The sequence below is a fragment of the Sycon ciliatum genome, chromosome 1 (assembly GCF_964019385.1).
Source record: "Sycon ciliatum chromosome 1, ocSycCili1.1, whole genome shotgun sequence".
Taxonomy (NCBI): Eukaryota; Metazoa; Porifera; class Calcarea; order Leucosolenida; family Sycettidae; genus Sycon; species Sycon ciliatum.
In genome coordinates this window covers 20,544,969-20,617,057 of record NC_088643.1, presented here as the reverse complement: position 1 = coordinate 20,617,057, position 72,089 = coordinate 20,544,969, and the positions used below count along the sequence as shown (strand labels likewise).

The 72,089-nt window shown below is 45.2% G+C and overlaps 2 protein-coding genes across 3 annotated transcripts in view; one reads left to right on the top strand and one right to left on the bottom strand.

Annotated features, from left to right (window-relative positions):
* LOC135821322 (protein kinase C-binding protein NELL2a-like) overlaps nt 1-22,736 on the top strand; it is a 24,919-nt gene extending 2,183 nt beyond the window's left edge. The window contains exons 3-5 of the mRNA XM_065334413.1: nt 7,913-8,035; nt 14,865-15,137; nt 22,578-22,736. Of these exons, the coding sequence (XP_065190485.1) occupies nt 7,913-8,035; nt 14,865-15,137; nt 22,578-22,693 (512 nt within the window). The 3' untranslated portion in view covers nt 22,694-22,736. The remainder of the gene's footprint in view (nt 1-7,912; nt 8,036-14,864; nt 15,138-22,577) is intronic.
* A 15,789-nt stretch (nt 22,737-38,525) lies between these two features.
* On the bottom strand, nt 38,526-62,098 carry LOC135817371 (uncharacterized). 2 transcript variants are annotated; one of them, XM_065330555.1, is made up of 10 exons: nt 61,758-62,098; nt 53,064-53,282; nt 52,469-52,609; nt 51,987-52,118; nt 51,272-51,400; nt 49,909-50,099; nt 45,255-45,341; nt 44,741-44,827; nt 40,851-40,937; nt 38,526-39,349 (listed from the first exon to the last, which is right to left on the bottom strand). In XM_065330555.1, exons 1-10 carry the CDS (start codon nt 61,924-61,926, stop codon nt 38,918-38,920), a joined length of 1,674 nt encoding a protein of 557 aa, XP_065186627.1. In that variant the 5' UTR covers nt 61,927-62,098; the 3' UTR covers nt 38,526-38,917. The 2 variants fall into 2 exon arrangements, with proteins under 2 accessions (XP_065186627.1, XP_065186620.1); XM_065330548.1 differs by lacking the exon at nt 61,758-62,098 and adding an exon at nt 59,315-59,593.
* Between the last annotated feature and the right edge of the window lie 9,991 nt (nt 62,099-72,089).

Here is a 72,089-nt window from a genome sequence, read left to right as displayed (position 1 = left end):
TGTGGTTGTTGCCGACTCCTCCCAACCCCAGCCCACCAACGGCACTGGTGGTGGCTCCGGTGGCGGCAAGGGCAAAGGTGGAGAAGGCACATTCGGTTGGCTTAGTGATCCACCACTCTTCCTCTGCACCGTGTGTTCGACTTGCTTGTGTTGGTGGTAGACACACACAAACCAAACCTTGAACAAATTGTCATGTTGCGTGGTGATGTCTGCGGTATTCATACTTTTCATAGCTATTATTAAACTTTTATCTCCACGTAGATTATTTGTATTATCGCCTTCTTAGTATTTGACCTCACTAATTTCCCTGATACATAAGCGGTCAAATACATCGCGTATTTCACTGCTTAGTCAAATACGCAATAATTATATTAATTTTGACTACTTATGTTTGACTTGTTCATGATTTCGCAGTTTTTTGGAGCGTGCTAGGGGATTTCCCTTTGCCATGACGCATGCGTGATGGAAATCAAATGAAGCGCTTGGATCTCAGCTTTGCAGCGCAGTTCGAATCGTGAAAATCAGTTGAATTATTATTTGGGCAAGATGCCGAACAAGAACGTGATATTGAGTTGTTGTGCCGTTCCGAGGCACGGTGGAGTGGGAGGAAGAGGAGATGGAAGTGGCCCTGGTGTGTCTATGTTGCTGAGATCTACCATGATGGATTCGCTTGGTCCTGATCTTTCCAACGAGCCCAGGATGATGAAAATCCATCATTGTGGAGTGAAATAAGAATAAATTCCATTCAGAGCTGTGCGCACAAACTATACCAAGAGAGTCAGTGCACTGGACAGCCGGCCGATTGGAGAAAAGGGGCCCCGGCATAGAAAGGGTTAAAACTGCAGGGGTAGCATATGTGTACATGAACTTAGACATCTGCTGTGTACGTGATGTGATAAGGCGCGCATGCGCGCCTGGGCTCGTGGCTGGTTTTGCATGCTTGCAGTGCTGGACTAGGTCCGAGAATGCGAGCTCTTTTTTCCTTGTCTTTCTGTTCCTTGATTATTACAATAACTGTACGAACCTGAGTAATGCTGTGTGTGGGCCCTTAGGGCCAGACATAACAATTGGCGACGAAGATGGCAGGACGCAACTCCAGATTAGAAATTTTCGAAACTGGGGATTTTGACGAGTATGCAGAGAGACTCAATTTTCATTTTCTGGCTAATGACATTGGCCAAGTTGCAGACGATGCAACCGAGACAGTACAGGCAGCGGCAGACAAGAAAAAGTGCGCCGTGCTGATTAGTCAACTATCCGGTCAGGTTTATTCCACATTGAAGAATTTGTGCCTCCCAGATAAACCAGGGCAGAAGAAGTTCGAAGAGTTGCTGAAGCTCCTCTGTGATTATTTCAAGCCCAAGATCAGTATAGTTGCTGCCACCTATCAATTTCAGAAAACCCTGCAGAAGGAGGGCGAGTCTGCGATCATGTTCGCGGCTCGATTGAAACGGGCAGCCATGGACTGCAAGTTTGTCTCGACAGGGCCTTGCGTGACCAGTTCATCACTGCGATCGGTTCTACCGGCACGACGAAGGAAATCCTGGCGAAGGCTGAGGAGACGACAACATTTCAGCAGGTTGTCGACATGGCCACGGCTCATGAGACAGCTTTCCGCGAGTCTGAGAAGTTTTCAACGCAGGTTCATGCAGTACGCGGAGAGCCGGGGCTCGCCGACAACGCCACGTTCAAATCTGACAAGCCCTGTTTCCGCTGTGACAAGCTGGGACATCGACCGGATGAGTGCCACTTCAAATCTGCGAAGTGTCGTGCTTGCGGCAAACTGGGACACATCGAACGAGCCTGCCTAAAGAAGAAAGCGGCCAGGTCCGTCAAGCATGTCGGGACAACATCAAACCCCGGTGAGCTTGTTCCTTGTAATGATTCTGTACCGATGTTGAATGTGAATGCCACCATGAGTGACAGAGCTGTAGCACCGTACACTACGCCTGTCGAGCTAAATGGGGTCCAGGTGCACTTGGAAATTGATACGGGTAGCACCGTCACACTGCTAGGAAAAAATGATTTTCTGAAATGCAATGGCTCCGTGTCTGAGCTGGTACCATCCAGCATCACCCTATCTACATACACAGGAAATCCAATCAAATGTCTGGGTGAAATCGAAATGAAAATGGCTTTGGGTGGTGTAGAGGAGAATGTTCTGGTCAGAGTTACTGAATGTGATGGTCCTTCTCTCTTAGGCCGGGATGTCTTGTCCAGATTTACTTTGCCATGGAAATCTATATTCAAAGTGGGCACTGGCGGGCAATCCACTACCGATTTCGTTAAGAAATACCCGAATCTGTTTGACAACTCCACTGTGGGTACGGTGCAAGGGGTGCAAGTAAAGCTGCACGTGTCAGATGAACAACCGGTCTACAAACGAGCAAGACCAGTACCTCTAGCAATTCGACAGCGGTACATCGACGCGTTGAACAAACTCGAGGCTGATGGGGTGATTGAGAAAGTGACGCATTCCGAATGGGCCTCACCAACGGTACAAGTAGAGAAACCAGGAGGAGGATTACGGATTTGCGCAGATTACAGTGGGACTATTAACAAGCATTCAGAATGTGAACAGTACCCACTCCCCACCCTCGAGGAATTGTTGCACAAGTTGGGCCCGGGAGGGAAGTTTACCAAACTCGACTTGTCCCAAGCATACCACCAGCTAGAGGTAGCACCGGAAAGCAGGAAATACACCACCATCAACACAATTCAGGGCCTGTACCAGTACAAACGCTTACCGTTTGGTTTCCACAGTGCCGTATCCATTTTCCAAAGGGTAATGGAAGAAACCTTGGTTGCGCTACCAGGCAGCGGCGGGTACATTGATGATGTGCTGTGTACCGGGGAAAATGATGAAATCCATGAGGAAAACGTGGACCGGGTACTCCATCGACTGGATGAGAAAGGTTTCAAATTGAATCCGGAGAAATTCTGTTACATGGCTGAGGCACTCTCTTACTTAGGTCACACGATCAGTGGGCAGGGCGTCTCCCCTTCAACAGCCAGGATACAGGCACTGAAAATGGCCAAACCACCACAGAATGTTGCCGAATTGCAATCTTTCATCGGTTCTGCAAATTTCGTGCGGAAGTTTGTGCCTCATTTCGCAGAAATTGCAGCTCCTTTGTACGACCTCTTGAAAAAGGGTGGGAAATGGCACTGGGAGACCACTCACGAGCAAGCTTTTGGCAAATTGAAAGATGCTATGTGTTCAGAAGCCCTACTGGCACACTATGATTTACAAAGGCCAACAGTGTTGCAAGTGGATGCTTCGGGAGTGGGCCTTGGCGCAGTCCTACTGCAGAAGCAGGAGAATGGTGAATTACGACCGATCGCATTCATGTCGCGTAAGCTGACCCCAGCAGAGTCACGCTATGCTCAAATTGAAAGAGAAGCATTGGCTGTGGTGTTCGGAGTGACCAAATTTCGCCAGTACCTACTCGGTAGAGAGTTCATAGTGGTCACTGATCATCGGCCACTCTTGAAGTTACTGGGAAATCACGAGGATGTCCCCACTCTCGCCTCTAATCGAATCAAGAAATGGGCATTGCAACTGGCGGCATATGATTACGAAATGCAGTATCTCGCGGGGAAAGAAAACGTCCATGCGGATTTTCTCTCGCGACAACCAATGCAATCTGTGTCACCGAGCGAGGAGGAGACCGTCACGGTACAGGTCTTGCTTATCGAGAACGACTCAATAATCAAAGCAGCTGTGGTGAGAGCAGAATCGGCAAAGGATTCTGTATTGGCTAAAGTAATTCGCTATACGGTTAATGGGTGGCCTGCTGAAATTGAGGAAGACCTCAAGGCATATGCTAGCAAGAGAATGGAATTGTCTGTGGAGAATGATATCTTGTTATGGGACAACCGGGTGGTGATTCCTAACTCACTTCGAATGCTCTTGCTACGAGATCTGCATGCAGAGCATTTTGGCATGGTGAAAATGAAGCAAGTGGCCCGGCGCTACTTGTGGTGGCCCAATATTGACCAGGATATAGAATCTAAAGTCAATGCGTGTTTGCAATGCCAAGAGAATGCCAAATGCCCACCGGCAAAACCCGGTGTTTGGTCATGGCCGACGGGTCCATGGAAACGGATACACATTGATTTTGCCGGGCCATTTCTGGGAAAAATGTTCTTGGTGGTGGTAGATGCTTACTCTAAGTACTTGGATGTAATACCCATGGCTCATGCAACCAGTGCGACCACGATTTCTGCTTTACGCCATCTGTTTTCTGTGTTTGGTTTGCCTGAGCACTTGGTTACAGATAACGGCAGTCAGTTCACGAGTGCGGAATTCCAGGCGTTCCTGGATGGCAATGGCATTCTACACACAACAACGGCGCCAGGTCATCCAGCAACTAATGGCCTCGCCGAACGCTACGTTGGCGTCTTCAAGCAGAAGATGAAAGAAATGTCGAATACTGGTGAACCACTCAACGTCAGGCTCGACCGGTTTCTCTTAGCGCATCGAACAACGCCGACCACCAGTGGGAAGACGCCGGCGGAGCTGTTAATGGGCCGGCAACCGAGAATCCGGCTCAGTGCATTGCGGCAGTCTGAGAGTCATCGGCAGGTCAAGGTGTACCAGGAGAGCTTGACTACGCCAAAGTTTAACACCGGTGACGCTGTGTTCGCCCTGAACTTTGGTCGTGGAGCAACTTGGGTACCAGCTACTGTAGTGCATATCCACAGCCCTCACAGTTTCGGAGTACAGGTGGATGATGTCGTCTGGAAGCGCCATAGGGACCAACTACGACTGCGGGCGGTGCAGTTTGGCCAAGTACCCGTTTCGTCTTCTGCGGACCAGGCGGTCGCACAGCTGCCTACACCGACCAGTGACCCGCCGACAGTGCTAGATTCTCCTCTACCACTTCCGGACGCTAGTAGCAACAGTAGCGCTGTCAGGCCGGATGATACGCTAGCCCCAGCAGCAGACGCCGTTGGAGTCGAGACGGCTCCCAGTGTTGTTGCACCGGCACCCTTGCGTCGCTCCGACCGACATGTCTCCGCGCCCAAGCGCTTGATTGAGAACTGCTAAGTATCCGTACTATTGCCTTTGAGTATGTATTGCTTGTCCTGTTACTTTGATCTGATGCGGCCTGAGTGTAGGAAGTGGACATTTCTGGGCCAGATGAATATTCTACATGTAGGTCATGACGAACAGTCTTCACATAAGATTGTTTTCGTTTAATTCATTGAAACATTTGCATGGTTCCTTTTCCGATCTGATCTAATTCCCCAACGCTATGCAATATTGGCTGACTTTATCTGTCATTCCTACCTCGATCTATAGCTCAGCTCTCATGGACTATTCTGGAAGCTGCAGTAACTGTTATAAGTATAATTATTATGTGTGCAATGTTTTTGAACTTTTTTGCTTTTGTATTATCTGGCCGTTGTAGTGTCAACAGCTATATCTGTCGGCGCCAAATTTGAGTGCCTCTTTGCTTATGTTATAATTTTACCCCGGGAAAAATTCTTGGGGGGCGATTGCTGTGTACGTGATGTGATAAGGCGCGCATGCGCGCCTGGGCTCGTGGCTGGTTTTGCATGCTTGCTGTGCTGGACTAGGTCCGAGAATGTGAGCTCTCTTTTCCTTGTCTTTCTGTTCCTTGATTATTACAATAACTGTACGAACCTGAGTAATGCTGTGTGTGGGCCCTTAGGGCCAGACATAACAACATCGCAGCCATTTTTGATGCATCACGCACGCAGCACGTGCGTGTCAGGGACGTGCAGCCAATCAGAATTACAGAAAATTCGAAATATTGCAATATTTGGGCGATTTTTAAAGGGTTCCTTGGCAGCAGCCGTTTTATCTACGGCGTTGAAAATTGCAGGGCTGCTTTGACGGCCAAGTATGCGGACATCTATGGAAAGAAATTTTGAAATCGGTCAAGTACTGTAAAAGCCATATTTATAACGAAGTGCTAACTCCCACGAGTTAACGAGGAGAAATCTGTCGTTAAAATAGAAATCGTTATACAAAAATCGATACATATACTGTCCTATTGAGCGTTGAGAATAAGTGCGAATCGTTATCTTTGGTACACGTAAACCAGTCGATTTTGGGAAATCGTTATATATGCACCTCGTTAGAATAATGGCTTGTACAGTAGAGGGAAATCCGTGTGTAGGTTTTTTCTGAGCGTTGTCGCTCTGATTTCCAGTATTCTTACAGTAAATCTATGTCGTTGAGGAGAAGAATGATTTGGTGAATCTACGGAGAACATTTTAATAAAGAAAGAAACTGAATGCAATCCATCCTGCACTAAGATTTACGTGTGAACATGAAGAGTCGAATAAGCTATCTTTTCTGGATGTGTTAGTCGAAAAGACCCAGACTGGTGTATTAACTACGGTATACCCTAAACCCGTTTCACCGCGCAATACATGATGTTTGACTCGTTTTGCACTTCCCAGTACAAGTCTAACTTAGTTCGTAACCTTGTTAAACGGCAGGAACTTAATTTTCTATGCTCGTATTTGTGAAGAACGGATACAAGTACCCGCAGAAGCTCCTCAGCAGACTTTTAACACAAACACCTGTTGGAACGAGCTATCGGGCCGTTGCCTTGCCGCGTATTTCTTTACTTTGTTGTGAAATGATGTGTTGTTTTCCTGTGTGATGGCATTACCCAAATTGTATCGTCTAGTCGCGTGCATGTGTGATATGAGCATGCGCGATTTTGTAGTCGAGAGTCCTTTTGTCAGTCTTCTTGTTCGTCTCTGTCAGAGCAGTATGCTTTTCCGTAATGTCAAAATATATAATGTTACAAACAAGTCTTGTCCCTTGTGTCCTGCGTCCCGGGGAACGGAATGGCTGAGATTCCGTAACAACATGGTGCCGAAACCCGGGACGCAGAGGATGAGTTAGTTTGTCATGAGTCTGTTCGTCGTCGTCACATCTTCGCTTCCATATTCCTCCTGCTGTCGTCGCATTCTCTTTCTGAACGGTCTTCCTTTGTCATTGCCAAGCACCTGACAGACGTCAACTATTCTGCTGGCATCATCCAGATCCGGAGAGTTTCATGCATCTTCGCCGTCATCTCTTGCAAACCGAGCTGCTGCCAGCCGTTTGCTCCTTCTCAGCTTTGGCGTGTTGACTTTGTCTGCGTGCGGAGTACCGGTAATTGCTGATAATAAAGATGTAACACAGTGTTTATAGTAAAAAATTAAAAAAGGGCCAAGAAACTAGAAGATAAATTTATCCTTGGCTCTCTATCCTAGTCCATTCTGACACGGTGTTCGTCTTCATTTACATTAAGGTTTGTTCTGCGTGCTGGGTTGTTTTTTTTACTTTGGCAATTAAATTGCATTTGTTGTCTAACCCAGTGTGTCGTGAGAAACATGATGATTCTTGGTTCAGTGTTATTCATTCTGCAAGTAGTTTCAAGCAGTTGAAAGTTCTAGAAACTGTCTACATTCACATTCTTGATACCAATATAGTAGTAGCGGTAGTATTGACATATCCGCGGCAAGTCGCTTATGTACAACGGCATGGGAGAGGATAACAAAAATAGAAATATATTTTTGGGAAATCCACGCTATTATCGAATATTCAACAATGACTGGTGTGGGGTTATACCAAATACCCGTAATGTGAAAGTATATTATTTTATTGTTGCAATATTTCTAAAATATAATGTCACTGCACTCACACCCACACCTTTTTTCTTCTTTTTTTGAAACCAGCCTCTTGTACGGGCAGAAGTAACAAAATGCTCGCACCCACACTCACACTCAAACAAGGTGTGAATAATGGTGGGACTATGACAAAAAGATATGAGATTCCGCCGCCAGACTGCACTTACGCTACCACATTATGCTGAGCTGTGTAACAATGGCGTATAACCACACGGTATTGTTGTTACAATTTCTCTCTTTTGATTTTCAGATATAGATGAATGCGCTATATCAAATGGTAGTTTTTGCAATGAACAGGATACATGTTACAACACCAACGGGTCCTTTGTATGTTGCAACAAAAATTCTAATTGGTCAAATGGCCTTTGTTCACGTAAGTGTGTAGAAAAGAGCATCCTTAAACTAGCAAGCAGTTGAATAATTTTGTCATGGAAGGGAAAAAAACACTTGGATCTGTCGTATTCCGGCCAAAATTTCCTTTTGAAGTATAGATCAATTTTGGGGAGAGAACCCGTTTTTCTAGGCTTTCCAAGTTTTCTCTAAAAAATACTTCTTTTATACAAGTTTATATAGGTTTTTATACTGAATACGGTAAAACGGCCTGGGCCTCATTTTCTCTGTGCTGTGCTGATGAGTATACAAAAGGATGAAACAGTTCTGTCCGCAGATTGAGTGCTGAATAGAACTCTTTAACTTGCGATGATGTTGGAGTGGATGTTAGTTTCAAAGGTGAACTTATATTAGGGGTGGAGCTGTTACCTAGTTTAACCGGCTATGTAACCGTTCAAAATCAATAAGTAGTTAACCGCTTGCATAAGGGTTCCTGGGTTATATTTTTCCTTTGTAAGCTGTGCATAATATGCATAAGTTGTGCACAATGGATGCATGACCGGTAGTGCCCTCATCTCTGGGGTTGCTCGCCATGTTAGTGAGGCTTGCATATGCTCATAATGATATGCGATTTAATTGGCGGTTGCCATGGCACCAAGTGGCGAAAATTCAGGAAAAAAACCCGAGCACCCACGCATCGCGCAAAAATAATAATTATTGGTCTGGCCGTGTGAAGCTGTGTAGCCGTCGAGCGCCATAACTCCGCGGGCCTTTCTCGTGTGGCTTTGATGATTGTTGCAGTCGGTGGCTAAGAGTTTTCTCTTCAACACTATATGTTATATTTTACTTTTTTACTATGTTCACATTACCAGCTCCAAGAATGAGGACAGACAATGGTACGGAGACTAGGACAAACGTGACAACTAATGCACACGCACTGCACCGAGACGCAGCAGTGATGGTGGGGCACTGATGGCTCTGCCAACCTAATGTCTAGGTGTCACGGCCAAAAACACGCACAAAAAGAAGAAGAAAAAAAGAAGATAGAGCTGTACAAGTCAGAAAAATGAAAATCCCAAAGCTTAACATCAGCGAGTGTGTGGAAAAAATTGTCATCAAATTGGCATCATACTATTCATAGCGAATCGACTCCCCAGAGCCAGATTGTGCTGCGAAGATGGCGATAAACATTTTGAATGATTGCGTTCTCTTGCTGTGTGGAGGCTAGGGCAGAAGAGCGGCAGGGAGGGAGTTCCAATCGCTGATACTGCAGTGTGGGAACGAGCCCTTAAGTGCCAGAGGGATGATGAAGGCAACTGGTGTTGGAGCTGTTGGTCATGGCCACTGGTGCTACCATGCTTGCTGCGAGTTCTGGGGCTGGTAGAGGGGATACGGCGAGCTGGCAACACAGAGAGCACCTACAAATGACCAGGAAAGTAGTGCAGCTTCTACAGGCAGGCAACAGTACAGCGGACAGCCAAGCTGGGTAGGTGTGCACCAGGGCAAATAACCTGAAATGCGCGGCACTGAACGTTTTGCAGACGCTGGAGGTGACTCTGCGCAGCTCTCATCCACATAGGAGGCGAGTGCTCCATATGGTTGATCGTACGAACGCCTTATATACAGTCGTCCGGCCGCCCGTGGTGAAGATGTGGGCGGCTCTGGTTAGAACCCCAAGCTGGTAGCGTGCACGGGTAGCTATGGAGCGTTGGTGATCGTTAAGGTCAACTTGGCGTCCACTTTCACACCAAGGAGGGTGATGGGGGTTGTCATTCTCAAGGACGTAAATATACGTCCTTAGCAGCAAAAGGGTTAGCTGAAGGAATGACAAGGTTGCGATGCAGTCCGAAGCTCAATGGAAAAATATTGTGATCCGGCTCTGAATCACAGAGCAATTGACGACATGCCTCAACTGTAATTGTGGTGATGCTTTAGCTGTGCTTGAGATCATAGTGCTATGGATATACCGCCATGTAAAACGATTTCACATGCTGATAATATCGGATACAATTACACAAGATACTCTAGATACTCTAACAATTTTATCACTAATTATGATAATAATTACCACATCAAATGCTGCAGAGACCTATCCAGAATCGGCAATATGCTGGCCCTGGCCTGGAGATCTGCAACTGCATCTCGGTTTCTACTTTGCAATATTAACGGATTAGTCCCTTTGTCGATTGATGGATCAATCGGAACCAAAATTTGTCACTCCGATTAGTAACTTCGGCTCTGCTCTGTTTTGTTTTGAACTGTATACGTATGTTTAACTCATTGTATTTCTTTGTATTCTGTATCTCGTTATCGTTATCTTTTCCTCTAGCCCTCTCGCTTAGGATGAGCTTTCTTTTTTATGGCAGCTTAACCCTTTCCATGCCAGCATGTTTTCCTGTGTTGGCCACGCATTGTTCAGGCGCTGAGCTCAACTGTTCAAAGCTGCACGCGCACATCAGAACGAAATTTATTGCTATTTCACTGTACCTTGATGGACTTTCACGATCCATGGCTTATTGGAAAGATCTGGACAACAGGAAGCCATTTCAGGGACTCACAGCGCGACAGGCATACCAGAGCCACTTCCATCTCCTCTCAAAGTCCCCCTACCATGCCTGAAAATAACAAAACGACTGCCTCTCATGATTTCTTTCGTCTTCTTGCTCATTGTGAACTGATTTTCACGATTCAAACTGCGTTGGAAAGCTGAGATTCAAGCGCGTTTGTTGCAGCTGACTGCGCACGCGCTGTGTCTAGGGGAAATCCCCTAGCCTGCACGAAGTCGTGAACAAAAAATTTGAATCGATTGCCTAAAATTGAAATTTGCGCATTCTGGCCGTTCAATTTATCGCCGCTCGGTCATACCTTGTCGTATCGCGAAGAGCTTTATATCTCTGGAAAGCTGAGCTCAAGACCTTTCCAGCGGTGTCTCAACCTTAGCAGTCCGAGATATTTCGACGGAGTTACGACAGTTTGTACACTCGTCTATAGCGCGCGATACACATGTACTGTACAGTGTACATTGTACAGTGTAGGCAGAACGCGTAAACGCGTCCATGGCCAATCGGCTCATACTAAAAAAACGCGTACACGCGTCCATGGCATGGAAAGGGTTAAGCGAAGGCTATACCTGCTTTATGCAGGTTGATGCCAACGCGAACAAGCAAAATAATAATAATAATAATACTAATAATATTACAGATAGGTGTCATCCCCTTGTTTATTCCACAATGAATTCAGGTACGGTATTTGTGATAGAATGTCGAAAACCGGAACTTTCTGCATCAATATCCTAGTGACATGTAATTTGAATGTTACATGATGGGGCGGCTGCTCCCACGCGAAGTTGCCCCCCCCCCCCCCCCCCATGGCTCCTTTATCTTTTTATCACTATGGAGGTGTAGTGCCAAAAAACGGAAATCTTGGGAAGGGAAGAACAGTTGGGGAGCATTTCTGGCACTCCACTAAACGGCGCTGCGTCAAGGTGGAGCAGGCACTGCACAAAAGGATATATGCTGGAACTGTGAAAGAATATCCCGATACGATTACAGTGAAAATAGAGAGGGAGAGAGTTAATTCACTACCAACTCTGACTTCGTGTGCCGCCCTTGTCAAATAAGTGTCTGAGATGATCAGCAGGAGCCTTTTGTTACATCAAGTGTGAGAACGCATTCAGCTTTCAGCTTTTTGGAATCTGTATCATCAATATTATAGACAGTGTATCCATGTAACAAGTTGACTATTTGGACGAGGAGGAGACAGGATGATGGACAGAAGCCAAAGACACAATCTAACATGATACAACCCACCATTCAGCAGATTCGGCAGCCACAGACATTGCATGTAAACAAAAGTCTGGCTCATCGTCAAGCTCTTTCCTTCTGGTTAACAACTGGTTACGATCTTCAGCAAGACCAACACAATGACAAGCTATTCATGCATTCTGAAAATGTCAGCAATGGTCAAGTCTCATAGAAACCATGTGTAATGGAAGTGACATACACAAAAGAAGAACAACTCGGACAACAGCATAACTGTCGGAACAAAATATTTTGCCCAAGGGGCTGCAACTGCCCATGACCATGTATTGTATAACAGGCGAAAAGTCCAGCACACAGGAAGAGACAAGTGAACGGAACACATCGTTCTAATGGAACCACGAACATTTTAAATATATTTTTACCGCTTGCATGTCTTTATTTCTATACATTTCCTCATATAATTTACTTCATCTTTCTGTGAGAACCGGACCTATGAGACGGCGAAAAGGCAATCATGCCCGTGCTATTGATGAGGAAAAATAAAAGTCCACAGCAAAAACAACCACCCTTCAAACAAAGATGCACCAACTACTTGAGCACGACGAGAGACCACAGAAGGAAAAATCTAATAATTTATTGATGTTCAAGTGCACGTGGAAGCTTGAATGGACAAAAATGCCACAACCCCAGTGTCAAATGAGCTGGGATCACACATTCATCAGCCTACTCTTACGCAACCAAGTGGTGCACTGGAGATATTGTAGGAAGCCAAAATGATCAACATGAACAAAAAAGCCAAAGCTGATATAAAAATTCCAACATGAGAAAATAATTGCCTGTTCTCTTTACCATCGAATGCACAAATTATTTGTGAACATCCACCCGTATAATGTTTTTCTTCCCATGATGCTCTCTTGTTCTCTTCACCCCGCTATACCGCTCACCTGATATTTTCTCTTGCTGAACTGATAGCAACGAGATTTGGCAGCCTCACCCCGGCTGTGCTTCTTGGCCTTGTTACTGAATTGTTACTAAACAATCCTAACCAACCTTGCATCCAACCATTGGCATGCTACAACCGACAACCGTTCCAAACGTGGGTGAGAGAATGGGCGAGAGAATACATAATAAGGATAAATCTGAAAGGCGATCATCGAAAGATGATAAAAGGCAGCTGCATAAGCATACAACCGCGCTTCAAAATCAAACGTAAAGATGGCGATCATGAACGACTGCGACGTGGAAAAAAAGAAAAGCGGATCGCTTCGATTGCTCAAAGGCACTAGCATAGAGCGTGCATACTGCATAGCGCGTGCGGTCAAAAGGTCACGTGATAAGTGCGTACACAAGTCATACGTTGTAATAATGCACTTGACAAAGAAAAGGAAACAAAGCTGAGCGTGAGGCAAACCAATCTGCAGAGCGCGAAAATATAAACACATTGAACGAAGGCTTTGTTTGAGAACAGAATGCACGGGCAGACAAAGAAGAAACAGTTCGAAGATCAGTCAATGTCGGTGTTTCTTAGAATCAATCATATAGAAAGCTCTATCACGCAAGACCGGACCTATACACCTACGAAGTAAGCATTGATGTGTTACGAGAAATACGTGCAGTGGAATATATTGCATTGCATTGGATTGCATAGTGACACAACTTGCCAAGCTGCATGTACGTGATGTAAATCTACAAACAACATGCAACGTCGTAGTAAGAACTATCGCAACTCGTTAATTGTGTTTTGGACTCAAGGTAAGCAGTACTTTGTCACACGTTGACAACGACGAACGAATTGATTAGACTGATAATAATTAATAATAATATGAAAGAAAAAGAAATTATAAATGTCACCTACAGTTACACAACACCCTGGTATGAACTTCACTTCCTCAAGCTACCTCAAGTTCCCCTTTGAAGAAATGGTGGTATGCTACGTTTAGGAAAGAGAAGAGAATTTTGTAAATGGCATTAATTTTTTAATTAAACCCAATTTATTTTCCCATAACCAGCGGGAATTAAAAACCAAATGGGAACCAACATATTGGAACACTGGAACATACCTGCTTCATCATTCCTAGATTCCAACATCTACGGAAAGAATAGTGCTGGTTGCTTTTGGCGGTGACGACTTGGGTCATGGCCCATCCTTTTTTTCTTTGAAAATAAAAGTTTTTAATTTGCATTACAGAAAAAGACCAAGGAACTGCATTCACAGGTCTCTAAGTTTTCAATTCCTTTTTAAATATTATTTAATAATTTTTTCAGACTTGGTTTTTCTTTCACCAATACCCTTCATCTTTTCCGCAAACCGGGTTTCAGTAACAATAATGAGTGGGTCTCTGATGAATTGTAAGAAAGGGTTTGCTCCCCACACCGGAGCTCGCGCTATTCCGCCGATATTACTTGACACTTGACTGACTCACGACTGCCATCCAGAGCACACGAGAAGTCCATCGAACCTTCGACTCGGCAAACCTGCAAGAAAGCACCACTCCCTGCTCAATACACAGTGTTTCGGGGAATTCACCCCTCATCAGTTGAGCTTGAGTAGGCTGAGGAAGATTGTGCCTGAAGAGCACCACTTATATAGTGCTCTCCAGGTACAAACATCACCAGGGATACAAAGTTACAGAGACGCTCCGCTTCCAGCGCGATAAACACCTCGTGAACACCAGATAGCAGCGTGAGTCAGTGTCGCTCCTGGACGGTGAGACCAGACGTTGAGGACCCTCGGTCATTCGCAACGCTGTCACCTCCAAACCAACTAGTCGCAAGCCCGCGCTGGGCACAACAGTACGAAGTAGTGGTTGCGACTTCGGCGATGATGATTTGTAAGAAAGGGTTTGCTCCCCACACCGGAGCTCGCGCTATTCCGCCGATATTACTTGACACTTGACTGACTCACGACTGCCATCCAGAGCACACGAGAAGTCCATATCGGCGGAATAGCGCGAGCTCCGGTGTGGGGAGCAAACCCTTTCTTACAAATCATCATCGCCGAAGTCGCAACCACTACTTCGTCTCTGATGAAGTTATAAAAACATTGCTTGGTTGGTAAACCAAGATGTTAATAATGATTTTCGTGTAATCTGCCCTCTTTTGCATGTTCAGAGAGATACGAATGCGCGGGAAATGAAAGCCTTCTAATTTTAGATACAAGCGCACACTTGAAGACGAGCCTGGACATTGCAATAACTAGTTGTTCAAAGGCAGGACTGTCACTCCCGAGCCATCCAGGCTGCATTTCATCCGCAGTTAGCTCTGGCAAGATTAACAATAGTGTTTGGCTAGTGACACCTGATTGGGTGGTAAAGTCAATTCTGAGTGGAGACAATCTAACCGAAGATGCATCACGTGATCAGTTACACAACATTGTCTGTGTCGGTAGGTCACAACATATACATTTAGCGTAATAAGCACAATACAGTTTTCATTGAATCTTAACCCTTTTACCGCTATAGAGTTATGCCATTCAGCCACTGGGCAAAATGCTACAATTAAGGTACTAGTAAATGGCCAGTTCCACAACGTTATGGCCCTGGCAACTGGGCTTTTGAATTTTTGGGAAATGGAGACCAAGACTACTACCATCAGATTGACTAACTTGATGTAGCATCCGAAATAAGAAGCAAAGCGTCATATCTTGATTGTGGCACGGGTCATGTTCCCCGGTTCGGCTATGCTGATGATATTTGGCTTCAGTTACCATTTATTATTAGTTTGTTTTGCTTGTTATGATTTCTTGATTTTGCACCCGGTTCAGTTATATTTAAAATATTATTTGCTGCAGCCTTTTCGCTGTGTGGTTAATGATTTCCCTTTTTCTTAATTTCGTCGTCGTCAGAACCATCACTTTCGATTTCAAAAACATCTGAGTCATTTCCGTCTTCAGAATCGCCGCTCGAGTCCAATGGCTCGTTCTCGCTGTCGCTGTCCATGAATATAGTATCGTACGCCTCCGAAAGGAGACCGATGAGAGATTACGACATGCCATGATCGCGACGGTTGAGTTCAAAAATAGGACCTACTGAAAAAGTTTGAATTTTTATATTTTTTCAAAGGGCGCGTGACTTCCTAGCACCTCGCAGACCTGCGACCTTTGCGCGAATTGGTACCCACGCATTTGAGGAAGCTACATGCAAGTCATTCACGCGATCCACAACAAAAGAGAGATAGATGTGATAGTCGTTCAACATTTTCAACTACACTTTTGGAATTTTGAAATTTTTATTTGAGTTCGAAGGACGAGCGTTACCTCCTAGCACCTCGCAGACCTGTGAGCTTCATATGAATCGTCACCCACGCGATCGAAGATGCTGCAGCCTGTGCAGCCAAGTAGTCAAGTCATTCGCAGGATCTAAAACCACTGACAACAGCACGAAGGAGAGATTGATATGCTGTGATAGTAGTTCAAAAAATAGCAACTACACTCTTTGAATTTTTATTTGAGATCGAAGAACGGGCGTGACATAGCCATGGCTGGCTATCGCCCCCTCCCTCCATATTGGCCTATATTCTCTGGCCACGGGAAGGTGAAACAAATAAATATATCCAACTACCTCGTGAACCCCCCCCCCCCAGCTTTGTTTGAATCGCCACCCACAAGTTCGAAGATGCTGCAGGCAAGTATCCAAGTCATTCGCGCGATCTACAACAGCGTACGAGTACTTTGAGTCAGGCACTATTTTGTGTAATGCAACTGGACGAGTATCCTCGTCCTCGGGAATACAGCATACTTTTTGAGGATGAAATAACTCGTCCTTGGTCCTCAAAGGATTAATTCCGGGTTTGTTTGTTTGTTTATTTGTACCATCGGCATGTCAGGTGTATCTAGCACCTGTCCCGTACTGTACCATCAAAGACAGCTGGCCACAAACAGCTGGCCACAATATTCAAATAGGGCTTTCAAATGCAAGATCATAACGCGAAGCAACTTGGAAGAATGAGTATGATTGCGAAGTGTATCGGGGAATGCATGTAGGGCGACAGTGCGGGTTCGAATCCCAATTTATGTCTTTAAAAAAAGGAGAAATGGAAAATTTATAGCATCCCTGTGATTTTTTTGCCTAGGTCATCAGGTTGGTAGACAGTGTTCTCTTACCCTAAAATGCAAAGAGAAATTTTGATGTAGCCAATCAATGAAAAAAAACATTTCCAATAGTTAACATGCATGATGAGCTAGCTAGGCAAAAGAGCATAGCGTACGGCCCTGACCTTCCAAGCTCTCTCGTTAACTCGGATGGAGAGCCAAGGATTGATTTATAAAAAGTAAAAAGACCAAGGAACTACAAGTTACGATATACTGTCCACTATCACCATCAATTACTAAACAATCAGCTCATGCGATAACATTGCAAAACACTGACTGACGGTACTGACGTTCTACAACTAATTGGCTAACAGCTCTAGCACATATTGGACGCGCACTCCAACAGCCTTCTAACTTGGAAGGTTCTAAGCTATATCAAAGATGAGCTAGAGCTGTTAGCCGGTTAGTTGTAGAATGTCAGTCCCGTCGGTCAGTGTCGTGCAGTGTTATAGCATGAGCTGATTGTTTAGTAACTGGTGGTGTTAGTGGACATTATAGTGTAACTTGCAGTTCCTTGGTCCTTTTTTACTTTTTTATGAATATTTTTACTTCCTCCGCGTCATCGAAATTATCGCAGTTTGACTAGTGACTTGTCACTTGTTACTGACAACTCCATAAGCTAAGCCATTCAAAACTTATTACACAGTATGATAGTCTGAAGACTAGAGTAACGTTCCAGGACAGTTGGACTGAGAGTTTTCATGCAGAGATGAAGTCCTCGTCGTTGCTGATGTCAATGGACGCAAAAATATCGTTCCGAAATATTTCAAGGAAGGTTGAAAGTTGGTCGCGCCTCATCTCACCTGCTTTGACTTTCTCCACCTGGACAAGAGCTGCTATGCTTGTCGTCTACAAGCTCTGGATGATTTCTACTTCACCACCAACGGAGCCTAGTAAGAACACACGATCGTTGCGAGGTCGGTTGATTACCGTCGGCGGAATCACCTCGATCTTGAAAAGAACATTTTTTAGCCGAGGCATGCCCATTTATTTAAGCTGTGTGGTCAGAGCTCATGCAGGTAAGTGTACTATCACGTCCAGCGCGCCCTCTTTTTTAGCATCACTCGTTTACCATGGTACGGCACCTGCGCGTGCATCACTAGCACTACGTGTAGAGTCTACATAGCTCTTGCAGGTACAATCATGTACTGAGTGTCTCAGCCAGAGCGACAAATTTTATCGTTGTTGCAGGCATTTACTTTGCTGACCCCTCGATGTTTCTCCAAGTGCTACCACTTGTTCCACGAAGTCTTTCTCACCCCAGCTAAGGTAAAACAGTGATGAGGCTTGAGTGAATGGCCATAAGGACGAGAAATGTGCAGGCTGCAACGCCTGACTGATCTCGGCGAGTCGAAATTACCATCGCAGCGACATCAGCGAAGAAATTGCGTCTAGTTCAAAAATTCCAGCTTCTAATAACAGAAAATAGAACTTTGCCGTCACCCTATACTGATGACTATCGCCTTTGTCCGATTCCTTGCCTCTGGTACGAGTGCTGGTGAGTAAATACCCCGTTTTATATCAAAAGTCAAACTGCAACAATTTCGATGCAGCGGAGGAAGTAGTATAGAAAAGGGACCAGGGAACTACAAGTTCTTCTATACCTCACCTTCTCCGAATCGCTAAGTCTACATACCGGTATGTAAGTAGTGGCACTGGGACGAGCCACTCCACACCAAACCTACACAAACTGATGCGTGGCCTCCAGTCCTCACAATGACCTACTCTGCCAGACATGCTCTCCCAGGGCCACACTCTCTCAACCCCAGCTGAAACAACCACCCTGAACGCTTTCTTCAACTGGCAGAGCCGACAGTCAGTTACAGGGCGCCAGCATGAATTCTTCTCCATTCATGTCCCCACACCCAATACACCTGGTCTCACTACACTTGAAACAACAGCCCAAGAGGATTCAAAGCTACTGTCTAACCTTGACCCGTCAAAGACCCCGGGTTGTGATGACATACTAACCCGACTACTGAAAGAGGCAGCCAGTTCACTTGCGCCGTCCCTAGAAATCCTTTTTAACATCTCCTTCTATCGTTGCACTATCCCGCAAGAGTGAAGGGACGCAACAGTCACCCGATCCACAAGAAGGGCAGCTAAACCAAGCCCTCCAACTATCGACCCATATCGCTGCTCAGCGTGACGTCGAAAGTGCAAGAGAGAATAGTTGGTGACCGGATCTCGAAGCACATCCAACCTCACCTCCACAACGGCCAATCAGGTTTTCGGCCAAACAATGGCACCACACAGCAGCTATCTCGGTTAATCCATCAGATCACCGAGAAAAGAGACGCTGGGCAAACAGGTATTGCTTGCTTCTTCGACCTATCTAAGGCATTTCACCGGGTGTGCACCAAGGACTGCTTGCTAAATTGACCCACCTCGCACTCGATGGCAAATGCTTCCAGTGGATTGCCTCCAACAGACGACAATGTGTGCCAGTGGAGAGCAGCAAATCAACCTGGCTGAACATTCCTGCAGGGGTCTCCCAAGGCTCTGTCTTGGGGCCACTTTTGTTCACAGCCTACACAGTCGATCTGCCAACCGCCTGCATAAATGCCAACACTGAGTGCAGCCATTTTGCCGACGACATTGCCATGATTGCCGCTCATGAGAAATGTCTAGCCACAGAAGAGCACCTCCAGTCAGATATGACAACCGCCGCACAGTGGCTGATGGATTGGCAACTCCGCATCAACGAAAATAAGACCACTGTCATCCACTTTCACCACACCAACCGGCCACCTCCCAGACCACCATCAATCACACTCCGACTCAACGATACCAACCTCACTGTCCCCTTAAAGGCATCGCCACCTTGGCCTTCTCGTACAGCAGAATCCATGCTGGAACTAGCATGTTGACCACATCATCACTAAAGCGTCCAGGAAGATGTTCCTTCTCCTGCGACTACACTTCTGCTCTCTCCTACATCTATCTAATTTACATTCACAGTATTCTTCAGTATGCTTGCACTGACCTCTCACCCCTCCTCGCAACCCTCAATAACCGGCTTGAGCGCATCCAACGGCGCGCCGCTCGCCTCTGTTTGCATCTCCCCTATTTGAACACAGAACCCACTCCGCACTGCTCCACTGGCTCAAATGGCTATCATTCAGCAGCCGCCGTACCCTCTTCCATATCATTCATGCACATAGCCTGCATCATAGATATGCAACACAACACCTTTTTGCAATTCACCTACCCCGAATACAACCCATTCGCACGCTCAGGTTCCCCCCGAACCTTTGAGTTACCCACAACACGCAAACCAGCTAGGAGACTTCCCCATCTATGCTTCACTTGATTTCTTTAATAGCACCCCACTTAGCCTCCGACAATATACCCCAGACAAGATTTCAAAGCAAACATCCTACCTCTTGTCATCTCTTCCGTATGTACATACTCACATTGCTCATTAACCCCTCATCAGTTGAGCTTGAGAAGGCTGAGGAAGGTTATGCCTGAAGAGCACCACTTATATATTGCTCTCCAGGCAAAAACATCACCAGGGAAACAAACTTACAGAGACGCTCCGTTTCAAGCGCGACAGACACCACGTGAACACCAGATAGCAGCGCAAGTCAGTGTCGCTCATGGAGGTGCTGAACAGAAGCAATTATCATCGAAGTCGCACAAACCTCTTCTTATTATGATATTATTTGTTGCAAATGATGCAGACAGGTTCTTGAGTCTTCAACTGCGTTAAATAACTGAGGAGGGGGCACCCAAACACATGTAGAGGAGGGTGTTTCAAATAGGAACGGTTTGACAGCAAAATTGTGTAGACCCAAACGGATCATCAGCGTGGATTGTTCACTCGGAGCTCTTTCTCTCAATGCACTCTTGATGGCAATGCTCAGCTTGAGGCCTACGCGGACGATACGACGCTATGCAGTCTAGTATCTTCAGCTCAGTGCCCTCGGGATGCTGCACACACCTTGCAGGTATCCACAAACCGCCTGCATGAGTGGGGTTGCCGGTGGAAAGTGTCTTTCGAGCCCAGCAAGTCACAGGCTATGACTGCTACCCTCCGACGCACTGACCTAGACCTGCCCCAAATCCTGTTTGGTGGTACCCCTGTACCGGAGGAAACCAGCATATCACTGCTTGGTGTTCGATTTGACTCCAAATTGTCTTTCGCTAGTCACCTCAGGACCGTGACCATCCGCGCCCAGCAGCGCCTCGGCTTTCTCCAACGAGCGGCCCACATTCTAACGCCAGCTGGCCGAACGACTGTCTACAAGGCATTCGTGAGGCCCCTGATGGAGTATGCCCCGCTTGTGTGGATGGGCGCGCCAGCCAGCCACATCCAACGTCTGGATAATGTTCAGCGCCGCGCACTGCGCATCATTGGCCCTGGTGCAATTCTCCCCAGTCTGGCTGTCCGCCGGACTGTTGCTGCTCTCTCGTGCATGTACAAATTGCATTCCATTACTGGTCCTCCTCAGCTACTTGCTGTATTGCCACCGCATCGCGTTTCTCCAGCCCACCCCAGAACCAGGAACCAGCACAATAATGCCACCAGCCATGCCTATCAACTGTCAGACACCCTCCCTGTCTCAGCTCAATCCGTCGTGAAGCGGTCGTTCCCGTACTGCTGTATTGGCGCATGGAACTCCCTTCCTGACAGGCTGCTGTCGCAGCGCCCACACAAAACACGTTTTCAGTCATTCAAGACAAAGGTCTACCGACACCTGAGAGACAGCAACTGGTCCTGGGCAACAGATTCCCTGTAATTTTTCGAGCTCGTCGCTTGCCGGACCCGCTAATCCGCGTACCTGGCCTTGCTCAGAGTGCTCAGCTGTGTTTTGCATACATGGAAAACTTGTTATGATTCTTTTCTTTTCTCTGCCTATTCTTTTACCAGGCGTGGGCAATCCCCTGGATTATCAAAATGGGTGCCTTATTATTTTTCTGTTTTTTAGCTTGTTTTCTTTACACTTTTTGTGGGAGTTTCGTTTCAGATCTATTAAAAAAGTTCATAAGTTTTGGTTGATGAAGTTGACATGTACATTGTACATCAGTCCAAACACTGATAATAAACAATCTCTTTTCATCTTGTTTTTATTTTTCTAAACACCTACCGGTACTTTTACCCATTCTACTTCCCCATAGCTAGATCTAGCTTTGCTTTACATTTCTGTTTCTTTTTCCTGGTGCGTGCTTGTGGCATTGAAGCCGAGACCTTTGGTCGGTGGAGCCCCTGGTACCTCGCCATCACTGCAGCCCAGTGCAGCCCCTGCTCAGTAGCTGTTTGTTTTTGTCCACATAATTATTTATTTTACGAGTTGGGTTTTTGAATAATAGTAAAAAAATAAATAAAATAAAAAAACGCTACACTGCAAAACCTCTGTAATATCTAGCTTGGACTGGTATTGTTGCTACTCTCAGAATGCTTGTCAAACACGGCCTCAAGAGACTCCAGTTTTTGAACAGCACGCATGACGGATGGTTGTCTTTTCCATGTTCGACAATTTTGAGTATATAGATGCGGGAAGTTTCTGGTAAGTGTTGTCTCCTAGCCACAAAAGCCTGAAAATGAGGGGAACACGTACCAGTACTATAGTATCGGTTCTCTTTTGGTAGATCAGTAAAGGGTTAGGATTACCAGTAGTGGACTGGTGCACCTTAGCATTCGTTTTCATAAAACATCAATTTCACCATATTGGCAATAACATTTTCATAATTAGGATCTGCATTCAACATTGATTTTTTTCTAATTTCAGAATTTGCTGCTTGTTCATCGGTCACGTGCCAGCAAAATGCCCTCTGTAATTCGACAGGACAATGTGAATGTAGAATGCCTTACTATCACGATGGTACAAATTGCTCTCGTAAGTGAAAGCAGTGGGTTGGATTGCTCAGACCTGGCGGCAGTTAGTCTAGCTTTGGTTTATCCACCAGTACAAAGTACACACATAGTCTAACTATAATCCATTCACCAAATATGGGCCTATAGGCTGTCACAGTCACACTTCACTTGAAATATCATAAAAACTTTATAGCAATGATCTTTTTGAGACACAACATTAGGAGAGCATCATATGAGCCGAGCCAAGCTAAAAGGTGGCACAGGCATAATTTTTGGAAAGTTCATTTTTCATGCCTAAAGCCACACCAGGTTAATTCTATGTTTTGCGTCGGATATTTTCTGCAAAAGGCACGCGGGTGGGGGGAAAAAGAACAAAAACAGAAAAAAAACTCCATTCAATGTGTACTGAGCCATGTTGCACACAGAATACCACTACTAAACTGTCACTTCTATCCAAAACGACAACAAGTCGTCACAGGACAGCTGGCAGACTGGGCTGGAACGATACTGCATACAGAGATTTCATGGATGGCTCCTCCAGCATTTTGACATGAGTCGAGTGGGATCCCGCTCCATCACAATCGCGGAAAATCTCGAAGTCCTTGACACCTGGAATCTGTGCTCGCTTGGTGAGCAGGCCCTAGGCCTACCGCACGGCTTGGAAAAATAGAAATTTTCATCTCTCGCACCTTCTACGTACCATCGCCTGGAATGAAAGATTATCGAGAAGCTGATAACCTCTGACCTGCCATACTGGCTAGAGAATGTTCGCTAGAACAGCCATCGATTGGCTCGTCTAGGGGTTTTTTCTTGTCAAGGATTCGAAAGGGTACGCGGGCGGGTGACGCGAAACATAGAAATAACTTGGTGTGGCCTAAGTGTGTTTCCCTCAAACCAGTTAATTTATGACTTGGGGCTCCCCGCGTGCTAGTTTGTACGTGATGTGTTTCGGCACGTGAGAGCTGCGTCCCACCTGCCTGTGTGGATTCACAGGAAGTGTGAATTACGAAGTCTGAATAGAATGTTGAACAGTCTCTGCTGGGATGACGACTACACAATAGCGCAGTGGTTAGAGTATCGCTAGCTACAAGCGAGAGTCTCTGGTTTGAGTCCTGGTGGTGACAGTCAATTATTTCTTCAGACTTTTCCAGTTCGTGTCTTTCCTTCAAACCAGTGAATAATTTATGGCTTGGGGGTCCACACATGCTAATTTGCACGTGAAGTGTGTGGGTACGGTGAGGGCTGCATCCTACCCGCCTGTGTGGATTTACAGGGAGTGTGAGTTACGAAGTCTGAAGAACAAGGAGTGGCGGTCCATGGTTAAGCGTGCAGGTGGAAGTGGCCGCGATAGCACTGTGCCTGTTCCTATTGTCTCTGATGGACAGGAGCACACACAGAATCGTGACAAAGACGAGATTATGTGAAGCTACGTCATTGAAAATGCAGTCTAGAGACTGACTTCAGTGATGTTGCTACCGCCTTTCTGGATGTCAAACAGCGTTCAATACACAGAATAACAACAGTGCACTTTCGCCAATCTACTGTGAGGCGTGTGCTTATAGCCATCAACCCGTCAAAAGCAAGTGGCCCTGACTCTGACCCCTGCCGGGTGCTTAAGATGTGTGCAGATTCGCGTGCACGCCTGCTTGCTCGTCTGTTCTCTCTCTGCTTCCGGCAAGGCCACCAGCTATCTGCCTATAAGGTGGCGAACATTGTCCCGGTTCACAAGAAGGGCTGAAGATCTTGTGTGAAAAACTACCATCCAATATCCCTTCTCTCCATTATCTTCAAATGTATGGAAACCATAATCAACCGGAGCACTACAAACTTTCTTGACAGCAACTCTATTCTCTCTGCTCGCCAATTTGGCTTCTGCTCTGGACTTGGCGCAACCGACCTCCTCCTACAGTCCATTCAGAAAAAGATGGACTTCTTGCTTTTGGCCATAAATGGGTCAAACGTTGAGTTTTTTTAGAATATGTTTCTGCAATCCCCTATGGAATCCTCTTCCAATTTTGTTTCAAACTCAGATGTTGAGCCATAAATAATGTACTTTTGAAGTAGAAAGGAAGGCTGTCGGTTAGCGCTACGGAGATGTGTTGAAACTAGGTCTCAGGTCGTCGAATGAATCATATCCATATGTCCTTTTCCTTTCTCCAATCATGTTTCAGCAGTCTATTTCTCCAAAAAGCAAGCAATAGCAAGAATAGGATTTCGGCCAGGTTCTGCCCCAAAAGCACTGATTTGGGAAAACCCATCAAAATCCAAGCCGTTTGACCTATAGGATTTTACATCGGTCCCTAGACGACGGCTACTTTGGCCAACCAGACAAAAAAGAAGTTGAGACCAAAGAGAATGTTTTTAGTTCCTGCGCATGTAGAAATGACGTAATGACAGTAGTGAGTCAGGTCGCTACAGTACTCCCCCTCCAGTGGTGAGGTCGGGAGGAGCGAAGCACGATAAACAAGAAAAAAGAAAGAGAACAGAAAGGAAGTGCAGCATGTACAAGGCGGAAAGGCAAACATATAATAATATGATACATAATATTTACAAGCGAGAGCGCTGCGTGTGTGAAATTTGTTAACAACGTGGCACAAATGCCGAAGCACAAACCAGAAAAGCAGGAAAGAGAGAGATGCATGAGAGAGGCGGGTTAACGTGTCAGAGGTGTGTTAAGGTGACGGAGGTGGAGAGTATGTCAGAGGCAGAAAGAAAGAAAAGAGGAAGCGTATGCATGACAGAGGAGTATTATCGTGTCAGAGGCGGAGCGAGGAAATGTGGAGTGACAGAGGAGTATTAACTGTATTATCATGTCAGAGGCGGCTGCATGTTACAGGCTTGGCGGGGTACCAGCAGGAGCGCTGCACTGGGGCGAGGCGTGCCGAGTGAGGCGGGGACGGGTGGAGGCGTGCGCAGCTCCAAGTCCTGTGCCGGCGTGTGCCTGCGTTCGTGCACAGTTGAGGTGGTACGGATGGTGGAGGTGGCCAATTTCCAGCTTAAGGCCAGGACGAAGATGGACGAATACGGACGACTGGACAATGTCGTGGCAGGATAACGGGGTATCCAGGTGGGCCGGGGAGGATGGCGGATCCAGTGTCGCGTGGTGGTGAGACTCAAGGTTTACGTCAACAGCCGCGATCCCGAGTGTTGAGGCAAGCAGGAAACTGCGGCGGGCCGAGCTCGGGAACGGCATGCTCAAAACTCCGAAGAGCGCAGCGTCTGGGGTCACCAATAAAGGGTTTCATGTCGAGCCGTAGACGACGGCTACTTTGGCCAACCGGACAACGAAGAAGTTTTCACCGAAGAGAATGTTTTTATGCCCATAACACATTCATTCCACCTTAGGATAGGCCAACTCAACTGCCAAAGCGCCACTCATAAGATCCAAGTCATTGAGTCGCTACTACACACTTCGTCCCTTGACCTCCTATTCCTCTGTGAGACGTGGTTCTACCAATCACTGCCGGATGCAGCCATCTCAATTCCCAGATACAGCCTCCTGCGTAAAGATAGAGACGGTGCCCGACACTCCGCGATAGGCGGAGGACTTGCTGTTTATATTCGACAATCGCTTATGTGCCATTTCCAACGGCGGACCGACCTTGAATGCAAACTGGAGCACATTTGCGGGGAATTTATAGAATCGCAGAACAGTCGAAAGAATACATTCCACATGTTTTACAGGCCCCCTCACCGATCATCAGCAGAAAACACGACTTTTTTGTGTCCTTCCAGTCCACCATTGCCAACGCACTGTCAGCCTCAGGCACGACAGTCATTCTCGGTGATTTCAATGCCAAACTCCGACAGTGGAACGCAACAGATGTTGATACGGCAGAGGGCAAACAGCTAGCAGGATTGTTAGACGACCTTGCACTACAGCAAATTGTCCGAAACACCGCAACGCGATACTCAGCTACGGGTAGCCAGTCATCACTTCTCGACCTGGTTATCATAGACGCAGAGCATCGTATATCCGACCTTGAAGTCCTAGATCCGCTATCAGACCACTGTCCCATAATCTTTAAGAGAGCATGTCTGAGAAAACCAGAACATATGTGCAAGTCGATCTCTCAGATTTCGCTCAAATTTTGCAGGTAGGTTTGCTTTGGGGTGTAGATCGACATTCCAAAGCCCGCACAAAATCTTTTGAAGGGAACCATGAAATTGGTATACCCCTCAATATTGGCCCAAAATTGGCACGATTTATGGGTCAACAAACAAGCCACGGTACAACGTGCAAGAACAAGCTACGAACAAAACTCCATCAAGCCATCATTACCTCACCTTAGAAGAGTTCTTGCGGCAGCACTACTTAGCCACGCCAGCATCCCAGAGGACGAGGGAAATCATCCCTTGACGCCACAAATGATCGTCTTGAAAATAGCCAAATTACAAGCGCTGATAAAACAGCGAGCTACGTCCTCAATTAGCAAACACTATACACCGGCAGATAGTAGAACACCTCTTCTAGCACTGAGGACATGTCCCCCATCATCCTTTTGGGGTTTTCTTGAAATAAACAATTTTGAATTTTTCCACTCGACCATTCCGAAATACGTCCAAACTCATACCTGCGCAGGAAAGCTCGGCCTCCGCGACGTCTAGTCAGCAATTCCTACTCCAACACCACTCCCAACGCTGCAGAACAAAGTGTATTGTTGATTCTGACAAGGAAAAGCAGCGGTGATCACTTGTCACTCCAAACGACAAGCTTCTCCTTGCGCCACCAACATTTTTCGTTGCAACAGTTGATGCAAAAGTGACTGAATTTTTGCGTGTAGTTTTTGGATTTTACTGCAAGAGGAATGAAGAAATCACGTGGATCGTGACGTAGAATAATGCTTTCTGGTACACGACACAATGCACACGATCACGATCGTTCCTGAGGCGCTATTCGAAACGGACCATGAGGGAGGAGGTAAGATGCATTATATTTCTTGCATGCTCTGCTCAGAACATGCAGAAACTATCGTTATAACGCTAGCAGTATTGCATTGGCAAGAATTCTTGGAGATATTTCCTCTTGCAGTAAGAACAGGGATGCATTTTTTCACACTAACCTCGCTCATCACGAACATGGTTCAACAGGAACTACGGCTGGTTTACATGCTGATGATCCACGTAGATCTGCAACAGCAAGGAATGAGCGTGGTCCATGCCATCAAGGTCGCTTGGAGTTGACCAGAGCGCGGCCAACACTGGTTGCATGAAGTATGTGGCGCGCCCACATGGCAGATTTCTTACGTCATGAACAACGTGATTTGACCCTACTACTAGTTTACTCGCCATAGTCTCTGTGCTGCATGTTGAGGGAAAGTCCCAGCTGGAAGGCCTACAACACGACATGCGTGCTCTTGAGCTGGGCATCAAGATGCACTTGATCCGATCTAGATCAACGGGTGATCCATGTAAGTGCAGCTCAGGAGCGCTTGATCAAGGTGACTCGGAACAACTGCTGAACCGTGATCTACGAGACCTGGCATTCTTGTGTCACGAGGCACGTGATTTCATCATTCCTCTTGCAGTAAAATCCAAAAACTACACGCAAAAATTCAGTCACTTTTGCATCAATTGTTGCAACGAAAAATGTTGGTGGCGCAAGGAGAAGCTTGTTTCCCGTGTGCACCCAAGCCAAATAAAGAGATACATGACAGACACACCTGCATTGTGTTTTGTGATTGTTTTCTGGTACAGTTTTTTGTAGTAGTCCATAGTGCTTTTTTTCTCGCGGTGCCATTGACATTGTCGACTGGGCATCGGGCATTCTGGCTGTTCTGTTCCTACGGATTTTTCCCCCGTCTTGATAGGAAACCTCGGCAAATTGCGCGGATCCTGCAGGTTGCTGAGCATTGCGCGCTTTGGTTGAGGCTCATCCGGCTCGTCCAAGATCTCCTTCGCGAGCGACTCCGCAATAAAAGTTTCAGTCTCTTCCTCAACTTTTCGGAGGAGCTCATTCAGATCGCCAATATCGTTCAACAAAGGGGCTTCTTTTCTCCCAGTTCCAGATCAAATGTTGGAGCGCCATGATGACATTTGTGGTTGCAAACAGTCGCTCTTCTGCTTTAGTTATTTTATTACATGTAGTAACCAATGAAAGACCTTGAAGTAGAGTCAGTTCAGTGGCTACTGGCACTGACGGGCAGTTGAATCCGTTCCTGCCCGTCGTCAAGTGACGACGGGCAGTGGAATCCGTTCCTGCCCGTCGTCACTTGACGACGGGCAGTGGAATCCGTTCCTGCCCGTCGTCACTTGACGACGGGCAGTGGAATCCGTTCCTGCCCGTCGTCACTTGACGACGGGCAATGGATCCAGTTCCACCACCTTTGAGCAGGCAGGACCGCGCTTTCCAGCCCGCGCTGTTTGATCTGTCATTGGTCAACTCCAAGGCGACAATCACGTGACATACGGGAACTGGCATTCTTGTGTCACGAGGCACGTGATTTCATTATTCCTCTTGCAGTAAAATCCAAAGACTACACGCAAAAATTCAGTCACTTTTGCATCAATTGTTGCAACGAAAAATGTTGGTGGCGCAAGGAGAAGCTTGTCGTTTGGAGTGACAAGTGATCACCGCTGCTTTTCCTTGTCAGAGTCAACAATACACTTTTTTCTGCAGCGTTGGGAGTGGTGTTGGAGTAGAAATTGCTGACTAGACGTCGCGGAGGGGCGAGCTTTCCTGCGCAGGTATGAGTTTGGACGTATTTCAGAATGGTCGAGTGGAAAAATTCAAAATTGTTTATTTCAAGAAAACCCCAAAAGGATGATGGGGGACATGTCCTCAGTGCTAGAAGAGGTGTTCTACTATCTGCCGGTGTATAGTGTTTGCTAATTGAGGACGTAGCTCGCTGTTTTATCAGCGCTTGTAGTTTGGCTATTTTCAAGACGATCATTTGTGGCGTCAAGGGATGATTTCCCTCGTCTTCTGGGATGCTGGCGTGGCTAAGTGGTGCTGCCCCAAGAACTCTTCTAAGGTGAGGTAATGATGGCTTGCTGGAGTTTTGTTCGTAGCTTGTTCTTGTACGCTATGCCGTGGCTCGTTTGTAGACCCATAAATCGTGCCAATATTGGGCCAATATTGAGGGGTATGCCAATTTCATGGTTCCCTTCAAAATATTTTGTGCGGGCTTTGGAATGTCGATCTACACCCCAAAGCAAACCTACCTGCCAAATTTGAGCGAAATCTGAGAGATCGACTTGCACATATGTTCTGGTTTTCTCAGACATGCTCTCTTAAATATCTCTCAGGAAAGCACACCCCAAAGCACCCGCCGCCCCGCTTTGTACCAGACTACGCGAACACTGACTTTCAATCTCTACGACAGAAACTTTCATCTCTTCCACTCCAGGAGTGTATGCTCGGTGCTTCCACCATCGAGAGTGCGTGGTGGGCATGGGAGTCATGCATCACACAAGCCATTGCCAGCTGCTTAGCGTACAGATGAGTTTCATCTCGAAGACAGCAAACCAAGCCTTGGTTCACCCCGCATCTGCATCACCTTCATCGCCAGAAGCAGCGCCTTTTCCGTGCCGCCAAGCGCCACCAAACAGTAGCATACTGGTTAACCTACAAGGCCCAGAGGAATGCATATCAGAACCAGTTAAGAAATGCCAAGACCCTGTACTTCAAGCGCCTCAGTGAGAATATTCACGATGAGCAAGATGCCCACCTTTGGTGGAAGAAAGCCAAGACACTTGCCAACATGTCCTGTAAGAAAGATAAAGTTCCTGACCAAACGTGTGAGGGCTACACGGCACAGAGCGAACCAGAGAAAGCAGAAATGCTCGCGAAGGTATTTGAGCGCCAGTGCACTCCTGCTCACGGTACAGGTCCAATACCAGCACCAGCCGACGACTGTCCGAATGAATTATTCTCTCTGCCAGTCTTGGCCGAATCCTCAGTGTACCGGGTGCTCCGAAGGCTCCCGCAGCATAAGGCAACAGGCGGGAACATCTCGAACAGGATCCTCCGAGAGATCGCACCTTGTATAACGTCCTCTGTTACCAACCTGTTTAAAGCTAGCCTCACCTTAGGTGAGTTTCCTAGTGCCTGGAAGCTGGGAACAGTAATCCCCGTATTTAAAAATAAAGGTAACAAGTGTGATCCCTCCAACTACCACCCTATAACCCTACTCCCAGCTATTGCGAAAGCACTAGACAAGATTGTCGCCACCAAATTCGGTCACTATCTTGAGGTCAACAACATCATTGTCCCGGAACAGTTCGGCTTTGTCCGTGATCGCTCCACAGTTGACCAGCTGATACAGCTCACTACTAAGATCGCATCGACCATGGATAAAGGCATCCCTTACGATGCTGCATTTCTCGATTTTGCGAAGGCCTTCGATAAAGTGCCGCATGACGTGCTTTTCCAGCAACTCGGGACTATCTGCGATGCTCCGGCTACGAGTTGGTTTAAGAACTACCTCAATACGCGTACATTCAGCGTCCGCGTCCAACACCATCTGTCCTCCCCACGTCCCGTCAAGTCTGGAGTACCCCAGGGTTCCCACCTCGGGCCATTGCTTTTCCTGGTACATATCAACAGCCTACCCAGAGCCTCGAAACGCAACCAGCACGCTGATGTTTACCTGTTCGCAGATGACACCGCCGTGGGCCAAGCACGAACCAAAGGTACCAGCCCAATGAAGACTGCCCTGCAGGACACATTTGCCTGGGCCGACCGAGTAGGCGGAACCTTCAACCCATCGAAACCTTTGTTATCTCATTCGCTGAGGAAGGAGCTACAGAGACCATCCGCGGTATCCAGCCGCCAACCAGTCGCCGTCACCTGGGAGTGTTGTTGAGTGAAACACTTAGCTTCCAGGAGGATATTGAACAGACAATAAGCAAGTTTAGACAGCGCTGCATTCTTCTGTGCCATATGGCTGACCGTTTAACAGGAGACATCGTCAGGAAGCTGTACCTTACGTATGTCCGCCCCACAGCAGAATACGCCGCCCCAGTATGGGAGTCCTCCCTCTCTGCTGCATAGCGGCTCACCCTTGAACGGCTGCAAGCCAGAGTAGCTCGCACAGTCATGCGGCTTGAGAGATGCCCTTGCCCATCAGACGAGCCCAAGTCATCATTGTTTAAACAGCTGGGGTGGCCAAGTCTATCCTGGCGCAAGAAGATCGCCTGCCTTATGGAATTCTTCCATTTGGTCACCACCCAACCAGAACTTTTTGAAGCAGCGGGATACTGCCCCACGCGTAGTCGCCGCCGCCAACTCGCATTCACTCTGCCACGGGTTGGGAAACACGCCGGGAGGTCATTTCTCTTCCGCACCGCTACTGTCTGGAATGCCTTGCCCGCAGACCTGAGAGCCACAGCCACGCAGTCCCTGTTTCACAGTCACATTTGCACGCACTTCTCTGACACCAAACACAATGCCACTCCGCACTGACATGCCTCTGTCCTCCTTCTTTGTGCGTTGCGCTTATTCTTATTAATTTTTGTGTTTCTGTTTCGGTACATTTCGTATTTCAAGGCATACCCCGAGGCTATAGGTATCATTCATTAAAGGACCATTCTGGAACATTCAGCATAATTGTATTTCTCTTGCTAGGCTGTTCATTACGAATTATTAGCCCTCCACTGTCTGCTATCTCAACCCTACAGCCTCCCATTATAATGGAACTCCCTTCAATTTAGACTACGTCTTTGGGAAGTCCTCAAGGATATATTATAAATAAAATAAATGATAAATTTCCTGCGCATGCTTATGTAGAAATGACATAATGACAGTAGTGAGTCAGATCGCTACAGACCCTGTCTGCAACAGTGCATTGTACGGTTCGAACCCCAGTTCAGGTACCCTTTTTGGACCCTTTTTCAAATTTTAAATTTCACAGCACTTCACTGTGTACGGTAAAATCTTGAAATATCGCCTAATACAGGAGCTCGCCAGAGCTTGGGCCATCTTTTTGTGAATGGACTGTAGCTCTTCAACACGAATGGAGCCGAGTTGCCAACAGTGGAGGACTTGTGCGCGTCCTGGCAGTGGATATTGCTGAAGTGTTCGACAAAGTGTCGCACCCGGGTGTCTTGTACAAAACTTAGCTGTACGGGCTCCAGCCTTCCCCTCTTTGGTCTTTCTATAACCTTGAACCTTCCAAGTTGGAAGACTGTCGGTTAGCGCTCCGGAGATGTATTGAAGCTAGGTGTCAGGACGTCGAATTTCTCAGTACTCTGTCAGATGTGTGCCTAGTTATTGCACTTTCTGACTGTATATAGTATCCAGTTACAGTGATGGAGAGTTTCTCTTAACTCGTATTCATATGTCCTTTTTCTTTCTACATTTATTTGTGTCTCAACATCCGAGTTTCAAATAATAATTCAAAAGGTAGTTTGGATGCGGTGAAAAAAACAGTTTCGTAATCAGTATTCGCATGCAACAACGTAAATCCACACAATTCAGTAGACATTTCCTTTCTAAAATAGCAATGAAAAATATAAATTGTGCACTCATAACCATGTATAAACAATTAGAAATTAAACAATTCCAGAACGTTTTCGTGTGACTATCATCAGTGGAACATCGTCACATGGTAAGAATCACTTAAACAACCAGTTATATAGCTAGAGTAATATGAAAAGAAGCGTGAGAATGCAGCACAGCTAGCGGTTATGTATAACACGTGTAGTGTGAACCTTTGCAGTGTATCTGAGAATGGTAGCAGTAGGTGAATGTGGCAGCTGTGAGTGCGTGTGGACAAAACTGGTGAGTGGGTATTACTACGCCTGTCAGTATTACAACACAACCAGGAACGGATACAACACCGGAATCAACAGGAGCGCAACACATGAATCTGGTATCACTCTTGACAACAACACCACGGCATGGGAGACCGCCGGACGATCGTTCGTTAACAAACCCGACGGCGGCAACGGAAAGATCACCAGGAGAACGAAACGAAAATGGAGGAAATACGAATCTGAGGAGAAGCCAGAGACTAGCGGAGACACGACTGAGAAAAATCGAGAAGGCGGAACCAGTAGCGGCAGGTGAAAGTACGGGCGCAGCAGTGAACACGTCAAGGAGAAGGCATAATTATGATGTTGAATGTATATAACGAGCAGTCTATTCTTATTATTCTTTCATTCAACATCATATGCCTCCACTGATGAGCTCAGGAAATTTAGCAGCATCGGATGCAGCATAGCCCTGACTGGAGTGAATGCCCCATGTGCCTCTCAGTGTTTCAAGTGGCTGTTTTGCGGCGGAAGATGCTGACTGAAGGCGCAGGCAACATCAGTGTAGATGGTCAACAGATTTGGCGGCGTGGTGTGGCTGTGTGCGACGGGCTGGCAGGACAGTGAATGCGTCAGGGGCCTCTGGGTCTGCCGTGTTGGCCAGTTGGCTTCGTCGTTCGTTCCCCATCACGTCACTATGGGACAAGAACAGTCAGCCGCAGTATCTTTGTATTTGTGGCACTTGCAATAACTAACTTTTCTGGTGTTAGACTGACTGCTGTTTTGTGCACCCCCCCCTTTTCACGCGTGCTCCATGTTCCTGTCCCAGCCATGAGCGCGTGTCGTTATCACCTGACCTTGTTATCACTTTTGTCATTTTTGTCACTTAGGGTATGCCACGTTTCTATGCAGAATGAGCGCAATTGCGCCAATTTAGCCCTAAAAAGATCAGTCTATTCTTATTATTCTTTCATTCAACATCATATGCCTCCACTGATGAGCTCAGGCGGAGCGAAACAGCTGTCTGGAGGGTCATTGTCAATATCAACCTATATACCGGAATTGTCCTCGCTGTGGTGATGGTGATGTGAGTGCAGAGTTTGGATCGGCCAAGAGCGCAATGTGGTCGTGTGGTGTATTGGATTCCAGAAAATAACTGACAACAAAAGAATTGTAAGCAGCAGCTTTTATACACAGGCAGACTCCGTACACTAATGTACGGGGATACGCTAACCTATGGGGATACGGATTTGTAAACTCTCCGGCTTCATCCATATGCGTCACAACGATCCTACCGACTTTATCGCCTCATGCATGAAGGAAGTGCATTGTGATGTTGAGGTGGAGCCGAAGCTCCAACCTCTCACTGGTGAGGTCCTCCAGCGACGCACCGCCAACACCGACCCGGATGCCCGCGCTGACCTGAGAGTGAGGGGGTTCTGGACGGATAGCAGAAACGCATTCTTTGATACAAGGGTGTTCTATCCCCATGCGTCAAGCTACCGCTCCAGATCCCTCTCCTCTCTGTACCGAAGCTTTGAAGGGGAGAAGAAGCGTGCGTATGGGGAGAGAATTCTCCACGTCGAGCATGGTTCCTTCACCCCTCTGGTCTTCTCTTCCTGTGGGGGGATGGGCCACGAAGCTGCCATCACGGTGAAGAGGCTGGCAAGTGCTTTAGCCGTGAAGAGGCATGCGCCGTACAGCCAGATGGTGTGTTGGCTCAGATGCATGCTAAGCTTTTCGCAAGCCAGGTCTGCTATTCGCTGTGTCCGTGGATAACGCTCAATTCGCCGCCGTCACTTTGACCATGCCCCTGTCGACCTGGTCCGAGCAGAGGCACAGCTGGTGGTCAGCTAGACAGTTGTCATCATGTTTAATTTCTTTAGTTCTCAATCTATCATTTTCATGCCAGGCGTGAGCCAGCCCCTGGCTTAACAAAATGGGTGCTTCTTTTAGTTTAGTTTTTCTTCTCTTCTTCTTTTTATTTTGCTTTGCCCGTACAAGAGGCTTACTTCTATCCTGAAAAAAAACAACCTATGGGGATACAGTAGGGGGATATTCTAACGTACGGGGATACAGTCACGTACGGGAATATGCTAACGTACGGGGATAAGCTAAAATATCCGCTATATGCTAAACACTATCCGCTATACGCAGTGAAAGTTCCAAGCCTGCCCACGCTACATCTCCCCTCTCAAAAACAATCACGTCCTCGTGATTCGAATACTCGGTGATAGCTGGACACCAACAACCGGCAGCGATTTTGAAGAAACTGGCGGCATGCATGGTCGAGTCGGAATGCACTCGACGATAGGAAATAGGCAGAATGGATGACTTGCATACAGGTATGTATTCGTGAACAGCCTCGGTTGATATCCGGACGCAACGAAAGCAAGTGACATTGAACATTATAGTAGATCACGAATTATTGCGAGAGCTTCAACCGGGATATGGCAAATAATATCGGAAATGATAACGTTTGGAATAGACAGAAGAATGAACTGATAAACAAATCATAAAGCATAAGCACACCAGGTTCACACAATCTCACGGGGCCAAAAGGAAAAGAACCGTCCTCCAAATAGGACCTGAAAAACCACAGCACTATTGCTGCACAACTCTGGCACAACCTGCCAGCAAAACCGCAGGTCAGAACCGAACTTAATACAATATAAGGGGCATTGACACACACATTGTCCCAGGTTAGCTAGGTAGACCATGGCTCGCCATGATCGGATGCCTACCGAACTAAACTGGACTCACTCACTCGCGTAAAGGAAGACTCAAGAGAACAGGAAGACGGAAGGAAGACAGGAGAGAAAATGCCATATCAGGAATTAGCTTACGTTGGGCATGGGGATTAATCGGTAGAGATGCTGTCTTTCATCATTTCTAGCTGTCAATAGATGTGGCAGGCATGTGTAGGAGGAGCGGCAGCTGGTGCATCCGGTTGGACCATGCATTGGGTGAAATAGGCATTCTGTGAACTGGGTATTCGGTGAGTTGTCGTTCGGTGAGTTGTTGGTCGGTGAACTGTCGCTCTGTGAACTGTCGTTCGGCGATAGTATTATTGACAACACCTCATAGCATGAAAAGAAAGTCATCCAGTACGGGAGATGTGGACATGGCGGGACACTAGCTATGCTGGTCGTACGGAACGAGAAACCAATTTACCGCTGCTACCAATTTTATAGCACCGTTGCTACCAATGTAAAACAGGTGGGGTCGAATCTGACAAAGGTAACTTTAACCACCGCTGCCACCAATTTTGTAGCGGCGCCGCAGTCTCTCGGAGGCAAGAGAATGCACAAGGGTCTCAGTGAACACACTGGTAATTATTAAACATTGAACTGAATTGAAATGCAACTTTAACTGACAATGAAATTTTTAATTGGCAATGAAATTACTGGCAATGAAATTAACTGACAACAAAAGAATCGTGAGCAGCAGCTTTTATACACAGGCAGACTCCGTACACTAATGTACGGGGATACGCTAAAGTATGGGGATACAGTACGGGGATATTCTTAAGTACCGGGAAACCCAATTCGCGGACGACATCATGCTACACGATAGCAGGAAGGACAAGGTAGTGCTGTCACACAACCTGTCTTCAGCCATCACCCATCTCAGCAACTGGCTTGGTGAGCGCAACCTAATCCTGAATAGTCCAAAATCACAAATATTGTTTATTCCTGCCAATCGTCATGACGACAAGACATTGAATGTGCACTGTGCAGCTACACTCCTCCAGCAAGTGACAAGCGCCAAGTACCTGGGCTTGCACATCGATGACGACCTGAAATGGAACACAATGGTTGACCATACAGCCAAGACAGTGTCCTCAAAGATTGCCATTCTCCTCCGCCACAGGCAGTGCCTCCCAATGCCATGCCGCTCAACCTACTTGAGATGTATAATTTTACCCACATTCCAATACGCATGCAACAGCTTTTCCTCTTCCCTTTCCTCTGCACAACGTGATCGTCTTGAGAAACTTCTCAAGCAAGCTGTGCGTGTTGTCTGCTCTGCTCCCTTCCTGTCTGCAACTGCCCCTCTTTTTGAACGCCTCAGCATTCAACCCCTGCAATCAATGTATTGCCGCAAACTCCTCCTGCTAACCTTTAGTGTAATTCATAATGACTGTAGTGTGCTTCTTCATGACCTCGTTACACTTCTGTCACACACCCGTCGAACGAGGAGCACAGATGTTCCCCTGCTTCTTTTCCAGAGGATCATATCTGCCGCCGCCACACACAGCCCTTCATATTAATGTCCCACTCTCTGGAATAAGTTGCCTGCATCTATACGATCACTGAAGAAAACAGGTCAATTCCGGACCGCTCTCTTACCCCACCCGAAAATTCACTGACTAACGTTGCTCACTGATCAAATAATTATGCAATCTTTCCTCTGCTGTCTTGAATCCTACTCTATGTTTCTTTTTCTTTAAATCTTTTCCTTGCATTTGTGTGCCTGTAACTTCAGTCGATCTCATCTAACAAGGCAACACTGCCTGTTTGTTATTCGACGTTAAATAAACCAATCCAATCCAATCCTTAAAGACGAATGTCCATCACCACTTGCATCAAAATAATGGGCTCTGGGCTACGGACTCCCTGTGAGGCTGTCACCCGTCAATGTGCAACTACCCTCGTCCATCATCTCTTTCTTTCTTGTTTTATTTTATTTCTCTTTCTCGTGGCTCTCTCTCTCTTTTCTTTCTTTCTCTTTTGACCTCCCTCCCTGCCTAGCTACATTCCTATTGATGCCTGGTCGTAGCCTATGATTCCGAGACCTCCGGTCGGACGAGCCTCGCCAACAACATCGGACCATCGCCCCTACTCCCCTTTGTCTTGTTGTCCAGTGTCATTTCAGTTGTCCTCTTCCCTTGATTATTATCAGGGCTGTGTTTTCTAGTAAAAACAATTGTATAATCATGTACAGTCATGACATGTGCTCTCTAAGGGTGCGTTCCTAAGTCCTCTCGGAAAAGTTAAAGACTCTCGGAAACGTTCGAGAGCTGTTTCTTCGACTTCTCCTTTCTTCTTCTCCGGGAAGCTAGAGAATATAAGAACGCACCCTGACTCTCTATGTAGTACCACACTTCTCCAGTGGCTGAAATGTCAACACTCAATCATGGAATAGCCCATAACAGTTATACAAGTATGTTACAGTATTAGATTCCAATGCTTTGAGTTCTTGGACCACTATTGTTCTCAAATCCTGCTGAGTGTAATACCAACTTTGCGTCGACTATACATATGCAATAAGTGATGCCAACACATGGATGAAAAGCAAGAGAGATGCAAGTGAGCACGGCAGTGCACAACAGAAATGAGTTCGAAACGTGTAGATAGGAAATAGGTAAAACGTGGATGCGACCCAAGTGCAACAGAACTATGGTTTGAGTATGTTCCACATTGAACTGCCAAAAGTGTACCTGCAGATATTGAAATGATATAGAACGCAGTGAATGAAGAGAAAGGAAAATAACCTACTTGGAAAGTGTCCTATTGACATGCCACGATGTAGAAGTGGGTCATTGAAATACATGCGTTAGTTACTACACAGTTCTTCAACGTGAAAAGTGGCTACCAGTCGGTTACCACCATGAGAACTGTACCCATCGTACATGTAACCGCTACTGGATAACTGGGTGAATTTGGTGGATAGCTTGAGTGGACCAGCAGTGTTGATATTACATATGCCACTGATAGAGCCAGGAGTCACACTGCGATCATCACCGCTGATCGCATAACCGGTTACACCACTTCTTATAGGACCAGGATTTAGACATTCCGTGTTGTTTATGAGAATAGAGATAGTGAATGAATTCCAGTCAGAAGTACGCCCAGAGCCGAATGCTGACGTGTAGGTTACCCGCAACACAGTGTCACTGCGTGTCTTGTTGTACATCACATTCCATGATGCTCGATAGCGGCTGTTTCCTGTAGTTTGTCTGAACGACTTCCACGCCACCACACCACACTGTACAAGTAAACACAATGGGACACAGTGCAAAGTTTACAATCAGAATGATTGTGTGATCAAAAATGACTACAGTACCAGTAGTGTATCCCACATGCCATGCAGGATACAATATTCATTGTTGATCACACTTTATGATGGTAGAAGACAACCTGGCAGTCGTATAGCATTATTGGTTTCTGACGCTTATTATTCTGTAAGGCAAATGTAACTCTGTGTGGTTTCAACCATACGGCTTCTACAACTTGTGTGCACCCGCCTGCATAAACCGCAAGTGTTGCCACATCGATATCACTTACTTCACTCGAAATCTTTGGTCGAATTTGATTACACTTAACTTATTTATTTATTTATTCACAATCACGTGGCACTAGCCAATGAAATGGTGATATGGGCGATAGCCAGCCATGGTGGTAATAGAGCTAGAGGGGAGAAAGAAAAAGAACGAAAGGGGAACTGAAAAGCAGGAGAAGCTAGGGCAGGGCTGGATATCAACTAGTATGTTGCATTCTGCAGTAGCTGTGTGAATGTATTGTAACATTGGCAGCTTAGCTTGATAGGTAAGTGTTCAGTCTAACTCTGGCTTTTACTGCCTTGTGTCAGTTTAAAATTGCTTTGTCATTCACTAGACTTCTTTGTGATCGATTTGGCCAGTGACTCTGAGCTCCGCTGAGATCAAAAAAGATTCAAACAACTAGCTTTCCCCAAATTGAGTACTATGCTGCCTTGTCCCGGCTTGGTTCAGCATTCTTTCTGGTTGGCCTCAAAGTTATGTGCCGTGGACAAGACTCGCTATGTTTATTGCAGTTATAGCACCCGGACATGGAAGCAGGTTAAAGATGTCGTGCCGATTGTTTTGACCAGTAACTATGAGTTCCACTGACGAGATCTAACAAAGTCTAAACAGCTAGCTGACCGGAGATAGAGTATTTTGCTCCTCCACCCTCGCTTTGGGCAGCACTCCTCCTGGTTACGGTCAAATTCATAACGATACCATCGTGCAACGCCTTCTGGATTTACCACAGTTAGAACACTCAGACCTTTTAAAAAATGCGTTGAACTGGTCTAAAAATTCTTTATCGTTCAATAAAATGCATTGTGATTGACTTCGCCAGTTCCTGTGTGCGCTTGGCTGAACATCCTCTACGACATGGTGACAACAGAGGACGATTGTGAGATATGCTGGTTGCATGCACCATCCCAGCGCAAGGACCCTCTCCGTGCCACAGAAGGCGCTCGTTCTACCCGTTCCATTTAATTTTTGTCAGTGAAGATCTCCTATTATTACACGTTCTGTGTCGATCTGGGCCACAATAAATGTTGGCCCGGAATTCATCAACAATTCTAACTAAGCAACTTCACCTTGGCAAGTTGCCAACAACACTTCCACCCCTAGACTCTTCCAGTCTATGTGGATTGAGTGCTAGTGTTAAGATTGAATGTCAGATATGGAAGAAACCTCTGGATGCAGATCTCTAAAGCCCTGCAGTAGCTAGCTTACCTTTTGTCCTTCCTCCTTTAAACTAGCATTGATTGCTGCGAATTGTTTAGCAGAATGCTGCTTCATTGCACTTAATTGTTGCTTGGTCTGTGAGAAATAAGACGCGCACAAAATTTGGTTGAAGAAAAAGCCTTTCAAAGGACCAGATATTTGATATCTCGCAAACATGTAAAGAGCGCCGCCTCCTGTGGCTGGGGCACGTTGCCCGGGAAGGACCAGACGCAGCCTCTTACAAGGCACTGCAGCAAGCTCTCAATACTTCGGACATCAAGCGCCCCCGTGGACGACCCCACAAGAGATAGGTCGACAACATTAAAGAAGACTTCAAACCTCTGAATGTGCCGATTCAGGACTGCCTAAACCTCGCCACCAACAAGTAACTCTGGTTAATGATCATTGACAGATGCATGGCCCCATATGAGTTGTTTTTGCGGGCAATATGCGATCTGTTTATATTATCATTATTATTATTTTCACTAGTTTGAGGGAAAGAGACGAACGGGAAAAGTCTGAAGAAAAAATTGACTGTCACCACCAGGACTCGAACCAGGGACCCTCGCTTGTAGCTAACGATGCCCTAACCATTAATGTTATTATTATTATTATTACTTGAAGTATTTTAAAACGAAGGTAAGTTATGGGTCGCAAATATCCACGCAAACACACATCCAGTCATAATAAGGCACTTGTCATAAGTATCCGAACGTTTTCGGTCCCTTCTCATCAAGGATTATACAGGGAATGGCTCAAGCTGGAAAGACTAAAACTTATATAGCGTAAAGATAATTAGATAACAACACTCGTGACAAGGTGGAAAATTATCAAGTTTAGCACGACACAAAACTCGAAGGAAAATAATAATAGTGACAACAACATAGTGAGCAAATTAAGTTACATTGTTACCACCTCGACGAGGAGTAACACCAAACAATTGTAGCGACAACACATTTTCTTTCTGTACGCAAAGTTCAGGATCTAACTTACTAACTTACTTAACTGCGCAACAACACTGTACCACAATAAGTCCATTACTCCGCCGTCTTTGAACGAAACGGAGTTTGTGAAACTCATGTTAATGGTTACGTCGGGCGTTGAGTTTTCATTTGGCAACGTTATGTATAAACAAATAGGTGGCGTTGCCATGGGCTCGCCGCTTGGTCCTGTATTGGCTAATATCTTTGTAGGGTTCTGTGAAGCGTCCATTAGTCCATCATTGTAGCCCTCTATATACTGTCGTTTTGTAGACGATGTGTACTGTCACGGTGAGGATGAGGATGTCTGTGGGACTTTTCTACTAACTCTGAATAGCCTCCACCCGGCGTTGATATTCACGTCGGAAGCGGAACAAAACGGCAGCTTATCCTTCTTGGATGTACAAATATCATGGAATATTAACACTAAGAGTTTGGACACCACTATCTATAGGAAGCCAACGTTCACCGGCCTCTACATTCCGTGGGGGAGCTATACTCCAACGAAATCGAAGAGACATCTTGTGAAGGCGCTAGTTTATCGTGCACATAGAATATGTTCCCCTCATCTATTGCAGGACGAATTAGACAGACTGACATCAATATTTACGAACAACGGCTATCCAAAGGAATTTCTGGCCAAGCTAATCAACGAAAAATCGGTGACAGACAAGCCTATCCAATTTGGACCTGACCGTTGCCCAGTGGTGCTCCGTTTATCCTGGGTTGGCACCGGTTCTGCACGCGTGGAGAAGGATGTTCGTGGTATCGTATGTCCATCATATCCGTGCGTCAAGCTGTACGTCATATTTGGGACAGTGCGTGCGTTCAGTGTGAAGAAGGATGTTCTACCTACCCTTAGTAAAAGTAACCTTATCTATTTCTTTCAATGCCGACAATGTGAAGATCGGTATGTAGGTAGAACCCTTCAGCACCTGGGCGCACGCATTCGTCAACATGTGCCGTTAAGTTGTGTTCCGCTTGATGCGCGCGATTGTCGTCCTCGCTGTGGTCGTCCTCCAAAATGTGCTGTCCAGTCCATCGGTGGATCTTCCTCTTCCCGTGAAGATGTGACTGCATGCCCGTCCTCCTCTGCGTGTGTAGGACACGGGCCAGCTGAGAACAGCATAAAAGATGGTGAAAGACCCACACGTAAACCACCGAAACTGACAAAGGATCTGTCGGCGTCGGAAAGGGTGACGAGAAGCCAAGTGAAAATACGGACTGATGAGGACGAACGTACAATGACAACGGAAGTGACAACAACAGTCAATATTCGAAAACGTGGTAGACCGCGAAAACTAACCTCAATATCGGACACCGGACAAGTTGGAGTAAGAAGCTCAATAGAAATCCGCAATGGAGGAGACGTAACGGAAAGGACACCGGGTATCGCGCACCCAACGGTTAGTGTCAAGAAACGTGGAAGGCCGCGGAAACGCGAAGAGACAGATAGTGGTGATGCCACGAAGAGGCGAGATGACGGGACATTGGAGGAGACAACACCCAATGGAGCTAAGAATCGCACTTCGCCAATCAAGCAACATCTGTCAGCCCGTACCAATTGTCGTGAGTTGTACAGTGATAATGTTTTCTCAATATTGTCACGTGGTAGATGTGCGTTACATTTGGCTGTGTTAGAAGCTTTGTATATCCGTAAGTTAGATCCTGAACTTTGCGTACAGAAAGAAAATGTGTTGTCGCTACAATTGTTTGGTGTTACTCCTCGTCGAGGTGGTAACAATGTAACTTAATTTGCTCACTATGTTGTTGTCACTATTATTATTTTCCTTCGAGTTTTGTGTCGTGCTAAACTTGATAATTTTCCACCTTGTCACGAGTGTTGTTATCTAATTATCTTTATGCTATATAAGTTTTAGTCTTTCCAGCTTGAGCCATTCCCTGTATAATCCTTGATGAGAAGGGACCGAAAACGTTCGGATACTTATGACAAGTGCCTTATTATGACTGGATGTGTGTTTGCGTGGATATTTGCGACCCATAACTTACCTTCGTTTTAAAGTATTATCCGCCTCCGACCTCTTTAAAAAAATTATTATTATTATTATTATTATTTGAAACTCGGATGTTGAGCCATAAATAAATGTGGAAGAGAAAAGGACATATGGATACGAGTTAAGAGTAACTCTCCATCACTGTAACATGATACTATATACAGTCAGAAAGTGCAATAACTAGGCACAAAACTGACAGAGTACTGAGACATTCGACGTCCTGACACCTAGCTTCAACACATCTCCGTAGCGCTAACCGACAGCCTTCCAACTTGGAAGGTTCAAGGTTATGGAAAAGACCAAAGAGGGGAAGGCAAGCGCAACGAAAACGAGCAAAAGCTACAGTCCCAACGAACAAAGAATGTCGATTGTTACTGGACGATGACGAGACCAGTACGATATTTGACAAAGCGGTCTAACTACAATTCGAAGCAGCAAAGCAGCACACCACCCAACTTGGGCGGGTCATAAATATCAAAGATAAGTAAAGAAAGGGAAGCTTTGCGAAAACGAATTGTAGTTAGACCGCTTTGTCAAATATCGTACTGGTCTCGTCATCGTCCAGTAACAATCGACATTCTTTGTTCGTTGGGACTGTAGCTTTTGCTCGTTTTCGTTGCGCTTGCCTTCCCCTCTTTGGTCTTTTCCATAACCTTGAACCTTCCAAGTTGGAAGGCTGTCGGTTAGCGCTACGGAGATGTGTTGAAGCTAGGTGTCAGGACGTCGAATGTTTCAGTACTCTGTCAGTTTTGTGCCTAGTTATTGCACTTTCTGACTGTATATAGTATCATGTTACAGTGATGGAGAGTTACTCTTAACTCGTATCCATATGTCCTTTTCTCTTCCACAATTATTATTATTTGCTATTCATTATATGCCTGGGATACAGGATTGGTTTCCTTACCTTACGCCCTTCTTCCTCCAGAGTGGTATTGATTGCAGAAAACTGTTCTGCAGAATGTTGCCGGATCGTCCTGAAGTGTTGCTTGGTCTGGGAAATATTTCAAACACATTCAAAGTGCAAACCAGCGAGCTTGTATCTGTGACTAGGAGGATAGCCAAATGTTACCTAATGTGATGTTGTGTAATGTTCCAAACGAAGCAAGTGAAAATACTGGGCCGCTCTCGCAGGATGTTACTTTATCGTTTTGTGCTTTTGATCTTTGAACCGTTCGGTTCGGAAGTCAGTGTTGTGCCAATTTACGGCACGTTATGACTCGCCAGTATCTAGCTGATATTTGCATGTGTTGAACACAAACAACGGAAACTTGTAGACTTCTGGTCCTTCTCTTTTCTTACTAGGGTTAGCATGGCTTTTTCTGGTTTCTGGGACTTGCACCCACAATTATAACAAGAAAAAACACACTCGATCCATTGTGTAATGTGATATTGTTGAGATACTGTATTGATTCACGTACCTTCTGCCTCTCTTCCTGCAGAGTGGCGTTGATTGCTGAAATCTGTTCAGCAGAATGTTGCTGGATGGCCCTGGAGTCTCGCTTGGCCTGGGAATTATTTCATATACAAAGAACAAACCAGCTGACTTGTATAATGTGGCCAGAGGGACAGTGAAATGCTAGCCTGTTTGATGTTCTGTTCGAAAGTAAGTTACAAGTAGTAAGGATATCAGGCGGCTCTTGCAGGAAGTTGTTAGTTTTACGTTAAAAAAAATCTTTTGATCCGCTCTGTTGGTTGCTTTCTATTCACATCCAGACACAGCTGGATAAAATATTTCAAATGGAGACAGTACTCGGGAGAATGAAGTTGAAGACACCACTGCAGCTGTACTTATGGTTGATAAATATGGTGGTAAAGACACACCTGGTAATATGACGGTAAACACACGCCTGCCCACACATGTTCTCTAGGCTGCAAAGTTCTGGCACAGAGCTCTCCTTCTCACCACCACCACCATCAGTTCGCGCCTGGCGCCTGGTCGATGCATGGCTGGCGGTATCCGGCATAGCAGGATGGTACATCAAGTTGCGCTTGGCACATATATGATGACACAGCAACGACATAGCTCGATTGCGACAGTACTGCTTCATGTATTAAGAGAGTATGTTTGAGAAACCCAGGAAAGCTGGCCTGGGCCATATCTCCGATTTCGCTCAAATTCTGCAAGTAAGTTTCCTGTGGGGTCTACAACAACCAAGCGAAAGGGCTCGTTGCATAACTTACCGACACTTTGGAACTGGGGACCACCTCGAAATGGTTCCAAAAGACGACTGAATATTGAGTAAAAAAAAAGCGTGGGTACAACGCGTACACGATGGAGCTAAGAACAAACCACCACCATGCCAACATCACCTCACCTGAGAAGTCTTCACATCAACACCGCATAGAACCATGGCTATATCCAGGAAAGCAATGGCCATCTTCTCCAAATATCACTAAACTGCATCGCTAAAATAGCCAAATTTCAAGGGCCGTAGCGGGAACCATTTATGGCGTATATTTTCCTGAACCATGCACTGCACGACAGTGGACTATCTCAACTACTACACAGGACATGTCTAGTAAAAGGTTTTCCACGTTTTCTGAAAATAAACAAATTTGAATATTTTCACTTCACCACATTGCAACATCGCCAATTTCCTACCCGACGACCAAAATCGCCTCCTCAAGCTCCAACACTAGGCACCGCTCCAGACGCCAGCACGCCAAACACTGCAGCGTGGTCACCTATGCCGAGTGTGACAAAACATTTGAACTGACAACCCTTGTGACTCCAAACAACAACCATTTCCTTCCCTAAACGGCCTCGAATTCACGAGCAGGAAAGCTCTGCATAGGTGCCAAAAATATTGATCGATATTTTCGCGTCCTGAATGTGCCGTGCACCGACCACCGCGTGACATAGCAGATCGACGGATTTGATCGAGTTGATCGACATTCAAGATCAGAATCAAAATCTGGACGATCACATTCAGGTTGATCAGCAACATGATTTTTACGATGGTATGATGTATGGTGGCATGCTGTTTGAGTGAACCATGAAGAGGCACGATATCCTGGACTTGACGATATGGGATCTAGCTGCAACTTGTTTTCCAGGCAGCTCATTTGACATTTCGACCACGTAGAGCATTCAGGAGCTGCACAAGCAGAAGGTTCTGAGGTTTGTGTGGCGTTGCCAGCACAATCGCGCCAGGCCAGCCCTACGGGACAGGTTTCGAAGTGCTCCTGGAAACACAACCCGCCTCCGGCAAAGACAGGGTTTGCGCCTCCCGCTAGCCCGGTGAGCAGCAGGGGAATCCCGTCCATCGCACTGTGGTGCCGTCCTCTGGAACACCCTCCACAGTGAAGTTCGCCTACTCAACCATTCCAGTTAATTCGCCATAGCCGCACTGCCCTTCACGCTGGCAGGCTAGATCTGCAAACTCCGTGAATTCTCCTCCCTTCTATGTTCGAAGTACCATACTCCTTGAAGTAGTCTGCACCGCACTGCTGTTGCTGTTGCAGTTGCTGTTGCTGTTGCAGTTGCAATTGTTGTTGTTGGTGGTGGTGTTGGTAGTGGTGGTGGTGTTGTCGTCGTCGTCGTCGTTGCTGCTGATGCTGCTGTTGCTGTCCTCTCGTTTCAGAAAATGTTTGCTCGTGCTACTCATCATCCAGTTAAGTTCCTATTATGACTTTGTAGTGAAAAAGAAGAAGGAAGGAAACAATGTTACGAGTTATGACTTATGACTTTGTACGTTGTAATTTTCTTGAGCTCCGGTTTCCCTTTTCATTATCACTCAAGCGCAGTTTAGCGCGTATTGGCTTGTGAGTTCTCGCTCCACATATACTGGCACACACAGAGACATAGACAGCAACAGCGACACTACACAAAGTGAAGGGTAGTTGGCCGCAGCCAGATGTGAACCGAATAACGAGTGAGGTATGGAAGCGAGGACTGAGAACAGAGTGTCTCAGATAGAATAGGCGTGCCAGTGGATAGCAGAAATAGGCCATGATGCAGAACCACTTGGGACCGTCAGATTAATTTTTCTGGACCGAGCCAGCCGGGAGAAAACCCTCGCGCCGACGGACGCAGTTGTGAGAGAAAAAACCAGGTCACGGTGTATATCCCCAATGGTGATTAGGCATCATGTAGGCATGGAAAGCACATCACGGCAAAAAGTGATAAAAAATGATAATATGCACAGAAATGAAGGGTGGGAGGGCAGGGACACTGGTGAGACTCAAACCCGACTGAAGAAGCCAAGAAAAGAAGCGACAATAAAGAATACACCAGATGCCATATTTGCAACTGAAAATATTTCGCGAGAAATCATTTCTCGCCTATCTCGCTGCGCCCGGCTGGCGAGAAATACCACTTCCTTTCTTCTGTTTGCTTTAGCATTTTATCGTTCCACAGGTACCCTCTGTCTCAGGTACACTCATAATTATTTGTGCAATTGTTAATTTTGCTCCTGAATTGTCCCCCCTGTTGCTTTCCTACCGTCCTCCTCCTTTCTCCACCCCATTTCTCAACCTTTTGAGCCCGGGCCCTTTGAAAACCTCTGCCACGCAATAATTTTTTTTAATTCACTTTATGTGAGCAAACTTGATTTCAAACGATTCTTTCATGTATCCTGAGCACAGAACTGTTTTTGTTTTGGAAATACAACAACGATTACAAAAGTTATGACCTTTTCAGAAAGGTAGTTTTACACGAAATTGGTGTTTTGAAATGTATGCTTGCGCGTGTAACTCCAGTTCAAATTCACGGAGCGACTCCCATTTTTTTACTGTACCGGCACATCCTAGGAGTCCTCTGTGCAGCGGTACAGCTAATTAACCCCATTATCACATTCGCTTCCATGTATTTGGGTTTGTAACCCGTGTGTACTTGCGAATTCAAATAAAAATACACATACATCCATACATAGTCGCCACCGGTTTGAGCACGTGCGTTTCAGTTGCACTACGGAGAGATCGACTTGTTGGGTACGGAAATGCATCCACGGCTATTTTGTGCATTGTGTATTAAAGCTGGTCGTGTGTTTTGTGCATTATTTGAGGATTCCTAAAGTCATTTTTGCACGTCACATGTGCATCTGCCTTTTTTCAGTGTACGCAGACTCCACTGCAGCCAGTCCCGGGCCATCACCAGGATCGATTCTAATGCTTTTGTCCTGCAAGTCTAGGTTGTGACGGTTACGCTTTGGGTTATTTCCACCCAGAAGCGACCTTTCTGAGATGGTTACACAGTATAATGCGGTGTACAGGGATTGGCTCGCCATATATAGCAACCCCATCCCCCTGCAATGTGTTGGTTTCCTTACTTGCTAGATTGATTTTATATGATTCTTGACTGATTTGAATCATATTTTCTTCCTTATTGGCCATGGGCCATCGTGAAAATAAAGAAAAAAAAATAATAATATATCTGGTCGGTTCATATGGTCCACACACACCTAAGAAGAGTAGTGGTCCGAGCGATTGATCACAACCGACCCCAGCTGGTACATTTCTGTTATCGAGGTTCGTGGTTTCTCGTAAAAAAGCCCCAAACCAAAAAAGCATTACTTGTATATAGGGCTGAAACAATTATACCGATAACTCGCATATCGATCGTTAAGAGTGCAATCGATAATCGTTAGTGTTCAAAACGAGTGCTAACGGTTTTTTATGCATGCACATCAGTGACAGTATTCTAGCCCTTGTACTCCATCCGATAGTGAAGACGAGTACAATCATGTACTTCTAAGCGCAGTAAAATTTATTATTGGCTTTGAAAGAGATCGGGAGAGGAGACTTTGTCTTTTCGGTTCATTTGTGGGAGAGGTCGGAGATAAGAGCAGTTGCCAGCGAGTGATGACAAGATACTTCACTCTAGAAACAACATGAAATTTTCTAGTTCATGTTGATAAATCAGCCAGATGTCAACAGTGCGGAGCCACAATTATGTACCGTAGCAAAAGGTATCGTGGAATTTCTTCATAAACTGGTGTTCGAAGTACACGGGTAGAGCAGACAAGAATCGACAAACCAATATATCGATCGTTAATGATATTGGTCGATCGTTAGGAGTTATTGAATGATCGTTTCAGCCCTACAGTTGTATAGTATAGTATAGAAACTTACCTCGATTTCAATTTTATCAATCTTCGTCTTCTGTTCGACAAAAATGGTGGTCAGTATCTTTACATCGGAGAGCAGTTGATTAATCTGAATGTCCCTAGCCTCCAGTTTCTCTTCCAGTCTCTTATTGTAGGTTTTCATATCCTCAATTTGGTAACAGAGTTCACTGTTGGCAGATGATCCGCATAAATCAACTGGAACAGCAAACAAACGCCGGCAAAATTGTAGAGCAAGTCAATGAAATACAAAAGAGAAATACCATGGAACTACAAGTTACGCTACACTGTCCACTAACACCACCAGTTACTAAACAATCCACTCATGCGATAACATTGCACGACACTGACCGACGGTACTGACGTTCTACAACTAACTGGCTAACAGCTCTAGCACATCTTAGATGCGCACTCCAACAGCCTTCCAACTTGGAAGGTTCTAAGGTATGGAAATAACACAAGGAGTGGAAGTTGAGCGCAACCAAGATAAGCACGAGCTGAAAGTCTCAGCTGTGAAGGACGTTGGCGGATGTTCATGCATGTCGATGACGATGCTGGCAAGACCATTGGACAATACGGTCAAACCACGATTCAAGAACGCAAAGCAACATTTCAGACAATTTCAGTACCGTCGGTCAGTGTCGTGCAATGTTATCGCATGAGCTGATTGTTTAGTAACGGGTGGTGTTAGTGGACAGTATAGCGTAACTTGTAGTTCCTTGGTCTTTCTCTTTTGTACAAATTAAACCTTGGCTCTCCATCGAAGTTACTGAAAAGAAGTTTTATTGCGGAGAGCAACACACAGGATTTATTCTTGCGTTTTCAAAATTAAAATCCCTGAATATTAAATCTCTGGATGTCTTATATTCGAAACTATCCATATCTATCTTGGAGAAAACGCATGCTGGTGTTGTAGATATACATGTACCCTGCTGCATTTGGCTGTGGAAGTATCTTGGCTAACCCGTTATATGTTGCGACTCAAACCCTGATATGTACCCCAGCATGGCTAACTCGACAATTTGGCAAAGCCTGAAATATCACTACAAACAGACGGCGCAAACTCTTGGACTCTTACTTTGTTTGAAACGAGACCCGAATGCATCAGCATACTCAACATGCTGTTGGATTTATAATAGGGAAAATTCTCAATCTGCGGACAGAACTGTTTTGTCCTTTTGTGAACTCATTATCGCGGTACAGAGAAAATAGGGAAATTCCTAAAGAAAATGACACGTTGTGTTGGTTTAGGATATGACTTGAACATTGGAACTTCGCTTTACGCAAGCAATGCTCTACCCAATGAACTATGGTGTCGCCAGCATACCAGCTGAGACGTTTAGCACCTTCTGCAGATGTCCCCCAATTACCTTCGCAGATAACGTTAGTACCATCTCCCTTGTATCCAGATTGACAGTAACAAGAGTATGATCCAACAGTGTTATTACACATTGCATGTTCATTACACTCATGTACACCAGCTGTACATTCATCTAGATCTGTACAGAGAGTGAAGTGAATTACATGGAACACACATCATTACCTGCAGGTTGACAAGTAGTTGTATGGAATATGACAGAAACCAGAACCCTAGGACACTGCACAGTAAACCCTGGTTTAAACGACCAACCCACGGTACAAGCAAAAACGGTCGTTAAGGCCAGGTGGTCTTTAGAACCAGGTCCCACAACTTCTGTGTAGAACTGCCCTTGCATGAGAAAACGGTCGTCAAGAGCAGGTGGTCGCTAAACCAAGAGGTCGCTTACACCAGGTTCTACTGTACTTATTTGCTAATAAAACAGTACTAGGAAACAGCTCAAGAATGCACTAGTGCAACAATCGCTGGCCCTATCCTCCATCCTCCATGCGATCTCAATCGACAAGGTGTTACCTTCTGTATCCATCACACACTACGTGATACGAGTGTATGTAGTCACTTTAATGGCTAAAGAATGCAGCAACTTGTCCACTGAAGACGCATCGAAGACAGGAGAAGAGGTTGTGGGCTTCTTTTAAGACCGAACAGAATCGTTCACAATAAGTGAACCCCACTCTGCTGATCGGACAGGCTAGCGGTTTACTCACCATTGCACACTCGCCCATCACCTTTGAATCCCGTGTCACACTCACAACCGAATGATCCGTGAGCGTTGAAGCATGTTGCCACAGCTGGTTGATCACAGGTATTCAAGGTTGGTAGACTGCACTCATCAATATCTGTAGTGGATACATTGATTGAAAAAGAGGAATGTAGTAATGAGAAGGGACACATACACTCAGTAATTAACAACTGTCCATTACATGTATACTGTCAAGAAAAGGGGTGACAGATATGCGCCAAAATTAAAGGAAGATTTTGAACGATCTTTCACATGTTTCTGGTCTTTCCTTCCCAACATCCTTCGCATTCGCAAGACTATTGGTATTGAATTGGTTCGGAATATCTTAATTCCAATTCTCAAGGCCCAGAAATCCGCTCTTATCGATATCGTCGTTACTAAGTCTACATAGCACCTTACGAAGACCAGTATTGCGAATTACCAATAATTATTGTTAATTACACTCACCTGCATCACACCTCCCTCCAGTCAGTCCAGCTGGACAAACGCAAACAGCGGATTGCTGTGTAATGTTGAACACACATTCTCCATCAAGTGAGCAAGGTAGGTGCCTTGTTAAGTCAGTTGTGGGGCACTCTGGCGTTCGATCTGCAATGGCGTTCGCACAATAGCATGCCACATGCAAGGATTGTGACGTAGCCATGAAGCAGCCTCAAACCAATGATCGGCGAGGACATTGACCACGCTAGAATGTTGCTTCTGCTCCCTTCGGCTCATCGTGTATCATAATTGAGGACCTTTACATGCTGTTGTCCCCAAATATTATTATTATTCTCGGCTTGGCCAAATGCTCAGTTCGCAGTTGAGAAGATCTAACTGTTCTCAACACCGTATTTTTGATTCTGGTGTACATGTATTTTCAAGCCGTGGAATTGGTACTGCCATCGAATACATATCAAGAAAAATGTGTTACTTAGTAATGGAGAATTGAAACCAGTAATAGGTCATTGTATATCATGTGCATCGGACACATTCCGTAGATTGGCATTGCTCATGTCTGTAGAACCATCAAGTGACTAGTCGTAGAATTAGATCCACTTACAAATACAGTGTTTCAGGTCTGTTGCAAGCTGCGGTGCAAGACCCAAGATGAGACTTAAGACGAAGGTCCGTTGGAGTTTCACAACCTTCTCATCCAACATTGCTTGAATGGCAGCTGGTGTGCTGAGAATGGTGACAGCTCTTGCTCGACTAGAGTTGGCTTTCAGTAACCATTCAGTCATGCAATTGGTATCTTCAGTAACAATCGCCGCTGGGTTATCTATTGAGAAATCCAAACAAACAATTTTCAATTTACGTACTCTCGAAACACCACAGACACACTCTATGCTCAGTACTCCGTGCTTTACATTGACACAGCATTTGTTTGTGTCTATTTCACATGGATGCAGCTAATGGGATTTCGGTCTTTGACCACTTGGTGGTGGGTCTGATCTACTCACCTCCCACCGTTTAGGCGCTGCATCAGCGCCTTGATCCTAGAGAGTGGTAGCGTTCCCACGGCGGATGCGGAAAACTCTGCCTTCAGCCAAGTCTCACGCGAACCGTGAAATTTATTGTTATTTCACTTCGCACATCCAAAGGGAACTGGATGGAGTAAAGGCGAATATGAAAAGAAGTTAATTTGCGCGTGCAGTTTATACTATTTGCTTTGTGGTGGATAACGTGATATTTGAATGGTAACTTCAATGTGCTTCGATAGCCTTTCCTTTAGACGCTGGTCGTCTGGCAAATGAAAGCCAGTTGTGGGAGCTGGAGAGAACAAGACGCAACGTTGTGTACCATCTGACATGCACCTGCTCTGAGACGTATCTGTACATAATGTATGCTGGTAAACCTTGAAGTACTGTGGGAACGCAGCCGAAGGACAACGCGCCCAACAGGAAGACTGAAATACCCATACAGGCGTCACCATAGCAACATGTACTGGTGTTTGGTGACTAATGTTTTCGGAGATGTGTGTACCTGCCACTGAGTCTGATCGGACCAGGAAGAGGATACGGGAAGCGATGAAAATTCGCGCTTGGGCCAGAGAATGGACAAGAACGCATGCTGTGACCTCCTCTAAAGGTATACCATGCATATTGTTCATATTCCTGGCCCCAGTACAGCATTACTTGGTACAAGTAAAATTTTGTTTCTCACGGATAGGGGTACGTTTGCAGAGCTGGGCTTTGCGACTGCAGCTGTGTTCAAGTCACAATGGCATGTACATGTGCAGCCCACAAGTCGTTATTTAGCGCAAATGGAGTATTTAGCCTAGGAGTCGTGCTATTGTCACGACCCGCGAGTGTTGTCGCGCAAGCGTGCAAGGGTAACCGAAGTTGAACCACATCTAAATATAAGACTAAACTGACGAATGAACGCATGCTCGGCGATGGGCACGGGGGCCACGTGCACCTCCCACAAATTTTCAATCTGGGTAATTGCAATTGTAATGTATGCAAATTTGCTCTAAAATTCAAGAAAGGTTGCAAACAAATTGCAGAAAATTGCCGGGGGGGGGGCTCCCCTCGGCTCCCATGTACCCCCCTAGTTGGGGGGCCGAGCACGCCCCTGCATGAACACCCGGGCTGTATCTGATTCCTGAGAACTCACTCCAATCAAAACAGAAGAGAAGTGAAACGACTTGAAAAACACCAAGGCTCGCTCGTGCTGAAGTGAAAAGAAAAGACTGAAGTGTGAGGTAAATGCAGCGAGCATATAATTAACATTAATTATATCAACGCAAACTTAACGATGAGCTCAGCAGGTGGAACGAACAGTTACAGTAGCTGTGCAGAAGTTTGGAAAAGGAACAGCGGATCGGCAACAATAAAGACAGCTCTCTTGTTAGTTGTAATGGATAGTCTAAGCCTTAGGGCAACATCAAGATGTTGGCTGACAGTAATCAAAAGAAAAACCAGCTGTATAGTCAGCAATAACACGACTGTTAATGTTTGTATCTGATTCCTGAGAACTCACTCCAATCAAAACAGAAGAGAAGTGAAACGACTTGAAAAACACCAAGGCTCGCTCGTGCTGAAGTGAAAAGAAAAGACTGAAGTGTGAGGTAAATGCAGCGAGCATATAATTAACATTAATTATATCAACGCAAACTTAACGATGAGCTCAGCAGGTGGAACGAACAGTTACAGTAGCTGTGCAGAAGTTTGGAAAAGGAACAGCGGATCGGCAACAATAAAGACAGCTCTCTTGTTAGTTGTAATGGATAGTCTAAGCCTTAGGGCAACATCAAGATGTTGGCTGACAGTAATCAAAAGAAAAACCAGCTGTATAGTCAGCAATAACACGACTGTTAATGTTTAACATGTTTAACATGCACGTGCACATGAATATCTTCACAGGATACAACACTATCACTGTCGGTAAACGTAACGTTTTTTTGGCGATGTTTTATTCATATTTTAATCATATTTTAATGGGTGTTTTTTGCCCTCTCTTTCTCTCCGCCATCGCCATAGTGCGTGTAGGTGTGGATTACTATCTCCTCGCAGCGCTGTTTATTTGTAAACCCATCCCAGCGGTGCCCATCCTCATTTCGTTCATGATGATGTTTTGTGAACAAAAAACCACTATGCCCTAAAATGAATGTGTGAAATGCACTGATTGAGTGCGAGCCTGTGGTCCTATAGGATTCTGAACCAGATTTTCTAGTCACGAAATGCAGACATCTACCTAGTTTATCAACGTTAATGTCACCCTCTCTTTAGACGTTGCTCTGGCTTTTTTTACGCCACTCGGCTACTATCGTTTCGTCTAGTAGGCCTTGACGGATTATGCTAATATGTTCGTGAAATTATGCATTTCGCATTGCTGGAAAAATTGCAGAATTATGCTATTTTTATGCTAAAACTTAAAAGTTATCATAATTATTATGCCGCATTATGCTCACATATGCTGCTAATGCATAATTATCGTGTCCGTTCCCGAAGGGAACTCACGACGGCCGCTAACACCCGGTAAATCCTAGCGGCAGATGCAGCGCCTAACGGTGGGGGTGAGTGGATAAGTCTCACAACCACTGGCACAAGTGCCGAGAACGACCCCATTAGCTGCATCCATGTACCCCTTGTGCCTGGCCACAAGTTCCCAGTTGACTGTGGGTAGCAGCACGGCTGGGAAAACCGCTTCCAGGCAGGACTTGAACCAGGTACCTCTCGTATCTCAATCATGGTCTTTGACCAACCCACTGTGCCTGCCTGATAATAGTTCTGTGCAAAATAACAGGGGAATTTTTTGTAGAGGGCGTTGTACTGTAGCAGCAAAAGTTCAACGGGGTCCACGCACCGTCCGACCTAGCTACGACCATCACTGATTGTAGTGGACTGGACATGTTATCAAGGGAGTCGTAAACCTTCAACTTCCTAGTGCATCTACTTGAACTTATACTTGTAGAACATGTACAACTGTATGGAATTTGATGCGAACAGGCGGATTATTCCAATTTTATGCGATTCGTATGCAATTTGCCTCGAATTATGCGATTATTCGATTTTGGTAGGAATTATGCGAAATAGTATGCTAGCATAATCCGTCAAGGCCTATCGTCTAGGGGGTTAGACAAGGGAAAGTAGGCATGTAGGGGCGTGTACCCGCCTTTCGGCATCGGGAATTTTTGGGATATAACTGTTATCACTGTGTTTCAAGTGCGCTTTAACGCTATTCTCTTGATAATAATGTAGTTCTCTTTGGTTTTCACTCGGATACTGAGCCAGTAATTAATGTAAAAAGGAGAAGAAAACACGTGAGATCGGGTTATGCACGTTATGCGCTATCTGGATTTTTATCATTATTGTTACAGTCGTGGATAGTTGTGGCATAACTAGTTCTCATGTGTTTTCTTGCCTCTCTTTGGTGCTTGCCTTTACATAGTGTATGCTTTCATCCCTCTCGTCTCACTGTATATTTCTCTCTTTCCCTTTTCCTTATCTCCCCTTGTGCATAATTCTTCATTACATAACATTTCCTCTTTGTAATGGTTACCACCTCCGTCATGCTTTTGTTTCATTTGTTCATGTTATTCTACCTCCACATTATACTGGCAGAGACAGAGACGTAGAACACAAAAGCGACAAAACCCAACTTGAAGGGTAGTTGGCCGCAGGGAGATGTGAACCGGACACCGAGTGTCGCTTGACAAAAAGGACTGAGAACAGAGTGTCTCAGACAGAAAACGATGTGCATGCGGAAAAATGAAAGATGCCATGAGGCAGAAGTACTTGAGACCGTAATAATCTGACGTGGTTCTGCATCATGGCCTATATCTATTTTCCTGGACCGAAGTAGCCGAAAAGAACAAACCTGGGACGCAGTAGGGACGGAAACTCAAAACCTGGTGAGACTCAAAACAGACTGAAGAAGTCAATAAAAGAAAGGACGAGAAAGAACACGCCAGATGCCATATCAGCAACCGAAAACGTGGCACCAGAAATCATTTCTCGCCTTTCGCGCTTCGCTCGGCCGGCGAGAATTACAACCTTGTAATTCATTTGGAAAAAATGTCAGAAAACTAGTCCATCAGTTTCGGAGTCCCTATTGAGGGTCAGCATATTAGTAGAGATGAAAAGAGTAAGTTATCTTTCCCTTACTGTTCGCAGACTTTACTGTTTAGTGCGCATGTTCAATGCTTCTACTTCAAGTAAATGAAATCCAGACCCTGCACTCAAGTACGCACTGGATTTCATTCTATTCGCGGCAGACAAACTTATACAATGCAATAATACTGTCAAGATACGCAACAATGAAAGACGAGAGGATATTTAAGTAAGAATAGAAACAGCAGTTGAAGTTCAAAGCATCAGTCAGGGAAGTGAACCTCCTGCAAAGAGAAACATATGGCAGGTCAAACAGGACTCGAACCCGGGACCCTTGCTTGTCATGATCAATACTCTAACCACCTGAGCTTATGTACCTGGATGAATCCAGAAGGCGCTGTTGTTCACTCCAAAAAGTATTAGCATTAATGTTGAAGGATAAAGAATATTCAACCAGTCATACAGAATTCCTATCCAGTATTAAGAATGAACTGCATCAATTGAGTTCTCACATACGAGCAACCTGGCGAGGGGGGGGGGGGGGGCGGGGGGGGGGGACTCTGCAATAACCAGCTCAGCAGACTCTGGATTCTGAACACATAGCTCACGTAAAAGACCTCGTGAACTTCTCAAACATATGAAACATGATCTCAGCAGAGCAAATGAGAAAAAGGCACTGGATGTAGGATATTATACTATGTTGATATCACATTGGAGTATTACTCCTTCCTCCTGTCCACTCTCCAAAGAAGTGATTCGGCCATAGAGCACTGTAGCCGCTGTTCCCACGTCGACGGCACAACCAGCAGGAACATGGTATGCTCTACGATTGCTGTCTATTTGGTACATGGGCAGCGCTGCGCAATGAAATCCTGTCTCGACACTCAAGTACATCTACACGCAGTGGGAGTTGTGCAGACCTACGCCTGCAAACACTAGGCTGGGAAAGGTTGCAAGGCGCAAACGTGAGTGACGCTCTGGATTTCATTGAGCATCACTGTACCGGTCTGAGCTGTACATGATTGTACATGTACGTAGCAGACTCAGCGGAGGACATTCAGGTAACTGGTTGTTACTCTGAGTTTCATGCCGCTAGGCAATCATCAGACAAGCTATGTTTCTGACATTGAGCACTCTCTGTAGCTTGGGGATCAGCGGATTCGATTGTATATGTAGGTATTAATTGTACGTACTGCCTCTCTGGTAATATTGACAAGTGCCTGTCATATGGCTGTCAACAGGCCAGCTCTATGCCAGTTCACTGAGCAGAGCATGACTGCAATACTGTACAGAGGTCACGTACGCTTGGGTGTTTACCGGTATATGTTTGATTTTATCAGGCAGACTTTACTTCCGCTACAAACTGCTGCGACGTGAAGTGATACGTAATACATGTACCCGGGACATGACATAGTACTTGTAGGAGTAGAATGTACATGTACATACATATTGCTTGCGTCACGGAAAGCATTGCTGCGAAACATTATTTTGAGCTGCTTTACACTTTGACTCTGTCACTCTATAATAATACGACGGCCCGTTGAGTAGGATGCTCGTGGTTCGACAGTTATGTGTAGTATGCCTCCGATACTACGTACATTTGCACAGGAGAACGCGTTATCAGAGCATAATTATAGAAAGGCAACAGCAGGCAGGGTCGTATCTCTTTTAGTTGTACATTGCATTCCATACAAATCCCCCACTTGTTTGTTCTTATAGACAACACAGGCGAGAATGTGACGCATCTACAACATACCTTGTGAGTGACCGTTATCAATCTGTTCATCAGCAACGATGTGCTGCACCACTGGTGTTGGTGTAGCCATAGCCTGTCCACAGTTCACCGTCATCACCAGCAGCAGCAGCAATGGAGCCAGATACAGTGGTAGGTATGCCATAATACTGCCTAGCTGTAGGCTGCGCATAGCTACACCTGATACCAAAGGTTAGTTCACAGTATCACTAACAGACTACTGGATCAGTTTAGGTACTCCATACAATTGACTCTTCGAAAAATGCCTTGCAAGACTTTGTAGCCAACCGTGGCGAGGAGCAGGTTGCGAGAAGCAGCAAAGATTTTCGCCCCGGGACTGTGCATATGCATGTACATGTTAATGATGACTTAAAGCGGGTACTGTAAAATCATGCCTTTCACTGCACAGCATATCCAGTGTGGCCTTGGTAGCTCTAAATCCGTGCCAGGAACGGATCGCACGCTGACAACACCAAGCACTACTTGATAGTCTGGTAAACACTAGGAACGGTAGTCGGTTTGGGTGACAAAGCGATATGCCTTTTACATGTATGATTAATTATGCGTACTTGACATACACTCTTGGATTTGCTAGATTTAAACCAGGACAGAGTCGAGACTTCGCTGACTTTGGAATCCAGTTGTCATGGTATACAATGCTGGTAATGCACTATCGCCATCAAATCAATCACTACAGTTTTAAGGTAACACGGTCACAGGTACTGAACGGACTGTGATGTCTCATCAATGAACTTGCCAATACGGGTACGGCAGGGCTACAATCCAAACTGGACTCTCTGAGTTTTCAACACCTGCCGGCACTCCCCGGTGGGTTCCGTGCCCGGTCATATACTGCCTGCACTAACCAAACTGGGCTCTCTGCCCCGTGAATCATCGCCGGTAAATCCCGGACTGGGCTCTGTGCCCGGCAATCTCTTGCCGATACTGAGAACAGTGTCAACAACATGCAGCATGAGGGCGTCGCTATCACACCTGTGGATCATCATTACAGTTTTCAATGCTCTGACCATGTAAACTGTTTTACCTGGCTGAATCCAGAAGGCGCTGAAGAGTTGTTCACTCCAAAAATCAATTAGCCTCAATTTTGAAAGGTAAAGAATACACAACCATTCTTACAGAACTCATATCCAGTATCTGCAATAAAAATGAACTGCATCAATTGAGTTCTCACATACGGGCAACCTGGGCCTCGGACCCAACCAGCTGAGCAGACTCTGGATTCCGAACACATCGCTCACGGAAAAGACCTCGTGAACTTCTCAAACATTATGATACCTGATCTCAGCAGAGCAAATGAGAAAAGGTACTGGATGTAGGATATTATTATTATGTTGATATCACATGGGAGTATTGTTCCTTCCTCCTTTTCACTCTCCAAAAAAAGCGATTTGGTGATTGAGTGGTGTAGCCGGTGTTTCCACGTCGACAGCACAACTAGCAGGAACATGGTATGCTCACAACTAGCAGGAACATGGTATGCTCCACGATTGTTGTCTATTTGGTACACGGGCAGCGCTGCTCAATGAAATCCTGTCTCGACACTCAAGTACATCTAAACGGAGAGGGAGTTGTGCAGACCTACGCCTGCAAACACCGGGCTGGTAAAAGTTGCAAGGCGCAAACGTGAGTGACGCTCTGGATTTCATTGAGCATCACTGTACCAGTCTGAGCTGTACATGATTGTAAATGTACGTAGCAGACTCAGCGGAGGACGTTCAGGTAACTGATAGCTACTCTGAGTTTCATGCCGTTAGGCAATCAGCAGACAAGCTCTGTCTCTGACATTGAGCACTCTCTGCAGCCCGGGGATCAACGGGTTTGATTGTATATATATACGTATCTTGTACGTACTGCCTGTCCAGTAATATTGAGAAGTGCCTGTCATATGGCTGTCAACAGGCCAGCTCTATGCCAGAACACTGAGCAAAGCATGACTGCAATACTGTACAGAGAGCACGTACGCTTGGGTATATACCGGTATATGTATGATGTTATCAGGCAGACTTTACTTCCACTACCAACTGCTACGACGTGAAGTGATACATGTACATGTACATGACATTATAAAATAATTAAAAAAAAATTACTTGTAGGAGTAGGATGTACCTGTACATACACATTTAGTGATTGCGTCACAGAAAGCCTTGTTGTTAAACATTATTTTGAGCTACTTTACACTTTGACTCTGTCACTCTATAATAATACGATGCCCGTTGAGTGGGATGCTCGTGGTTCTACCGTTATGTGTAGTATGCCTCCGATACTACGTACATTTGCACCGGAGAACGCGTTATCAGAGTTTAAAGAAAGGACCCACCAGGCAGGGTCATATCTATTTTAGTTCTACATTGCATTCTATGCAAATCCTTCTCTTCTTTGTTCTCATAGACAACACAGGCGAGAATTTGACACATCTACAACATACCTTGTGATTGACCGTTATCAATCTGTTCACCAGCAACGACGTGCTGCACCACTGGTGTTGGTGTGGCCATAGCCTGTCCACAGTTCACCGTCATCACCAGCAGCAGCAGCAATGGAGCCAGATTCAGTTGTAGGTGCGCCATGATACTGCCTAGCTGTAGGCTGCGCATAGCTTCACCTGATGATACCAGAGGTTCGTTCGCAGTATCACTAACAGACTGCTGGGATAGCTAAGCGACTACACACAAAAGACTGTTCAAACAATGCGTTGCAACTCTTTATAGCCGATCCTAGCAAGGAACTTGTTGCGATAAGGAGCGAATCAGCGAAGATCCCCACCCGTGGCCGTGCATATTCGTGTACGTGTTCATGATGTCTTGACGGGGTTGGTGGGAGCTTGCAGTGCACAGCAGCCAGCGCGGCCTCTGGGGCTCCAAACTGCGTGCCAGGAACGGATCGCACGATGTCAGCAGATGTCAGCAGATGTCAGCACCTCCCATTCAACATGACAGTCTGGCAAACACTAAAACAAGTACATGTAGTAGACATGCATGGCAAAGCGCTATGCATTTTTGTACTGCAAGTAATACTTACAATGCAATATTCACAGGTGTGCTTGGACCTGCAGCCAAAAGCTAATACGATTGTGCATTGTATCTGTAACGCACACTCTTGAATGTGACAGATTTCAACCAGGAGAAATTCAAGACAACACTGACTGTGGAATGAACTGGAATGCAGTTGTCATGTTATACAGGCTAGCAATGGGTTTTCACCATCAAGTTCAACCACGTGACTACAGTAAATCAAGTGGCATTGCCACAGGTACTGAATGACCTGTAATCTCTGGCATTAGATCTTCTGACGGTATGGATACTGCCTGCATTCTCTGACCGGTTAGCTACAACCCGGACTTTACTCTCTGACCGGTTAGCTACAGCCCGGACTGTACTCTCTGAAGGGTTCGCTACTGCCCGGACTGTACTCTCTGACCGGTTAGCTACTGCCCGGACTGTACTCTCTGACCGGTTAGCTACAGCCCGGACTGTACTCTCTGAGTGGTCATCTACTGCCGGTACTAACCGAGCTAAGCTCTCTGACCGGAGATCCACCGCTAACATTACCCGGACTGGGCTCTCCGACGGGCAATCTATCGCCGTTACCTCCCGGACTGGGATGTTGGACCGGTGATCATCTGCCTGTACTGAGAACAGCGTCAGCAACATGCAGTCCGAAGGCCTATCACAAGAAGTAAATCTTCAGTAGTGGTCATATGTTTTTTTTGTGACCAGACGAAACCAAGAGACGCGTGCGGCCACCAGCACGAACATTTCATCAGCGACACTCCACGACAGCTAGAAGTTGCTCCTGACAAGCCCTGTTTCGTTCCACTATGATGTCTGAAACTTATAGAAAGAGTAGCAGATGTTGATTGGAACGGGTTGAACTAAATCATACTTACAAATTGAAGTTACAATTCGCCTCTATATCACACACTAATTTCTACCCACCACCGGATCATTACATTTTTCGAGCTCTGTGAAGTATTTTTCTTGTGCAGCTGGCAACTTTCAAATGCGACATTAGACGTTAAACGTCCAAAAACATTTTGTTGGCAGCCACTTGTGTTCTACATTGCATCCCTCTTTCTCACCACAGCAGTATAGCAACCTATTTGGTGTACCTCTCTTTCTCAAATATTGTAAATAGAGAACCCCCGACACAAGCGTTTATCACAAAAGGTCATTTTTCTTTCTTACTGACCGGTTTCATCTTGTTAAAGAATCATCAGAGTGAAAGGAGAAAAGAAAATACATGCTATTAGTAGGGCCAACTCACTTGGCCAAAACTAACTATGATACAAGTGGACCCATCAAAGCCGCTGGGAGCCCAAAGAGGCGCAGGGGTAGGGGTAATTGGATTGTGATCATGAAAGCATGCAAATGTGAAAGGTGCCGTGTTGGGACTATAGTATACAAATTTTGTTATAATACAGTACACGGGAAGTTTTGGCAGTGTCCAAATTTGGACACTGCCAAAATATTGTAAATAGAGAACCCCCGACACAAGCGTTTATCACAAAAGGTCATTTTTCTTTCTTACTGACCGGTTTCATCTTGTTAAAGAATCATCAGAGTGAAAGGAGAAAAGAAAATACATGCTATTAGTAGGGCCAACTCACTTGGCCAAAACTAACTATGATACAAGTGGACCCATCAAAGCCGCTGGGAGCCCAAAGAGGCGCAGGGGTAGGGGTAATTGGATTGTGATCATGAAAGCATGCAAATGTGAAAGGTGCCGTGTTGGGACTATAGTATACAAATTTTGTTATAATACAGTACACGGGAAGTTTTGGCAGTGTCCAAATTTGGACACTGCCAAAATGCAGGCATGTAAGCCTGCAAAAGTTTTGTGATTAAATAAAGTATGGAGGAAGAATGTGGAGAAATGCTAGATCTATAGTCTCTAAAAGCTTAAAAAACGAGAACGTTTCAATATGAGAGTTGTTTTGTTCTACGAAAGAAGATCTCTACGTTAGAAGTTGAGAAAGATTCTTCTAATATCGTTTTTAGGCGATTATTTGCAAAGTGAGGATGATAGTCAGTTACAAAAGTAATCTTACGTCTATCTCTATCAGCATGTTTCTTACTATTCTGTTTAGGTATAACAGAAGGTGACGGCTCGATACTTGCGAAGATGCGAGCCAAGAAACGGGGTGGATAGCCTCTGAGACGAAGTCTGTGCCAAAAACGCTCACGAATAACAAGCACATCACATAGTAATGAATTTGTTCTATTATAACGAACAAGTTCAGCTATAATAAAAGAGCGGAAGTTTGACTTTGGGTGATCAGACTTGAAAGGAATATAGAGATATGCATTTCTGGGTTTTTGGTGGGTCCGATATAACATGTGGCAATTATTCTCTGAAAGTACTTTGAAAATTTCAAGGTCTAGGAAAATGCACTCGTCACTAACGTCTGACCAAGTGAGATGTATGTCAGGAAGTGTAGAGTAGAGAGATTGCTTAAGTGTGTCAATGCAAATGCACTCATCGATAATCATAAACAAATCATCAATGAATCTATCAAACAGGTAGATAGACTTTTGGAAAAGTGCTATAGACTTCTTTTCGTGTATGTAAAGAAAGACATTTGCGACGTTTACTGCCATAGGTGTCCCCATTGCCATGCCGTGTTGTTGGTGGTATAAAACATTTTCAAAATTGAAAAAATTGTTTTCCAGAACAAAAGCAATTAGTTCGACTAAAAGGGTCCTTAAAGGATGATCAAGTGTACTAAGGAACTGATCAAGGGCTGCAGTAGTATCGGCCCAGCTCATGTTGGTGTACAGACTAACAACGTCAGCAGTAACAAGTTTACTGTTAGCTGGAAAAGTTGAGCTTTCAAGTTTAGAAGATAAACTATACGTATCTTGAAGAACAGTGTCTGTATGTTTACCAATAAGAGACTTGAGATGAAAATCAATAAATCTAGATGCTGGCGAGGTGCAATATCCAATACAGGAGACAATAGGTCTGCCTGGGACTAAGCCTGCCACTAGTTTTTTATGTATTTTCGGAAGCATATAGAATTTAGCTGGTTTGAAAGGGAAACAACTAAATAGTGCACTCGTGTCGGATTTGGAAAGAAAGGCAGAATGTTTTTTGCAAATATTTGACAATTTTGAGTGCAATGTATCATGCAAAGATTGGTTGTCAGCAGACATAACAGCATAATATTTCTCGTCAGCTAGTTGACGAAAACCTTCTGCTAGATAGTCGTCTCTATTTAAAACAACGGTGCCAAGATTCTTATCTGCATTGCAAATAATGATATCTGTTCTGTGTTTAAGACAGTTGTATGCTGAGAACTCACTTGGTGTCAAATTATGAGAACGTTTGCTTGTAATTTTTGCAGCAGCAACACTGGAGGTAAGCCTATTACTGAAATCAAGAAGCGAATATTCGACATGTGGTAGAGCAGTGGGTGGTACTTTCTCTGAAGGAAGGTGAAATTTACGGATGAACGAGCTATTGGACACTGGAGGTCCCATTCTAGCAAATAAGTCATTCCATCTAGCTCTACGTGTTAGTGAGTTAATATCATTCAGTAGTGAAACAGAAGAGGGAAGGTACGTACTGGGACGAAAACTAGAACCATAGCCTAGAATTTGTTTTTCAATTTCAGTGAAGGTACAACGAGAAAAGTTATGAAAACCAGAGTTAAGAACATAAGTAGAATGGGTACTTAATTTTAAGTTCCAAACAAATCTTAGTCTTAAATCTCTTATCGACTTCTGCCCTTTGGGGGGCTGACTTTCCTTCTGCCCGACGAGGCCTTCACCACAAAGTTTTTTGTCTTAGTGGACTTTGGTTTAGTGGGCTTTGGTTGATTAGGTATGGTTTTCTTCTGTAGGACAGCATTCCCTTTTACTTGGCGAGCCACTTCCTTTTTAATTAAGGTGCCAATTTCTTCTGTAGTCGGTGGGAGTGCTGTGACGTCCATGGGTTTTACTGGTTGTTGTTTTGGTGTTTTCCGCTCAGCAATCTTAGAGAGACGCAAGTTCTTTACTATGTTGGTAGCACATTTCAAGCTTTGGAGGTAGTCGTACCGATATAGGATCATGCTTGCAAAGTCTGCAGCTTGCTTATCATCCAATAGCGTTGTCACAACATCATCCATGTCTCTCTTTGCTTCGTTTGTAATTGTATTGGCTCTATCGATTTTCTGTTTGCAGCTAGCTATGCCGGTGTCAACGTATGCGGTACACTCGTGAAGCCTAGCTTTATCAGACATTTTGGAAAACTTGTTCAGAATGTATTGCTCAAAGACTTGGCTGGTAGACTGAATCTGCAGTTTGTCCAATTTTCCTTGCTGTTCGATGACAATTTTCTCACTTGTAGCAATGCGGTTTATGCACCACGTCACATACCTCTCGAGTTCAGCGTCCGGTAGCGGTGAGGCGCCAAGCAGGAGCGTTGATGGAGGGGAGTCAACATCTTTGACATCATCATCTTTGACATCATCATCGAAGATCACGTCGTCGTCATCAGCAGGAAATCTAGTGCGTTTCGGTGGGCGAGGAGAGCCGTCTGTAGCGGGTTTCTGTCGGCCCATGCCGAGTTTGGCCTTAGCGGAGTCCATACCAAAGGGTTTGGAAAGCTTGAGGGAGGTCTATAACGGAACTTAAATATTGTAAATAGAGAACCCCCGACACAAGCGTTTATCACAAAAGGTCATTTTTCTTTCTTACTGACCGGTTTCATCTTGTTAAAGAATCATCAGAGTGAAAGGAGAAAAGAAAATACATGCTATTAGTAGGGCCAACTCACTTGGCCAAAACTAACTATGATACAAGTGGACCCATCAAAGCCGCTGGGAGCCCAAAGAGGCGCAGGGGTAGGGGTAATTGGATTGTGATCATGAAAGCATGCAAATGTGAAAGGTGCCGTGTTGGGACTATAGTATACAAATTTTGTTATAATACAGTACACGGGAAGTTTTGGCAGTGTCCAAATTTGGACACTGCCAAAATATTGTAAATAGAGAACCCCCGACACAAGCGTTTATCACAAAAGGTCATTTTTCTTTCTTACTGACCGGTTTCATCTTGTTAAAGAATCATCAGAGTGAAAGGAGAAAAGAAAATACATGCTATTAGTAGGGCCAACTCACTTGGCCAAAACTAACTATGATACAAGTGGACCCATCAAAGCCGCTGGGAGCCCAAAGAGGCGCAGGGGTAGGGGTAATTGGATTGTGATCATGAAAGCATGCAAATGTGAAAGGTGCCGTGTTGGGACTATAGTATACAAATTTTGTTATAATACAGTACACGGGAAGTTTTGGCAGTGTCCAAATTTGGACACTGCCAAAATATTGTAAATAGAGAACCCCCGACACAAGCGTTTATCACAAAAGGTCATTTTTCTTTCTTACTGACCGGTTTCATCTTGTTAAAGAATCATCAGAGTGAAAGGAGAAAAGAAAATACATGCTATTAGTAGGGCCAACTCACTTGGCCAAAACTAACTATGATACAAGTGGACCCATCAAAGCCGCTGGGAGCCCAAAGAGGCGCAGGGGTAGGGGTAATTGGATTGTGATCATGAAAGCATGCAAATGTGAAAGGTGCCGTGTTGGGACTATAGTATACAAATTTTGTTATAATACAGTACACGGGAAGTTTTGGCAGTGTCCAAATTTGGACACTGCCAAAATATTGTAAATAGAGAACCCCCGACACAAGCGTTTATCACAAAAGGTCATTTTTCTTTCTTACTGACCGGTTTCATCTTGTTAAAGAATCATCAGAGTGAAAGGAGAAAAGAAAATACATGCTATTAGTAGGGCCAACTCACTTGGCCAAAACTAACTATGATACAAGTGGACCCATCAAAGCCGCTGGGAGCCCAAAGAGGCGCAGGGGTAGGGGTAATTGGATTGTGATCATGAAAGCATGCAAATGTGAAAGGTGCCGTGTTGGGACTATAGTATACAAATTTTGTTATAATACAGTACACGGGAAGTTTTGGCAGTGTCCAAATTTGGACACTGCCAAAATATTGTAAATAGAGAACCCCCGACACAAGCGTTTATCACAAAAGGTCATTTTTCTTTCTTACTGACCGGTTTCATCTTGTTAAAGAATCATCAGAGTGAAAGGAGAAAAGAAAATACATGCTATTAGTAGGGCCAACTCACTTGGCCAAAACTAACTATGATACAAGTGGACCCATCAAAGCCGCTGGGAGCCCAAAGAGGCGCAGGGGTAGGGGTAATTGGATTGTGATCATGAAAGCATGCAAATGTGAAAGGTGCCGTGTTGGGACTATAGTATACAAATTTTGTTATAATACAGTACACGGGAAGTTTTGGCAGTGTCCAAATTTGGACACTGCCAAAATGCAGGCATGTAAGCCTGCAAAAGTTTTGTGATTAAATAAAGTATGGAGGAAGAATGTGGAGAAATGCTAGATCTATAGTCTCTAAAAGCTTAAAAAACGAGAACGTTTCAATATGAGAGTTGTTTTGTTCTACGAAAGAAGATCTCTACGTTAGAAGTTGAGAAAGATTCTTCTAATATCGTTTTTAGGCGATTATTTGCAAAGTGAGGATGATAGTCAGTTACAAAAGTAATCTTACGTCTATCTCTATCAGCATGTTTCTTACTATTCTGTTTAGGTATAACAGAAGGTGACGGCTCGATACTTGCGAAGATGCGAGCCAAGAAACGGGGTGGATAGCCTCTGAGACGAAGTCTGTGCCAAAAACGCTCACGAATAACAAGCACATCACATAGTAATGAATTTGTTCTATTATAACGAACAAGTTCAGCTATAATAAAAGAGCGGAAGTTTGACTTTGGGTGATCAGACTTGAAAGGAATATAGAGATATGCATTTCTGGGTTTTTGGTGGGTCCGATATAACATGTGGCAATTATTCTCTGAAAGTACTTTGAAAATTTCAAGGTCTAGGAAAATGCACTCGTCACTAACGTCTGACCAAGTGAGATGTATGTCAGGAAGTGTAGAGTAGAGAGATTGCTTAAGTGTGTCAATGCAAATGCACTCATCGATAATCATAAGCAAATCATCAATGAATCTATCAAACAGGTAGATAGACTTTTGGAAAAGTGCTATAGACTTCTTTTCGTGTATGTAAAGAAAGACATTTGCGACGTTTACTGCCATAGGTGTCCCCATTGCCATGCCGTGTTGTTGGTGGTATAAAACATTTTCAAAATTGAAAAAATTGTTTTCCAGAACAAAAGCAATTAGTTCGACTAAAAGGGTCCTTAAAGGATGATCAAGTGTACTAAGGAACTGATCAAGGGCTGCAGTAGTATCGGCCCAGCTCATGTTGGTGTACAGACTAACAACGTCAGCAGTAACAAGTTTACTGTTAGCTGGAAAAGTTGAGCTTTCAAGTTTAGAAGATAAACTATACGTATCTTGAAGAACAGTGTCTGTATGTTTACCAATAAGAGACTTGAGATGAAAATCAATAAATCTAGATGCTGGCGAGGTGCAATATCCAATACAGGAGACAATAGGTCTGCCTGGGACTAAGCCTGCCACTAGTTTTTTATGTATTTTCGGAAGCATATAGAATTTAGCTGGTTTGAAAGGGAAACAACTAAATAGTGCACTCGTGTCGGATTTGGAAAGAAAGGCAGAATGTTTTTTGCAAATATTTGACAATTTTGAGTGCAATGTATCATGCAAAGATTGGTTGTCAGCAGACATAACAGCATAATATTTCTCGTCAGCTAGTTGACGAAAACCTTCTGCTAGATAGTCGTCTCTATTTAAAACAACGGTGCCAAGATTCTTATCTGCATTGCAAATAATGATATCTGTTCTGTGTTTAAGACAGTTGTATGCTGAGAACTCACTTGGTGTCAAATTATGAGAACGTTTGCTTGTAATTTTTGCAGCAGCAACACTGGAGGTAAGCCTATTACTGAAATCAAGAAGCGAATATTCGACATGTGGTAGAGCAGTGGGTGGTACTTTCTCTGAAGGAAGGTGAAATTTACGGATGAACGAGCTATTGGACACTGGAGGTCCCATTCTAGCAAATAAGTCATTCCATCTAGCTCTACGTGTTAGTGAGTTAATATCATTCAGTAGTGAAACAGAAGAGGGAAGGTACGTACTGGGACGAAAACTAGAACCATAGCCTAGAATTTGTTTTTCAATTTCAGTGAAGGTACAACGAGAAAAGTTATGAAAACCAGAGTTAAGAACATAAGTAGAATGGGTACTTAATTTTAAGTTCCAAACAAATCTTAGTCTTAAATCTCTTATCGACTTCTGCCCTTTGGGGGGCTGACTTTCCTTCTGCCCGACGAGGCCTTCACCACAAAGTTTTTTGTCTTAGTGGACTTTGGTTTAGTGGGCTTTGGTTGATTAGGTATGGTTTTCTTCTGTAGGACAGCATTCCCTTTTACTTGGCGAGCCACTTCCTTTTTAATTAAGGTGCCAATTTCTTCTGTAGTCGGTGGGAGTGCTGTGACGTCCATGGGTTTTACTGGTTGTTGTTTTGGTGTTTTCCGCTCAGCAATCTTAGAGAGACGCAGGTTCTTTACTATGTTGGTAGCACATTTCAAGCTTTGGAGGTAGTCGTACCGATATAGGATCATGCTTGCAAAGTCTGCAGCTTGCTTATCATCCAATAGCGTTGTCACAACATCATCCATGTCTCTCTTTGCTTCGTTTGTAATTGTATTGGCTCTATCGATTTTCTGTTTGCAGCTAGCTATGCCGGTGTCAACGTATGCGGTACACTCGTGAAGCCTAGCTTTATCAGACATTTTGGAAAACTTGTTCAGAATGTATTGCTCAAAGACTTGGCTGGTAGACTGAATCTGCAGTTTGTCCAATTTTCCTTGCTGTTCGATGACAATTTTCTCACTTGTAGCAATGCGGTTTATGCACCACGTCACATACCTCTCGAGTTCAGCGTCCGGTAGCGGTGAGGCGCCAAGCAGGAGCGTTGATGGAGGGGAGTCAACATCTTTGACATCATCATCTTTGACATCATCATCGAAGATCACGTCGTCGTCATCAGCAGGAAATCTAGTGCGTTTCGGTGGGCGAGGAGAGCCGTCTGTAGCGGGTTTCTGTCGGCCCATGCCGAGTTTGGCCTTAGCGGAGTCCATACCAAAGGGTTTGGAAAGCTTGAGGGAGGTCTATAACGGAACTTAAATATTGTAAATAGAGAACCCCCGACACAAGCGTTTATCACAAAAGGTCATTTTTCTTTCTTACTGACCGGTTTCATCTTGTTAAAGAATCATCAGAGTGAAAGGAGAAAAGAAAATACATGCTATTAGTAGGGCCAACTCACTTGGCCAAAACTAACTATGATACAAGTGGACCCATCAAAGCCGCTGGGAGCCCAAAGAGGCGCAGGGGTAGGGGTAATTGGATTGTGATCATGAAAGCATGCAAATGTGAAAGGTGCCGTGTTGGGACTATAGTATACAAATTTTGTTATAATACAGTACACGGGAAGTTTTGGCAGTGTCCAAATTTGGACACTGCCAAAATATTGTAAATAGAGAACCCCCGACACAAGCGTTTATCACAAAAGATCATTTTTCTTTCTTACTGACCGGTTTCATCTTGTTAAAGAATCATCAGAGTGAAAGGAGAAAAGAAAATACATGCTATTAGTAGGGCCAACTCACTTGGCCAAAACTAACTATGATACAAGTGGACCCATCAAAGCCGCTGGGAGCCCAAAGAGGCGCAGGGGTAGGGGTAATTGGATTGTGATCATGAAAGCATGCAAATGTGAAAGGTGCCGTGTTGGGACTATA

Bases quoted from the DNA above. Each gene is read 5' to 3' on its own strand.
- LOC135817371 (XM_065330555.1), bottom strand. From the start codon at position 61,926: ATGCGCAGCCTACAGCTAGGCAGTATCATGGCGCACCTACAACTGAAT. The intron at 53,283-61,757 runs GTATGTTGTAGA...ATTTCTCAATAG, and splicing joins TGATAACGGTCAATCACAAG to ATAACCCAGCGGCGATTGTT. The intron at 50,100-51,271 runs GTAATTGGGGGA...TTGCTGTTCCAG, and splicing joins TACTAACGTTATCTGCGAAG to TTGATTTATGCGGATCATCT.